General features: G+C 43.1%; 1 protein-coding gene across 1 annotated transcript; it reads left to right on the top strand.

The window, feature by feature from the left end:
* Positions 1-19067: 19067 nt before the first annotated feature.
* Positions 19068-35515, top strand: LOC132820191 (regulator of cell cycle RGCC-like). The gene is made up of 5 exons (XM_060832159.1): positions 19068-19153; positions 22949-23113; positions 28638-28715; positions 32561-32623; positions 35119-35515. Exons 1-5 carry the CDS (start codon positions 19126-19128, stop codon positions 35127-35129), a joined length of 345 nt encoding a protein of 114 aa, XP_060688142.1. The 5' UTR covers positions 19068-19125; the 3' UTR covers positions 35130-35515.
* The last annotated feature ends 36574 nt before the right edge of the window (positions 35516-72089 follow it).

Genomic DNA, 72089 nt, shown 5'->3' on the forward strand with positions numbered 1-72089 from the left:
TGAGAGGGTAAGGTGCCATGCAGATTAGCTGGGTGCAGACCTGAGTGAGTATGGTGCCAAGGTAAGTGAATGGGTGTGTAGAGTAGGTTGCGGGGTAAGGTCAGTGCAGTGTCAGCGGTGTCGGGTCAGGTTTAGTGTGTGGAATGGAGGGGCATGGTGGTCCTGTTGATGAGGTCTGATTAGATTGGCAGATTGAAGAAGGTGGCATTAGCTTCAAGGGTGTCAGACTAGCAGGGTGGGGGTGGGGAGGTCAGGCTATCTGATTGACTTGGTCGGCGTGTCAGTGGGGGAGGGATAGGTCAGGGCAGATAATAGCTCATCCAGCAGATGTTGGGGGATTGATGGGTTGCGAGAAGGAAGGGTGTGGAGTGGGATCAGACTGGCAGAGAGCAGCATGGGGGTATCAGGTCCTACAGTGTAGTCCATCAGAGGTTGGGTTGGAGGGATGGTGGATGTAGTCGGGGGGGTTAATGGTGAGTCCTGGCTTTGGTTTAATAGTCACCCAGAACATAGAGTCAGGTTGGTTAAATATTAAGCTTAAGTGAAGGAACTCTGTAAATTATCCAACCTTAATGGACAGTTTGTGTGTTCCAGATACAGGCAAATTGCCCATTAGAACATGTAATTTTCTGGGCAATTAGCAGAAGGTCTGCTGGATCAGGATTTCTGCAGGGTCTTAATAACTCTGTATTCTTCTTTCAACTATAATCCAGCCATTGAAACATGTAAAGAAAGTGAAGACTGCAGATGCTGGAGATCAGAGTCGAGGGTGTGGTGCTGGAAAAGCACAGCAGGTCAGGCAGTATCCAAGGAGCAGAAGAGTCAGCATTTTGGGCATAAGCCCTTCCTGATGAAGGGCTTATGCCCAAAATGTTGATTCTCCTGCTCCTCAGATGCTGCCTGACCGGCTGTGCTTTTCCAGCACCTCACTCTTGACATTGAAACATGTGGGCCAATAAAGATGCAATGGATCACACAGGATGATGTAGACTGACACTAGCAGAGGAAGATGAATAAAGATGTAACTGAGCGTAATGAATCATACAGAGAGAGCAAGACTTGATGAACACAAACTCCCCCTTAACAGAGTCACGTTGACAAACACGGAGGCAAAACGCACTGTCTGAAGCAGAGAGACAAGTTGATTTAAACAACATGTTGTCCCAAGGGTCATTTCCAAAGACAAGGAAGTCTGTAGATTGGAAACCAGGAAGGGAAATTGAAAACAGTGAAAGATAAACAAAATGGCAGATGTAAACAAGGCATGAACGCAAAACGTTAGCAGCTGGTGGGATGAACCTGGCTGTTGGAACGGATGTGAACATCAGGCTGATCTGAGCATTGTCCCCTTGCAACTAAGTGAGACGTGTCCTCAGCCTGCTTAAACATAAGCAGTGGCAGGAAGCAGCTGTGGACGTGGCTCTCAATATGAGTCATGGCTCTGGAAGTTAGTGCGCTCATCTGAAAAGTACAGGATCCTGCGTTTAAATGCTACTCTTAGGGCCTGGCTATTGAAACGCCAAGGCTGACATTTCAGCACAGTATAGAGGGAGTGTCACATTGTCAGAAGTGCTATCTTTCAGATGAGATGTTAAATCTGAAGCTCCATCCATCTGGAATTTCATGGAAGTATTTGGAAGAAATGCACAGACGTTGTTCCAGTGTCCTGGCCCATTTCGATCCCTCCATCACAGAAACAGATTACCTGCTCATTTTTCCATACAGCAAACTGGCTGCATGACAACACTGCAAATGGAGAACTCCATTGGCTGAAAAACACTTGGAGATGTTTGATAGTTGTAAAAGGCACTATTTAAATGCAAGTTTTAAAAATCTGTCTTTAGCATAAGTAGACTTCAGGAAATTTAGAATAATCCTTTCCCACTGGATGCTCCTCCACTTTTGATGTTCCCATCTTGTTAATCTATCAGATTTCTTTTTAATTCAGAGGATCATAGGTGTAAACTTCACAGAGAGAGGCCATTCAGTCCACACCAGCTCTTCTGTAGAGTAATCTGTGCAGTTCCACTGCCCTATTCTTCTCCAAGGCTCTGAATCGTAATTTGCCTTTGAACTATCCTGCTTTTGAAAACTACTCTTGGTTCTTTATCTGACAGCTAATCAGGCTGGAGTTTTTAAAAAACGTAAGCATACAAATAAGTTTTTGTTTAACCTTTTCAGCAAATTGCTTTTTTAACCATCTCCTAGTCTCTGTCTTTGCAAAAGCCTTTGGATCTTGCCTAAAATGTGTTGTCCAAAATTGGATGTATGTATTGCAGAATCTTATGTATTTTGTGGCTAAATCCGAGTTGCATTAAATCTCGGAGGGTTACCATTATGAGGCCTAATTTGTTTTCTCGCCATATCTTATCAAACTCACCTCATTAATGACCTGCCTGCCCCTTTGCCACCCTTGATTCTGTTCCCATCTTGCCACATGCCAGTCACAGGAGAACTGGCACCAGGAGGTCCTGGAATTAACTGTCACCCTTCACACCCATTGGAAACTCTGCATCATTCCTGGCATTTGCCCTAGATATGGCAGACAAGGGAAAATTGGCATCCTGCTTTGCAGGCAGCGTCCCACAGGTGGTGAAGACGTGCAACTTGCTCTTCTCCCAGTACCAGCTGCGAAGCCTGCAACACCCAGATCAGGCCAGCTTGGTTTGATGTTGCCACCTGCAGTAAAGCAGTCTCAGCCAGCTGGAGGAATGCCCAACATTGGAGGGCAGAGGTTAATGTTCTTCTCCATTCCACCAGTGTAAGTGGAATAAACTAGAATCCTCACAGTGTGAAAATAGGCCTTTTGGCCCAACAAGTCCACACCAACTCTCTGAAGAGTATCCCATCCAGACCCATTCCCTTACCCTATTACTCTACATTTCCCCTGACTTATGCACCTAACCCACACATCTCTAAACACTATGGACAATTTAGCATGGCCAATTCGCCTAACCAGCACATTTTTGGATTATGGGAGGAAACTGGAGCACCCGGAGGAAACCCACGCAGACATGGTGAGAATATGCAAACTCTACACAGACAGTCACCCGAGGCTGGAATCGAACCCAGGTCCCTGGCACTGTAAGACAGCAGTGCTAACCACCGAGCCACCCATGATGTCATAATCGACTCTCCAATACCTCGCACTCAATCCATCTCTGCCTACTCTATCACCCCCATCAAAGTTCATGCTCTATCACTCTCATTAATACTTCAAATATCTTCCATCCTTCATTGTCATCATCGTAACCCCTGATGCCCTCTGCGCTGCCCATTCAACCACTCCTTTGTGCCGCCTCCCCGCTGCACCAACAGTAACAGCTGTGCCATCCAATTTCATCTCCTATAATACTCGCCTCTCTCTCTCATTCCAGAAGGTAAACACTCCACGGTAGGGCAGAAAGAGTCAAGATGGGTGGTTAGCTGCCCGATATTCAGCTCCACCCATAATGCAGACAGCAAACCAACTCTGTCAGCCCTGACTGCCTGACTGACTGAGTCCAAGCCCATGGCTTGGTATTAAAGCCTGCTCGTGACTTATTGTCCAAGACGCACTGAGCAAAGGCTATCTCCCTCAATGTGAATGAGGACAGGCCAGTACGAACTTCCTTTGTGACTGTGCTAAATGGCAAGGCAAGACCCTGGCCATGTGAACCTGGTCTCTCTGGCTGAGGGACTAATTGCAAAGACTAAAAGCAAGGCCATGCAAGGCAGCGATGCTATTAGGTGAAAGGGAGATTTAGAAGAAATTAAGAAAATAGTGTGGGGATTTGATAGAGTAGATGGATAGATATTGTAGGAGGGTCAGTAAACTGAGGATTCAAGATCATTGGCAACATGTCTAGGAGAAATGAAAAGCAATTTTTTTATACACTGAGCGAATAGATCAGAACTGATGATGGAAGCAGGTGCAATACAACCGGTTAAAAGGGAGTTTGATATATACTTGAAAATGAGTAACTGACAGGCCTATGGGGAAAGAGCAGGAGGGTCACTCCAATTGGATTGCTGATTCAAAGAGATAGCTCGGTTATGATGGGCTGATTAACCACCGATGTTATCATAGAATCCCTACAGTGTGGAAACAGGCCATTTGGCCCAACAAATCTGGACCGACCCTCCAAAGAGTATCCCACCCAGACCCGTTCCCCTACTCTATTACTCTACATTTCCCCTGACTAATGCACCTAGCCTACACATCCCTAAACGCTAGGGGCAATTTAGCATGGCCAGTTCAACTAACCTGCACACCTTTGGACAGTTTCCTTATCTTCCTTGCAGTTCCTGTTCTTGTACACATAATTCCAATTCTGTGATACATTGGGACATTATTGTTTATCACCACAGTAACCTTCTCAAAAATAGTCACTATAATAGTCAGGCATGACCTACTCTGTAAAAAAAAAACACATTAATTCACTTGGGGTTACCTTACATTTATTTGAACATTTTGTCACTCTAAATCAAATGATTCTTGAGCATTAGGCTGGGGTTCTGGCATGTTAAATACTCAACTTAACAGGTTCTAAATTTTGTATTCAAGTAAAGTATGGAAGTTTCATCTTGATGACATGAGACTCTCTTTAAGAAAACAAAATATTGCAGCATATGTTTGTGGTCGGATTGTTTTCTCACCTAAAAGGTAAGTTCACCTAATTACCATAGTGAGGCAGCTACGGAGCAGTGTTAATGCTGGTTCACACAACAGCACAGGGGAAATTGTATGATGCAATGCAATGGGCAACTGCATCTTTCCGCTCCCTTTCCAAGTTGTTCTGAAGCTCAGAAATAAGTCAAACCGTCAGTTACAGAGATTTGAAGGTCTCCCCCGAACTATACTGTCCCCAATCACTCGTACAGTCAGTTCCCCTTCCTGTTGTGGCAAGCTGGAACCATGACAGAACATGTACCTGCAATTGAAAATTGTGTAATTGCATTCCTTGCTCTGGTTTGCCTTGAGACTGTCTGTGGTTAGGAGTGAGGCAGGTATTTGGGATCCAAAAGGTAACATTGAAGGAGGCTCAGCCCTTACATATGCCAATCAAGTTCTAAGTCCTTGAAGACTTAGTCTGCAGGAACAGGGACTGCAAGGAAGATAAGAAAACTGACTGTAGCATCATGGTACAGGGATCCTTTTATATACCTCTACAGTTAAGTGTGTTAGTCTACAAATATTGTGTTGCATTCCTGATGTGAAAGGTATGGATTTTTCCCCAGGGTTTGAGAGCAACTTGGAAGGAGAGCAGAAAGAGCAAGCTGTCATAATCCAAATGGGTAATAACAACACATGTGAGAGGTTCTATTACCAGCACATGAGCAGCTAAATGCTGAATTAAAGAACAGAAATGCAAAGATAATCAACTCTTGACTGCTACCTCAGCTAAAAGCAAATTGATCAAGAATAGAAAAAACACAGATGGTTGAACGGATCCCTCATAATGTGTAGATTGTTTTTACTGAAAAGCTAGTTTATATGTGCACAGATGTATCTGTCAGGAGACTTTGTAACATAAAGTTTCAAGCATCTTTCAACCGTTTCAACTTCATCACTTTCTGCTCACATGAAGTGAAATATATCTTAACACCATCTTCTGCAAATTTGAGCCATTAATGAAAATGTATAGATAAGTCAAATCCCTCGCTGGAATCACAATCATTTTCAGAACCACTACCTTGTCTTTCTTCCATTATTCTGAGATTTTCCGGAGCCAAGTCATGTTGTGTGAGCTCTCTCTCACCTTTGATTTCAAGATTTTAAAATTCCATTTCTCTTCTATTACTTTTTTTGTTCTCTCTTTCCAATCAAACGTTCACATTTCAATGTCCCTTTCTATTCCTTTTTCCTCCTATTCAAGGATTTTTTTCTTCATTTCTAAATCGAATCTTAACTAATTTCTGTAGTGACACTTCAATATCAGGTTGCCCTCTTTGAAGACTAAATGATGGAAAAACACTTCAAGCATCCCATTCTGCTTTTATCTCTCCCTTTAATTTCATCACTAAACCTTTCAGTTTAGCCTTAGTCACAGATTTCACAGAATTCACTGTGATATTTTCTCACTCCTCTAACAGTTTTGACAATAGTCAAGGTCATTTTGAAATTCTAACCTGTGTACTTTACAACAACTCTTTTGTCACTCTGCTTAGTACCAACATACTTAGCTTTAAAAATTCACAATTCCTTCTTAAAATCAAGGATTTTGATCTCATTTGAGTCTCCATTCTGTTATGATCCCAGCTGATGGCAAAACTGGAAAAGTCACATCCCAGAGTGGAAAATGATTTGGTGAACCATAAGTTTTATATTTCTTTTTTGTTTACTTTGGAGGTCAGTACTGAACATATCCACAAGATTCTGCCAATTCACATTAACTATAAAATATTAAAGTTTATGATTTTGTTACAAATATTGGAAAGAAATGTTCATCTCCTCACCACACACTTACAGACACACGAACCTCACACTTACAGACACAAATGTACAGTCATCCCTATCTCATGATAAAGCTTCTTGCTTAGCTGGCATTGTTGTACTTGGTTTCCTTTTAATAAATTTCTGTGTATTTACTTGATGTATCTTGCTTTAGATAATGTATCTTCCCTAGGACCTTAAAGTGAATTGCTAACCCAGCTCAAATATTCCTTAACAAAATATCCTGTTAGGGTGAAAGGAAAGGCTGGTAGGAGTAGGGAATACAAGACGAGTAGAGAAATTGAGGTTTTGGTTAAGATAAAGAAGGAAGCATATGTCAGGTACATATAACAGAGACCACGAGAATCCTTAGAAAAGTTTAAAGGTGAATACTTAAGAGGAAAATCAGGAGGGCAAAAAGGGGACATGAGATAGCTTTGGCAAATAGGGTTAGGGAGAATCCAAATGGTCTTTACGAATACATTAAGGGCAAAATGGTAACTAGGGAGTCAATAGGGCCCTTCAAAGATCAGCAAGGTAGCCTACATGTGGAGCTACATGAGATGGGGGAATATTAAACGAGTATTTTGCATCAGTGTTTACTGTGGAGAAGGACATGGAAGGTATAGACTTTGGGGAAATAGATAACCCTCCCTCCTACACTGTCAAGGACATGCTAGTCCTGTGCCTCTTCCATCACCAAACTCTAGCCACCCAACGCCTTGAGGAAGAATGCCTCATCTTCTGCCTTGGGACCTTCCAACCACATGGGATTAATATGAATTTCACCAGTTGCCCCATTTCCCCACCATTCCACCTTACCCCAGATCCAGCCTTCGAACTCAGCAGCGCCCTCTTGAACTGTCCTATCTGTCCATCTTCTTTCCTACCTATCTGCTTCACTTTCCTCTCCGATCAATCACCTTCACCCCACCATCATCTACCTATTGAACTCCAAGCTACCTTCCCCCAGCTCCACCCCATTCCTATATATCTCTCATCCCCCTTGGGCCACTCCGTCATTCCTGATGAAGAGCTTATGCTTGAAACATTGACTCTCCTGCCCCTCAGATGCTGCCTGACCTGCTGTGCTTTTCCAGCACCACACTCTTCTATCTCCACTCTTGATAAAGCTTCTATCTCCACTTATGATAAAGCTTCTTGCTTAGCTGGCATTGTTGTACTTGGTTTCCTTTTAACAAATTTCTGTGTATTTACTTAATGTGGCTTGCTTTAGATAATGTATCTTCCCTAGGACCTTAAAATAAATTGCTAACCCAGCTCAAATATTCCTTAACAAAATATCCTGTTAGGGTGAAAGGAATGGCTGGTAGGAGTAGGGAATACAGGATGAGTAGAGAAATTGAGGTTTTGGTTAAGGAAAAGAAGGAAGCACCATACTCTTCTCTGATCTCCAGCATCTGCAGTCCTCACTTTCTCCACATCCTGGAAAATGTCTATATTACAGAGGAGGAGGTGGTGGATGTCTTAAAATACATAAAACTGGATAAATCCCCAGCACCTGATCAAGTGTGCACTAGAACACTGTGGGAAGCTAGGGACGTGATTGCTGGGCCCCTTGCTGAGTTATTTGGATCATTAGTCATAGGTGAGGTGCTGGAGGTTGGCTAACATGGTGCTACTATTTAAGAAAGGTGGTAAGGAAAGGCCAGGGAACTATAGACCAGTGAGCCTGACATCATTGATGGACAAGTTGCTGGAGGGAATCCTGAGGAACTTCGAAAGGCAAAGAATGATTAAGTGTAGTCAACACAGCTTTGTGTGTAGGAATTCACATCTCACAAACTTGATTGAGTTTTTTGAAGAAAAAATGAAGAAACTTGATGAGGGCAGAGCAGTGGACATGACCTATATGTACTTCAGTAAGGCATTCGACAAGATTCCTCATGGGACACTGATTAGCAAGGTCAGATCTCACGGAATACAGACAGAACTAGCCATTTGGATACAGAACTGATTCAAAGGTAGAAGACACTGGGTGGTGGTGGAGGGTTGTTTTTTCAGACTGGAGGCCTATGACCAGTGGTGTGCCACAAGGATCGGTGCTGGGTCCACTGCTTGTTGTCATTTATATAAGATCGGTGCTGGGTCCACTGCTTGTTGTCATTTATATAAATGATTTGGTTGTAAGCATAGGAAGTATAGTTAGTAAGTTTTCATATGACATCAAAATTGGAGGTGTAGTGGACAAAGAAGAAGGTTACCTCAGAGTACAATGGGATCTTGATCAGATGGGCCAATGGGCCGAGGAGTGGCAGATGGAGTTTAATTGAGATAAATGTGTGGTGCTGCATTTTGGAAAGCCAAATCATTGCAGGACTTATACACTCAATGGTAAGATCCTGGGGAGCGTTGATGAACAAAGAAACCTTGGATTCAGGTTCATAGTTCCTTGAAAGTAGAGTCGCAGGTAGACAGGATAGTGAAGAAGGTGTTTGGTATGTTTTCTTTATTAGACAGAACATTGAGTCCAGGAGTTGGATGGCCATGTTGCAGCCATACTGCTACTTTTGGAAAGCCACTTTTGGAAAACTGTGTGCAGTTCTGGTCTCCCTCCTTCCCGAAGGATGTTGTGAAACTTGAAATGGTTTAGAAAAGATTTACAAGGATGGTGCCAGGGTTGGAGAATTTGCACTATAGGGAGAGGTAGAATAAGCTGGGGCTGTTTTCCCTGGAGCATTGGAGGCTGAGGGGTGACCTTACAGAAGTTTATTAAATCATGAGGGGCATGGATAGGGTAAATATCCAAGGTATTTTCCCTGTGGTGGGAGAGTCCAGAACTAGAGAGCATTGGTTTAGGATGAGAGGGGAAAAATTCAAAAGGGACCTAAGGGCCAACTTTTTCACAGAGGGTGCTGTGTGTATGGAATGAGCTGCCAGAAGAACTGGGGGAGGTTGGTATAATTACAACATTTAAAAGGCATCTGGATGAGTATATGAATAGGCAGGGTTTAGAGGGACATGGTAAAAACGATGACTGCAGATGCTGAAAACCAGATTCTGGATTAGTGGTGCTGGAAGAGCAAAGAAGTTCAGGCAGCATCCGAGGAGCAGTAAAATCGAAGTTTCGGGCAAAAGCCCTTCATCAGAAATACAGGCAGAGAGCCTGAAGGGTGGAGAGATAAACTAGAGGAGAGTGGGGCTGGGGAGAAAGTAGCATAGAGTAGAGCTTCAGGGCAGAGGAAATGACCTGGGAGTTGCAGTGAGAGAGGGACTCCCTGAGATTCTTGTAGAGAGAGGAGGAAAACTTTTTCAAGGCAGGCATCCTTGCAAGAGGGATATGGGCCAAGTGCTGGCAATTGGGACTAGATTAGGTGAGGATATTTGGTCAGCATGGACTAGTTGGATGGAAGGGTCTGCTTCTATGCTGTATATCTCGGTGACTCGATGTGTTCCCTGAATTTATGTCTTCAACACCCTGTTGAAAAACCCCTACTTTGACACTTCCATGTTGTTCTGCTCTAGAGTTTTCAGTTCACTGACATCTAAGCATCTAGGACTTTCGTTCAGCTTTATCTGCTTGGAGACTACTCCTAACAACATTGCTGTTTTTTCTGGACCTCTTCTATCTGCATGAACCTGCTTCTTCTCCTTCTCCCTCTCTCTGGATTGTAAACACAAGTCAAAGCACCCCTGCAATTATCTCCCAAGTGGCTTACTGATCTTTGATCTAAAATTGCATGACTTCCTATGAATTTTTTTAAGCGCAATGTTCAAAATGACTTTTTGATATTTAAGAAAAAGTCAGACTTGCACAAAATTTAGTCTAAAATTCATGTTGCCTCCATTTTGGAGCGCAAGTTCCTAAAAAAAATGAACATAAACTGTGAACTTTCATGACAGAAGTTTCAGGTGAGGGAAATGTAAAAATTGAAATAGAAAGGAACTCTCAATATTCAGACTAGCATTATGGATAAAAATAACCAAGGGTGACAGGAAGCTATAAACTATAAACATAAGAGTACACAATATGATAGTGTCCAAGTAAGGGAAGATGGTAAAAAGTCAAGGTTAATGTTTTATTTAATCTGAATGCGTACAATAATCTTAAGAAGGCAGGTGAATTGATGGCAGAATTTGAAATAAACATGTATGATCTGAAAGTTATTAGAGAGACATGATAGGAAGATGACCAAGACCTGAGATCTGAATATTGAGAGGTATTTGGAAGAACAGGAAGATAGGCAAAGGAGGTGGAATAGCTGTGGTATTGAACGCTGAGACCAGTGCAGTAGAGTGAAATTATCTTGATTTGAGAGTTCAAAAAGTAAAATTAGATTGTGTGGTTATAATTAATAATAAAGGGAATCAGTCAAAGATTGGAGTAGTCTCTGTGGTGAGAGTAGTCTGTATCTACAGCTACACTACGGGACCAAGTCTAAATCAAGGAACAATGGGAGCATGGAATAAAAGAACTGAAATAAACTTGAATGACTGTAACTTTCACAAAGATTGGGCAAATCAAATTGGCAAAAATAGCCTTGAAGTTTAGTTCATAAAATATATTCAACACAGTTTCTGAGAACAATCCTAGTAGAACCAATCAAAAAAAAAGGTTATTGCAGTTCTGGTAACATTTAATAAGATAATGTTATGACATGGGGAAACCCCCCACCCACCCCCTCCCCATGCTAATTTAAACCAGTAACACAGAGAAGAGTTATTCTGTGCAGTAATGTTTGAAAATTCGAAAGGCCAAGAACTATCCCAACGATCACTACTTAAAGTAAAAATGAACAACTTTTTGTTTAAAAAACAGAGAATAATTAACTAACAAATATTTATAACTCCTTTCTCTAACCTATCTTTTACTTTTTGTTCTATAAGACTGGTCCAATAAAACCCCCGATTAAGATTTACCAACAAGTTCAAATTTCAAAACCAGCCAGCTGTCAAGTCTTCTCTTTGTATCTGCCTTTGTCTTTTTTTCTTCTTCTTTGGATTTCTGTTTACATGTCATTGATGGTTAAAGGTACCTTTACAAGAACTATTCTGCATGTGTTGGTGGCTTGCCAGTTCTTACCCAACTGTTCAATTTGTTTAATATTTATACCCCAAAGCATTGGATCATTTCATTGGTTTTCATGCTGTCAAAATACCAAATTCGAACTTGATTGGAGTTTAGAATCATGGGGCATAATTTAAACTGATTTAAACTGAATTTGTTTCAGAACAACCCAGGTACTGCTAGCTGCTGGACTAAATGTTAGTTTGTGATTTCTACAGCATTCTGTGCATTTGCTAAGTCCTTCAACTCTCTTAAAGGTACAGTACCCCTTACACCTACATAATAATAGGATTAAATATTGTTCTCATAAATAGTGATCTCACCAGAAAGGATCCTTGAAGGATAAGTGACATAATATGAGATAATTTCAAATACAATTTAATGATGAGAACCTTGACCTGAAACTGATGTGTTATACTTACACAAAGACAATTACAAAGGTTGTCTACAAAGAGTTATAGAGTCACAGAGTCCTACAGCACAGAGACAGGCCATTTAGCTCAAATTGATTTATGCTGACCAAAATGCCTGTACATGCTAACCCCATTTCTCTGCACTTGGCCCCTATCCTTCTTGTCCTTTCCTATCCATGAATTTATTCAAATGTTGTTAATGTACCCACCTCAACTAATTTCACTGGCAGTTCATTCCATATGCATACCACCACCTGTGTAAAAAACCGTTGTCCCTCAGGTTCCCTTTTAATCTTTCCCCTCTCCCCTGAAACTGATGCCCTCTTGCAATTGATTCTCCAACCCTGGGGAAAACACTGAGTGCATCCATATGCATACCACCACCTGTGTAAAAAACGTCCCTCAGGTTCTCTTTTAATCTTTCCCCTCTCCCCTGAAACTGATGCCCTGTTGCAATTGATTTTCCAACCCTGGGGAAAACACTGAGTGCATTCATGCATTCAATGCCTCTCATGATCTTATACACCGCTCTGAGGTTCTCCCTCAGTCTCCTAAGCTCTCAAGAAAAAGGTCTTAGCTTATCCAAACTCTCCCTATAACTGAAACAATGGAGTCCAGGCAACATCTTTGTAAATTTCTTCTGCACTCATAGAGTCATAGGATCATAGAGATGTACAGGACAGAAATAGACTCATTGGTCCAACTTGTCCATACCGACCAGATATCTCAACCCAATCTAGTTCCACCTGCTAGCACCTATCCCTCCAATCCCTTCCTATTCATATGCCCATCCAAATGCCTTTTAAATTTTGCAATTGTACCAGCCTTCCCCGCTTCCTCTGGCAGCTCATTCCATACACACACCACCCTCTGAGTGAAAAGGTTGCCTCTTGGGTCTTTTTTATATCTTTCCCCTCTCGCCCTAAACCTATGCCCTCTAGTTCTGGACTCCTTCATCCCAGGGAAAAGATTTTGACTATTTAGCCTATCCATGCCCCTCATGATTTTATAAACCTCTATAAGGTCACTCCTCAGCCTCCGACACTCCAGGGAAAACAGCCCTAACTTATTCAACCTCTCCCAAGAGCTCGAATCCTCGAACCCTGGCAACATCCTTGTAAACCAGCCTTGTAAAGTTTCACAACATCTTTCTGATAGGAAGGAGACCAGAATTGCATACAATATTCCAACAGTGGCCTAACCAATGCCCTGTACAGCTGCAGCATGACCTCCCAACTCCTGTACTCAATACTCTGACCAATAAAGGAAAGCATACCAAATGTCTTCTTCACTATCCTATCTAGCTGCGACTCCACTTTCAAGGAGCTATGAACCTGTACTCCAAGGTCTCTTTGTTCAGCAACACTCTCTAGGACCTTACCATTAAGTGTGTAAGTCCTGCTAAGATTTGCTTTCCCAAAATGCATTATCTCACATTTATCTTTCCAGTTTAATAACATACTTCCTATAGCAGGGTGACAAAACTGAACACAGTACTCCAAGTGCAGCCTCACCAATGTCCTGTATAACTGCAACATAATGTAACATAAAGGAAGGGAAAAATAAATTGAAATGTAAGAGGTAAATAAACAGTGACAGATATGCAAGGAGGTATTTTATAATTCACCACCAAGATATACTCCATTGTAAAAGAGAATCTTTGCAAGAAAAATGTGACTAACTGAGGATTAGCCATGAAATTGAAAGAAAAGTCATACAATACAGTAATGATTAACGGTAGACCAGAAGGTGAGAACAATCTTAGAAAGTAATAAAAGTTGACTAAAATTGTAGAAAGCACATTATAAGATTAAACTGCAGGAAATATAAACCAAATGAGGGTCTCTACAAGTGTAGAAAAGGAAGAGAGTAACTAAAGTAAATGTGCTCCCTTCACAGGTAAAATAGGAGATTAAAAATTGGAAGCATGAAAATGGTAGAGACTTTGGATGAATATTTTGCATCTGGTCGTACAGTAAAATTCACTAAAGCCAGCCCACTAATAGATCAGACAGTAAATGGAAAGAGCTTGATATAATAATAGTCAGAAATGACAATGCACTGAAAAAACAAATTGGACTCAAGGTTGAGACATCTCCAGATCTGATGGTCTGCATGCTCCGGTCAGAATAGAAATGGCTGCAAAGAAGCTGGATGTGGAAAGAGTATCTTTCAGAATTCTATAGATTCTGCAAAGGTCTCAGCTGATCAGAAAACTACAAATACAACACTGCTAAGAAAGGATGGAGACAGAAAATAGAAATCTACAGCCCTGAAGAAACAGTGGAATCACTTGTGAAGGAAATGGTAGCAGGACATTTGGAAAATCATGGTAGAATAAGACAGAGTCAACATGGCTTTACGAACAGAAAATTATTTTTGACAGATTTGTTCGAGTTCTTTTACAGTATACTAATCACAGTGATAAATATGAACTGTTTACAATTGCATCATATGCTTACGAACACATAAAGATACATTTTATCTTTCATAAAAGAAATTTAGAATACGTACAATTTCCCTTGACAAAGTGTTTTCCGTGGGGCATGGAGATCATTAATATTTTCTGGATGGACAGGGCTAACTTATGTTTGGACATGTCTCTGGGAATGTCATTCAAATGTAAATGATCTCTCTAGTAGTCTTCCATAGAAGAAACATTAGGATATACCAGATCACTTGTAGAACCTGAATATACTCGTATTAAGATATGATGGTCACCCCAGAATCAGTTTCTACAAACTTGAAATCCCACAGAGATGGGTGTAAAGGATATCACTTTAGCCCAAGATGGTGTGAAAAGCTGCCATTTGTTCCTCATTGTAACAGTAGTATATGCATCATTTATTTTTAAATGTGGTAATGGAAATGTTAATTCTATGTTCATGAGTTGTGAAGTTCAGAAGGAACAATACAGAGAAAGCTCTGTCATCTTGGTGCAAAGTTTCAGCTTGTGGAACTTTCAGACCAAGAATAGTTGATTAGAATTCTGCAGATTATTAAAAGACTGAGAAAGTCGAAGCTTTCTGTTTCATTTATTTATTTAAGAACATCACACAGTTCACATGATTAAACTGTGGGGAAGAAACATTTCAGTCAAACCTAAAGACTGGTGTGAATTTGATATCAAAGGATAATTTGTTTGGATCTGACTCATTGTAAAATGATGGCATTTAGGTATAGATAAGATTTTGTTTTGCTGTGTTTTAGCATATTTCAAACTGTGATCTATATTTAGATCACTTGGTTTGTTTAATTATTGTCTAATAACCATCTGGTTTATTGTTAATGCAAATTTACACTTTGTGTGCCTCTGCTCCAGTGAATGATGGCTGCATGAAGATGTTAAAAAAAAATGTTTTATCAAGATAGAATTCATTCCACGATCTGACTTGTCTAGTAGCAAGATACGCTGCATTGTCAAAGTATAATGTGGGAGAATGTGAGGTTCTCCAATTCAGTAGGAATGCAGAATGGCAAAATAATATTTAAACAGAGAGAATGGAATGGCAGAGAAAGACCTGAGTATATTTGAACATAAAACACAAAACATTAGCATGCACATACAGTAAGTAACTAAGAAGGAAAGTAGAATGTTGGCATTTACTGCAAACAAAATTTAAATTTAATGAAAGTTAAAAAGAAAAGCACACAGTTATTATAGTGTTACAAGATTTAAATGAGATATAAGAAAGGACAAGGAAAAATCCAGTGTAAAAGAATATGATTGAAGGAAGCCCAGTACCAATGGCTGTAAAATTTAATCTGGCCCACGTAAATTGAAATCATCAGTCAGCAGGCTGGACTGTACTGTTAAGGTGTACAACAAAGAGGGGCAGCAGGACAAACAAAACCAGAGCTCTTAAATGATGAATGAAATGATAGAAAGTAGATAAATTTGAGAAAGCGCTCTTGTGATATTAATAATATAATACTTTTAAACAACAAGGGGGATCAGGGATATGTGGAAAAGCCAGGAAAGTGAGGTTGAGGGTTACCAGATAAGCCATGATCTCATTGTTAGTAGAACAGACTTGATGTGCTAACAGACTCCTGCATCTTATGGTCTTATGCCGAGGGCAGCACAGTAGCTCAGTGGTTAGCACTTCTGTCTCACAGTGCTAGGGGCTTGAGTTCAATTCCAGCTTCGGGTGACTGTGTGGGTTTCCTCCAGATGCTCCAATTTCCTTCTACAGTCTAAAGATATGCAGGTTAGGTGGAATGCCCATGCTAAATTTCCCACAGTTGCAGGCTTGGTGGATCAGTGATGAGGAATGCAGAGATAGGGCAAGTGGGTGGAAGCTCTTCAGAGGGCTGGTATAGACTCGATGGACCTAATGGCTTGCTTTCACAATGTAGGGATTTTATGATAAGGCTGAGTTCATTTATTCATTTATGGGATATGAGTTTTGCTAGTGAGGCTGGTATTTAACTGCCTGTGAGACTGCAGTATTGAAGAAGGAAGCAAAAATACAAATTGCAAAACAAAGAGAAAGCATGAGAAGAGGGTGGTAGTTAACATAAAATAAAATACAAGGATATTCTACAGATAAATAGATTGTAAAGGGACAGTAAAATGAGGAATGGAGACAAAATATTGCCCATGCTAAAAACCTGAAACAAACACAGAGAATGTTGGAGAAACTCCAGCAGGTCTGGTAGCACCTAAGGTGAGAGAAACAGAGTTAACATTGATTATGGACCAAAAAGGAGATTATATATGGAGGAAGCTGGTACAGCTTAGGGACAAGATGAGAATTTAAAATCAGTCTTTGCCAAGGAAGAAAATACTTCAAAATCACAGTGAAGGAGAAGGTTGTTGAGATATTGTATGAGCTAAAAGAATGACAGAGGTTTTATTAGAAAGGCTGGCTGAATGTAAGAATCATAGAATCCCTACAGTGTGGAAACAAGCCATTTGACCCGGCAAGTCCACACCGACCCTCTGAAGAGTATCCCACCCAAACACATTCCCCTACCCTATTATTCTACATTTACCCCTGAATAATACACCTCACCTACACATCCCTGAACACTATAGGCAATTTAGCATAGCCAAATCCATCTAACCTGCACATCTTTGGATTGTGGGTGGAAACCGGAGCACCCGGAGGAAACCCACGCAGACACAGGAAGAATATGCAAACTCCAAACAGAGAGTTGCCCGGGACTGGAATTGAACCTGGATCCCTGGCGCTAGCCGCTGAGCCACCGTGCCCTGAGCCCCCCCCCCGCTCCCCCACACATGTTGATAAGTGACTAAAATTAGATCACATACATTTGGTGATATTCAGGGAAGTAGGTATGGAAATTGTGGAGTCCTTGGCCATAATATTCCAATCCTACTTTGATGAGTTTGGATAGGAGGGGGAGATGCGTATGGTTGGAGAGTTGTGAGCTGAAAAATGTGTTGCTGGAAAAGCGCAGCAGGTCAGGCAGCATCCAAGGAGCAGGAGAATTGACGTTTCGGGCAATAGCCCTTCATCAGGAATTCCTGAAGGGCTTATGCCCAAAACATCGATTCTCCTGCTCTTTGGATGCTGCCTGACCTGCTGCGCGTTTCCAGCAACACATTTTTTAGCTCTGATCTCCAGCATCTGCAGTCCTCACTTTCTCCCTAGAGAGTTGTGAAACTTGCACTCTTTGTTTCAAAGAGATTGAAGAGGTAATTATAAACACAACAACATAACATCATCTGTTAATGCTGGGAAAACTCTTGGGAATGATAATCTGGGATTAAATTAGCTGTCACTTGCAAAATGCGTGTTAATTAAGAAAAGCAAGCAGGGATCTAACAAGGGAAGTTGTGTTCAACTAATTTGATTCAATTTTTGATGATGAAATTGTAAAGATAATGTGATTGAGGTGGTATTCCAAATGGCATTCACAAAGTACTACATAATAGGTTATCTAACCACATTGAAAGTTATGGAATAAACAGAAGATGAATACCAAATTGGATGAGTGACAGGTATAGAAGGATAATTGTAAATGGCTGCTTTTCAGACTGCAAGACGTTCCCAAGGGATTTGGATTAGGACCAATGTCTGATAAATATTAATAAATTGGAGTATGTAGTCCACAGCTCTTAAATTTACAAATCCCAAGGGTTTGAAGTATTGTGGACTGTGAGGAATATTGATAAACATCAAGGTGATATAGTCTGGTGGAATGTATGGATATACTGCAGATGAAATTTAATGCAGAGCAATGTGAAGATACACATTTCAAAGAGGAAGAAAAAGCACTATAATAAAGGAAACAATTCCAACCATTGCGCAGGCACAGAGAACCTGTGGGAATCCTAGCAAATCATTGAATGTGACTGGGCAGGTTGAGAGAATGCTAAGGCACAAACGATCTTTGCCTTTATTAAGAGAGGCATAGAATACAAAGCAAGTAGATTATTATGTACCTGAACTAGTGACTTATTATGTAAGCCACTAGTTCAGACTTAACTGAAATATTGTATCTGATTCTGGATATATAGGAGGAATAGTTTTGAGAGAGTGCAGAAAATGTTTACAAGAACTGATCTGGAGATGAGGCTGCACTAGTGTGGCGAGATTGGAGAAAATGGGGGACTGTTTTCTATCCAGAACAGAATTTTGAGAGGCGATTTGACAGCCACTCATAATCTTGTGCTTGAGCAGAGTAGGTAGGGAGAAACTGTTCCCACTGGCATAAGAGCTAAAAACCAGAAGAGACTGTGGAATCAGGAAACGAAGTGATCAGGATCTGGAACGCAGTTGCTAAAGAATACGATGGAGGCAGCTTCAATAGCAGTTTCTGAAATAGAATTGGGTAAGCACCTGAAGATGAAATAAAATGGAGGGTCACTTTGAAGTTGGGGCGTGCTGAACTGGGTGAATTGCTCTTGCAGACATCTTGCACCCACACGATGATGTCGAATAGCCTCGGCCTCTGCTGTTATCGTTCAATGACAGATATAGAAGCTTGAGGAAAGAAGACCTTCAGCCCCTGAAAATCTAAAGCCTACGTTGCGACTATAAATTGGATTGATATAGGAGGCTACTGGGTGACAACGGGAGATTCCGTGATGTCCGGGGAAACCCTCTGAATTAAAATTTCTCTGACGTCAGACCCGTTCCACCGCGCCCCTGACGCTCTCTGATTGGCTACAGCGTCCATCCGTCAAACCTATTCTGGAATTCTGATTGACCCGAGTGGTTAAGGTGGGCGGGGATGGAGAAGATAAAGGTACAAGTCCCTCAAAGTCTCCCAGAAGAGAAGCAGCGTGTGTCACCATGAGCTCGTCTGAGACAGTGAAATCCGGTAAGAGAGATCAGATTGAGTGCGTTGGCACTAGCACTGAGAGTAAGTCAGAGACTGGCACTTGAGACTATGCTGGCACTGAATCTATGTTGGCTCTGTGATTAGATTGATACTATGACTGGCTCTGAGACAACGCTGGTACTGGGACTAATACTGGTATTGAGACTATGCTGGTACTGAGAATAGCTTGATACTGTGACTGGCTCTGGGACTATGCTGGGACTGGGACTGTTACTGGGACTGAGACTAGACCTACATTGGGACTCGGATTGGCACTGAGATGGAGGCTGGCACTGAGACTGGAACAGGGACTGAGACTAGACCTACATTGGGACTCGGATTGGCACTGAGATGGAGGCTGGCACTGAGACTGGAACAGGGACTGAGACTAGTCTGACATTGAAAGTGATACAGACACTTAACTAGACTGGGACCAGTATTAAAACTGGGACTGAGATTGGGATGGGTTTGGCATGAAGTTGTCTGAGAGTGAGTCTGGCAATAGGGCTGGAACTGGGACGAGCTGTGAAGATCAGGCTGGGACTGAGACACGCTGAGACGAACTCAGATTGGCATGGAGGCTGACTCTGCCACTTCCACTTAGTCGGGGACTGATTCTGACACAGACTAGGTCTGAGATTGGCATTGAGATTACCACCAGCTCTGACGCTGTAACTTGCTCGGAGGCAGCTCTGGCTGGAACCGTTGCTTGGAGCTGTTTGATGTGTCAGTGCGGGGAGGGATGGACACTTTCAGACGCTGAGGCAGGTGCGGAGCTCAGCTGCCGAAGTGAGTAGCGCGTTGCGACCAGCCCGGGACTCTATCCGCCGAGAGATGTCAGGTTAATGTGGAGAGCGAAACAGAGAGTTGGAGAGAAGCCTTGGTGAGAACTGCAAGGCATTACTGATGAAAGGTGACAGCCTCGAAACATGCAGCCTGTCTACAGACTACGAATAATTTTAACTTTTATCGTTTTATTAGCCTTGGGACCAGCCCTTGTCTGTGAGGGCTTAACTATCCAGATTAGTTGACTGTTTCTGCCCAGATACCACAAGGAGAGCCTCTAATCGTTCACTCCCAGTTAAACTTGAGTTGTTCAAATGCGTTCTGGGGCGTGGTTGGCTGCAAAACAGCTGAATTCTTGTAACCATGAAAGCACTAGTATAGGACTGGAATCATGTGTAACGCAGACTGGGTAAAAATCCCTCGCAGAAACCAGTGGGGTTTTATTTTTGGATCATCCCACAGCTTTCCTGCTCATTTTTCTGATGTCAGTCCACCAATTACCAGATTCATGATCCTCATTTTGGCAATCTGGTTACTGGGGAGGACTATCAGGAACGCTGCCTTTCAAACATGCAGCCCCTGATCACAAGAGGTTTTCTTACAATGTTATGGCCCTGACTGAATCCAGTTTAGAATCCCCAAACTTTGGAGCAGGGTCCCTATTGAGATCGACATTGTCTTGGTGAAAGCAGCCCACTTGATTGAACTACAACTTTAAACATTCATCACTTGCCCAGTGACAGCAGTGTATACCATGTACATGATACAAAGCAGCAGTTAACTAAGGTTCCATCAAAACCTGTGCCCTTACCTGCTAGGGGGACGAAGGACAGTCGCATGGTAACAACATCACCTGCAAATGTCCCTCCAAGCCAGTCTCCAAGCTGAGTTGGAAATATATCACCTTTGCTTCACTGTGACTGGATCAAAATCCTCACGCTCCCTTTCCAGCAGGTATACCTACACCAGATGAAGGCAGCTCCTTAACATGGGTAATTATAAATGCTGGCCACACCAGTAACTCCTTTTTACTGAGAGAATTATTCAAACACTATAATAAAACTAGCTGTACATAACCTGCATTACTTCTAAACATTTAGTTCCTGAGCTGCCTGCTACAGGTGGCTTGAACACACTTTGATTGAGAGTTAAAGGCTGTGTTAAGATCTGGAGGGTATGAATAAGGTTTTGTGCTGAGTACTCATTCATGACATGAGGAGAAAAGCCACTTAAAAACCTTATATAATCTGTGTGGAATTTACCAACAATAATCTGATTGGACGAAGTTGGCCTAGGCAAATGATGTAAGGCTGGAAGGATTTACAATTCCTACCTCAATGGGGTAATCTTGGCCAGTTTCTGGGATTTTAATCATAAATTCCCTACAATGCAGAAGCAGGGCATTCAGCCCTTCAAATTTGAAGAGTATCCCACCCAGATCCACTCCCCCGCACCCCCCCCCTCCCCAAACCCATCTCCCAACTGTACTCCCCGTATTCCTGCAATTTCTCATGATTAATCCAACTAACCTACATACCCTGGGCAACTTAGCATAGCCAATCCAGCTAACCTGCAGAGTTTTGGATTGGTATTAGTAACATTCAGGGCTTTGTGTCATGCACTGTGCTTGGAAAAAAGGACATCATGGGTTTCTGCTGGTGTATTTTATGAATACTGAATATCATATCCGTCCAACATTATCTCCCACCTGAGACTACAACAGGAGTTTGGTTCTGGCAGTATCATTTTCTAGGATCTCAGGGCATATCCAACTGCTTTACAGTGACAATGACCAAAATCCTGAGGAGCTTAAGGGGCTTCACAGGGTAGATGTAAAGAGGTTGTTTTTGCTTGTGAGAGAATCTAGGGCCAGAGGGCATTATCTCAGAGTAAGGAGTTAGATATTTAAGATATGATGAAGAATTTCTTCTCTCAGAATGTAGTGAACCATTCCTGCAAAGAGCTATGAAGGCTGGGTCACTAAGTATATGCAAGGCTGAGATACAGATTTTTAATTATTGGGGAATCACAGGTTATGGGTAAAAGGTAGGAAAATTGAATTGAGGATTATCAAATTATCCAACATATCATTGAATGGGAGAGCAGATTAGGTGGGCTGAATAGATTAGAGTGGTGCTGGAAAATACAGCAGGTGAGGCAGCATCCAAGGAGCAGGAAAATTGACATTTCGGGCAAAAGCCCTTCATCAGGAGGGCTCCTTGGATGCTGCCTGACCTGCTGTGCTTTTCCAGCACCACTCTAATCTAGACTCTGATCTCCAGCATCTGTAGTCCTCACTTTCACCCTAGTGGGCTGAATGGCCTACTTCTGCTCTGTCTTATGGACAGCTGTGAGGTAATGAGGAATCACATTTTAAGCACGGTGGTTCAGCGATTAGCATTACTGCCTCACAGCACCAGGGTCCCAGGTTCAATTCCAGCCTCGGGCGACTGTCAGTGTGGATTGTCCTGTGGGCTGAAGGACCTGTTTCCACACTGGAGGGAATCTAATCTAATTTAATGATGTTGGTTGAAGCCTATATCTTTCCTGGGACATTTAGAAGACCTTCTTTGAAATAGAGCTTTGCAATCTTTAACCCCCACCTGAGAGGGCAAGACAGAGCATCTCAAAGACAATGCCTTTGAGAATAGAGCATCCCCTAGTAATGCAGTGACTGTCAGTGAGACAATTTGCTCATGTATCTGGTGCAGGACTTGAACCAATGAGGCAAGAGTGATGCTGTACCACAAATACTAACTTTTGTGTTTTTTTAAAAGTTAGTTGGACAGGGGCATTGTTGAAAAGGCAGCATTTGATATATAACTGTAATGAATCATGATAGGCAATGATGGTATATATGTAAATACAGAACCTACAAAGCACATTTGGATTGTTTTGTTATTAGAAGGCACTACCTTTCTTAATGCCAGTGTGAACATGTTAAGGCTACAAGGTGTTTTTCCACAAAGAATCTTAATGAAATGTGATGTTTTTCAACAAAACTTTTAGTGTGGGATGAAGATGACTTTGATGCTGTCCTGAATGAATTCAATTCAGTCGTGGAAGACCTCTCCTACTCTGCAAACACTGGTGTTCAGTACAAGGAACATTTGAATCAAATGAAGAAGTTGGGTGCTACTAATGCTGCTGACAGTGGAATCGATGACTCGGAAAGTGAGTAGTGCCGAGCTTATCTGAATATTCAACACACGCATGAGAGTCAGTGAGGCGGGTTAACAATTATATTCTGCGGCCACAGTTCATTGCTTTTTGTTTTAAAACCAGAAGGGGCAAAATAGCTTGAGCTTGATGTTGAAAAGCATTCTGGTCTAGGACATGCTTCTAGTATGCTGTGGATTCCAGCTGACTAAATATCAACACCCAGGCAATCTTTACTTTGTATGGAAGAATCATAGGTCACAGGATATGCTTGTTTGAGGGGATCAAAAAGAAGATTGAAGTAGCCACAAAACTGTCACTGTCAGTTTGGAAACATTATTCTTTGGAGCTAAGCATCTGTAAAAAGATGTTTGAAGATCATTGGGGAGAAAGGATTAGAAGGATTTGCTGGTGGGGTTGGATGAAAAAACATGGGAGGAGACATGTGTGGAGCATTAAACGTTGGCATCACGTTGCTGTGCCAAGTGTCCTTTTTCTTTACTGTGCACTCCATATAATTCAATGTTAGCAATTTTGGATACACATGCCATTTGAGGGAAAAAAATATTTTTGGGATGTAGATGCTGGCAAAGCCAACATTTATTGCCTATCCCTAGTTGCGCTGAGTGGTGATTGACTGATTTTTTTTTAATAACTGCAGGAATTCTAGATTCTTATGGAAGATTGGCAAGAGTCAACCAGATTGATATTGGACTAGAATCATGTAGAGGCCAGGCAGGATAATGACAGCAGGTTTTCACCCTTAAAAGGAACTAGTGAATGAGATACTTATTTTTTAACAATAATCCTACTGTTTCCTGATCACTTCTATTAATATCAGATTTGCTTGTCCAGATTTAAATTGCCATGATGGGATTATGCTAACTTTGGAATTTTTAATCCAGACCCCTGGCCCACTAGTCCTAGAACATTACACTCACTGTAACAAAGTACAAACCGAGTATGATTGCCTGCTAGGGATTTGCTTGAACCAGTGCCAGCTGCTTAGGTTGCTCTGTGCATCACTGCACTACAGTTCACTCACTCTGAGGCTAATGTTTTCCACTGTTACATTACAAAATGGGTCTCTTAATCTTTCCACTTCGCTAATTTATTACTTTACCAAACCAAAAATGTCCCTTTTCTATGTGGCTCAGGGGTTAGCACTGCTGCCTCACAGCACCAGGGACTCGGGTCTGATTCCAACCTCGGGCAATTGTCTGTGTGGAGCTTGCACATTCTCCCCGTGTCTGTGTGGGTTTCCTCCGGGTGCTCCAGTTTTCTCCCACAGTCCAAAGTTGTGCAAGTTAGATGAATTGGCCATGCTAAATTATCCATGGTGTTTGGGATTGTGTAGGTTCGGTTTATTAGTCAGGGGAATTGTAGAGTAATAGGGGTAGGGGAGTGGGTCTGGGTGGGATATTATTCATAGGATCAGTGTGGACTTGTTGGGCCAAATGACCTGTTTGCACACTGTAGGGATTCAATGATCCTATGTCCTGGACCAAAAGTTTGCTGCAGGAATGTTGGGGTTGGCTTATGAAGCAGTGTGTTGCCAACAATATGGATTCAATCCCCCCACTGGCTGAGGTCTCTGCATCAAGGACTTTCCTTCTCAACCCCTCTTATTTTTCATTTCCAAAACACACTTTAATCATAAATAGTTTTGCAAATATACATAGTCACAAATGCAGTTCAGTTCTGTACAGTAACATATCAAGGCAACAAACAAACATTGGAGTTTGACTCGATCTAAATAAATACCAAAGTCATCTCTTACATATACAAGATTATAGTTACATGAATTTGAGGCACCAGGTGGGTCCGATAACTGAAGAAGCCCCCATTTATCTTCAGCAAAAACTCTTCTGACAGTGGTCTTTCCCCACTGTTTCTTGGCAGGAGTGCTCCAAGCTTTAGTACATACCTCAGCAAATAGTCCTGGACCTTGGAATGTGCCAGTCAGTCAAAGTCATCTCTATGTTCTGGAAGACCAACATGTTTTGGGCAGATTAACGAGTGTCTTTCACCGGGATGATAGTCGTCCAGGTGCAGTTGATGTTTGTCTCTGTGAGAATCCCAGTGAGCCGACTGGAGAGCAGAGTTCCGCATCGTGGAGCAGCTTGGGCTGAACCTCGACAAAATCCATTCCATCTTCCTCCAGATTGCCTTTGCAAAGGCCCATTCCAGCAGTAGGTGTGTGACATCTCAACCCTCCTGCAGCTGCTTCGAGGGTAGCATGCGGTGGCACAGAGAATGAGTGTAAAATATCTTCCAGGTAGTTCCTTTCTCACCCCCAGCCAAGCAATGTCTTGGTGCTTGTTGAAAAGTTCTGGCAACGAGGCATTCTGCCAAAGGACTTTGATAGTCTGTTCAGGGAACAACCTGGCAGGATCCACCCTCACCTTTTTGCTCAGGATTTCGAAAAGTTTAGGTGTTGATCACTTCCTGGTGGACCTATAGTCAATGGTGTTTTTCTCTGTAAATGTCTCGATAAAGTGGAGGCAATATGGAACGGTCCAATTACTTGTTGTATTCTGCAGCAACAAGGACAGTCCCATCCTTTGTAACACCAGGGATGGGTAGAACCCTTATATGTAGAGACACTTGTGTTTGCGGGTCTATGCACAGCTCGATCGAGCCACACACAAAGATGGCCAGCAGCATGAGAGCGACATTGAGTATGTTTTCACCCCCTCTTTATCCAGAGTTTTGCACATGCTGTCCCTGTGGAAATGGTCCATCTTAAGCCTCCAGATGAAGTGGAAGATGGCTCAGGTCACTGCATCAGAGCGGCTTCGGAGAATGGTCCTTCCTCTTTCGGAAGTATGGTGACCCCCAGCTTAAGTCACCAGAAGTTGTCTCTCTAATGAGAGATCAGCCCGATGATCTAGACCATGGCACTTGGCTTGGCTGCAGGAATTTAAACTAGCTTAAATTTGTTTATCGTTTTTATTCTGGGAAATATTGCCTTTTATTTATCGCAGTCAAACGCAACTAAGCACTTTGAAGATATTACTGAGGTAATAGTTCCTAAAATGTACATTAATGGTGTTTATTCATTCAGATAGGATTAGGTTTCTATTTGTGTTAAAATTTACATCCTGCCATTGGGTTGAGATAGACATTTACACTGATCCTGTTATGAGCTCCAATCTGTCTCAATATTTTCCGTCCATTGAAGCCTTAATCTCTTATGACAGAAAATAATATTTTTATCAGAATGGATTTTATATAATATCACCCATACCTTTTGAAGCTTCACAAATGTGATTGCCGAGTTGCATTAAAGCAATGTCTCTCAAGAGGATATAAAAGATTTCACAGCAGTTTTCGAAGAATAACAGAATGGTTTTCCCTGGCCTTCTGGGAGAAAGTGAGGACTGCAGATGTTGGAGATCAGAGCTGAAAATGTGTTGCTGGAAAAGGCATGTCAGGCAGCATCCAAGGAGCAGGAGAATCGACGTTTCGGGCATGAACCCTTCTTCAGGAATGAGCCGTTGGAGGCGGTGGATGGGAGATCCCCTGAGGAGATGAGGTTATAGATCGTCTGGGAGATGATGGTTTGGTGGTGGGAGGTGGGGTCATGGTCAAGGGGGCAGTAGGAGGAGGTGTCCACACGCTAGCGTTTAGCCTCAGCAGTGTAAAGGTCGGTGCGCCAAACTACTACCACGCCTCCCTTGTCTGCCAGTTTGATAGTGAGTTTGGGGTTGGAACGGAGGGAGTGGAGGGCTGCACGTTCCGAGGGTGAGAGGTTGGAGTGGGTGAGACGGGTGGAGAGGTTGAGGCGGTTAATGTCACGGATGGGGTGTGTTGGAGGCGGGAGAAGGGGTCGTCAGAGGGTGGGTGAGAATCCTGGTTGAAGAAGTAGGCGTGGAGGCAAAGGCGGCGGAGGAATTGTTCGATGTCTCACCGCATGTTGAACTCGTTAATCCTGGCCTGCTGGCCAATGCTTATCCTTCAACCACTTTCTCTAAAAAGGAAATAAACACTGAAAATGCTGGAGAAAGCTGGCAGGTCTACCAGCATCAGTGGGGAGAGAAACAGAGTTAATGTTTTGTCATACGACTTCTTCAGAATAGTTCTCAAGAACTGGAGAGTTTCCATGCAGCTGTATGACTCTATAACAGCCAGACAAGATTCAAAATGTTAACTCTGTTTACCTTTCCGCTGATGCTGCCAGACCGGCTGAGTTTCATCAGCATTCTCTGTGTTTGTTTCAAGTTTTCAGCATCCACAGTGTTTTGCTTTCTCTAAAACAGAGTCTCTGCTTATTATCATGTAGGTCCAAATGAGAGCTTGCTCTGTGTAAATTGGTGTCTGCATGTCTCAAACTACAACAAGGACTACCATGAGTACTTCATTAGTGCAAAGTATTTTTGAGTATCCAGAGGTAGTGAACGTTGCTAAGATAAAATAAGTCATTTTTTCTTGGGATTCATTTTGATAGTGATAGCATGACTTAGTGTGTTGAAGTAACCCATCCCATGTCACTGTGTCTCACAGTTGAGAGAAGCCCAGAAATTTGCCTTCCATGTATGTGAGTGTCCTTTGCTGATAAACCTCCAATTGAACTAGCTGGATGAAGAATGTACTCGCTGTTCCAATCATGTGGATGCAACTGTGATGTCTCCAATCATGAAGGAATTGACAGAATTGGGTGCAACTTTGGTTTTATATTTCACTCCTCATTGAACTTATTGTATTAAACAAAAACCCATCTAAACCCAAGGGTTTCCTTCAATAAGTCGACACTAAAATTACCCCTTGAATATGGGAAGCTTCTGTTTGTTGCCCTACCCTCCCACTGCACCAGTCTATATTAAGCCATCCGATTATCTTTGGACTCTACTTGCGATGTGCAACCTGTCTAATGTTTAACAATCTTCTGCATTTCTAAAGACAATTTGCCAACTTGATCGGAAATTGGATTGGAAAATGTACATTTCGTTTTGTCAGGGGTGAATGCCAGATCCTTGGTGTCATCTGCCTGAACTAAAATGTCATGACAAAGCAAGTCCTAAGCACGGTGATTAGTTTCTCTTCCTCTCCTGGTAAAGGGGGAAAGCCATGTGTAATTTTTGGCTGACTTTAGAGTGCTTCTTTGCAGTATCACTTCATGTAAATGGTCACAGTTCATTAGTCGAGAATGAGTCATTTACACTTTTATTCTAGTCATGCAAGATACTGCTTATACATGCTCGTTCAAGACTTCAAGATATCTCAAAGCACTTCACAGCCAATACTGTTTGTAATTTGGGGAACCAAATTAGTTAATGGTGCACACATTACTACCAAAACAGTGTATCACTGCTTAATGTTTGCTGAGTAGGATTGGGAGCAAATATCTTGAGCTGAAAGTTTCAGAACACAGTGTAAAGACAAACTTCTCACTCTGTATCTTTCACAGAACAGATTCCATGAGGTCTGATGTATGAAGTGAAAGCTGGCTTCTGATATCTGTAATTCGTCTAAAATGATTTCAGGCAAACAGCAGATCAAAACAATGCTCTCAGATGTCTGATTTTATTACTGACAGGTACAGGCTCATCTTCTGCGAGCAGTTTGAATTGTAGTATTGAAAAACTGAACTCTGTGGACACCACTTCATCCAAAGGTAAGAAGTAAATAATTTGCATTTCTAAGTTTTTGCTCTTGGCATTTCTGCAAGGGTAGATACCTGTGAAGATCAGGAACTTTAAGTCCAGGCTCATGACTGATATTATGTTTCATCCCCCAAGTCACTCCAAACTACATTTTGTACATTTGCTGGCACGTTCTTTCAGTCATTGTGATGTTACTTACAGTTGTGGAGGGAATTCCCCAGTCTCGGGATACGGGTTGAGCAGACAGTGCATAAACTGAAATGAAAGTCATGCCTTAATTGTAGCTGTCCTTCCCACCCCACCCACCCCCTACCAGTCTTTTTCTTTCAGCAGTGGATGTACATATCTATGATGTATATCTCTATTTTCCATCTCAGCTGATTTTTTTTCTTATTTTCCCGACCTGCTTCACAAAACAGCTTCTCTCTCTTCTCATGTCCATATTTTTCATCTTCAAAGCTCCCACCTCTTCCTCATTTCTTATATTATTCGAAGATGAAACAGGATCTCACTTGTTTCTGTTTTCATTTCCTTTTACCTTCATTGTGGAGGTAGCAATGGAGAGTAACTCAATCTATCATATCCCTTTATAAAATACCAACCCTATTATCTATTACCCTTATTCTTGTCCATCTGTTTTGCATCTTGAACTATATGATGTGTCCTGTTAGAACTGATCATTACATCAGAAGCATGCCTATATTGGACCTTTACAGTGGGCTTCGTAAAATAGGGCTAGGCTATTGAGAGTCGCTAGTCACCTTGAGATTGCCAAGCATTGAAGAGAGAAATGATTGAGTCCAAAGTGTTTGAAAGCCTGCATGCATGTTTTGTACTGCTTGGTGATAGTGGTGGGGTGGTGTGAAGGAGTAAGTTGGAGGGATGTTAATGGTTACATTTGTAATTCCCTTTCTGAATTGTCAAATCAATTTTGGCCATTATTTTACAATATGATTGTGAGATATCTTGGTACAGAATGAGAAATTAATAAACCAGGATTAAACTTTTGGTACAATGATTAAGTTTGAAAATAGCAGACGAGTGATCAACTTTAGATTTGAGACCAATTGGTTCGGAGATCTATAGGTCTGATTGGCTTAATGGATAGCAATCTTAGGGATCTATTAGTCCAGTTCCAGGTATTCCAGTACAGCAAACAGACCTTTCAAAGGGATGCCAGGGATATTACAGCATTATGTTCACACATTCATTCAGACACAAATTTTACTAGTTACTGAATCGATGAACTCCACCTCAATCCTGTTCCAGTTTCCTCCTCATCCCTCCTGCAGAGACCAGTTCCTGCCGACACTTGGCTGCAAGTAATTTCCAATATCTCATTCATGCCAGAGCTTTGACAGTGAGTTAGGCTTTTAATGTTACAGGTATCAAAGCTGAATTTGACCTTGTCCATGGATTGCTTGTCACTGTAGGGGTAAAACTAATCAGAGCTGAAATCCTGACAATGCTCATTCACTATAGGGGATGTGCCAACTGTGTCAAATCATGCCACAACCTTGGCTGCGATCACTACCTGCAGTGCAGTGCTTCTCAATACAGTCTGTCTAGTTTAATGTCGTCACATTTATTATTAAGAATTTGTATCACAACATTTCTGGGCAGATTAATTTGAAAATATCTCCAGATAATGAACTGAGGCCTCCTTTGGAAAAGGCAATGAAATAGAAGGTAGCTTGTTAAGGATTCAGATAAATTATTCAATTGAGCCCAAACATGGCAAATTACAATCTGAGAAGCATAAAATTCCAACAATGAGTAAAATAAAACGTTGGGTATTGGTATGCAAACAAGTAATGGAGACGTGGAAAAGGATGTGGAAAAACTTCCTTCAAAGTAAGCAGGTCAATATAGTATAGCAAAACAAATATACAGGCAGGAGAGAGTACTCAGAGTTGATGGCAAGTCTTTAACAGTTAAAGGACACGGTGTGCTTTAATAATGCCGTCAACTTTACTCATCAACATCCCTTAAAGAGTGTGAAGACTAGCATCAAGACTGGTCCAAAGGACTGGTTTTGTGAAAAGCAGGGATTAGTGGGTGATTTCAAAAAGCTGCTTAAAAACTTATGGGTGATCAGATGGAGTACGTAGAAACTGACTATTTCCAATGGGGTAATGAATAAGTGACCAAGCTATTCGATTAGATATGAGAGATTTATCATCGAGCAGAAAATACACTTTTGTAGTTTGTGAATGAAACTGTTGCTGATCACTTAGTGCTCCCTCTCAAATATAGAATGAGGCTGGGATCAAACCTGGCTGTGATGTTTTTGCACACATATGACATTTAATGTCTTTGATCACTCGCAATTACTATTCATTTGCAAAAATGATTGCTCATATCCATGGACATATTTCAAATGAGGAATCACTGTAAATTAGAGGCTTTCAGCCTTAGAATTTGCTATTTCCTTGGAAATTCCCTGGAGCTGCTGCAACTTTGCAGGGAAGGGTAGATAATCAAATGTATACCTTGAATTTATGAAAGGCCAGTGAGTCCATGAGTGAGACACTTATAGACATTTGAATAAAACTCTGTACATTTGGGATTTATATAACAGGGACTGATCTCCCTGGGGACTGCTAAGAGAAGACAAGGAAGTAGAGTTTGTATGTCATGTCTGAGGACATTATCCACACACCCTCTGGGGCTCTCAGAGGTCTTGGAACCTCTCAGACAAGGTCAAATCAAAGTGGTCACTGTGCGTGGGTAGAAATACTTGCCACATAGTGAGTTCAAAATGACAGTTACAGGCTGGGCTTTATTTATATACTGGTCCAAAGGCAGGACCCTAAGGTATATATAATTCTGAAATAGCCATTGAAATTGCAACTTTCTACTAATGGATGAGGCAAATAGAGTAATATGTGGGAAAATATAAAATTGTTCATTTTGTCAGAGAGAAAAGAAAAGAAGCATTTTATTTACCTGGTGAGATATATTAGAACTGAGATATAGAAGGATCTGGGTGTCCTCGTTTGTGAGCTGCAAGTGGCTATTATGCAGCCACAGCAAGTGGTTACCAAAGTAAATAGAATATTATTAATCAGGAGAAGAATTAAATACAGGAGTAGGGAAGTAAGGCTTTAATTATATAGGGCACTGATGAGACTGCATCAAGAATACTGTGTACAGTATTGGTCAGGGAAAGTTGCAAATACATTCATAGTAGTTCAGAGAAGGTTTACCAGACTAATGTCTGGAATGAGCAGGTTGGTTAATGATGCAAGATTGGACAGGATCTGTTTATAGCCACTGCAGTTTAGAATAAAAAGTTACTTGATTGAAATACATAAGATCCTGAGGGGTCTTGAGAGAATAGATATGGAAAGAATATTACTTTTTGCAGGAAAATCCAGAACTAGGGGTCACTATTTAATGCTGAGTCAATTTCTTTTTTCCCAACAGAGGGTCACTTTGTTGGAACACTCTTGATGAAAAGGAGGCAGAATATTTGAATATATTTTCAGGCAGAGGTGGATAGATCCTTGTCAAGCAAGTGGGTGAAAGGTTATTAGAGATAAATGGAAATGTGGATTTTTTTTATTCACTTGGGGTTACTGGCTGACCAGCATTTATTACTCACCTCTCGTTGCTCTGGAGAAGGATTGAAGGTTACAGTCAGATTAGTCACAATCTTATTAAACTGTAGAAAGGTATGAGAGCCAATGGTCTTCTCTTGCTCCATATATATTCGTAAAGACAATATGCCTAATGATGCTGGTGGGTTAGTATGGTCCTAGAAATTGGGCTGAGTAGCCTCTTACTACTGTTGCTATTTTTGAGTATTTTCACCATGTACATTAAACACTTTGATTTTGTTCTCTCCCTAAAGCCAAACTTGGAGACACAAGGGATCTGGAGGATTTTATCGCAGACCTTGACCAAACTTTGGCAGGTACATAATATGTTTGTCAGGAGATCTCTAGAGAATTGTCTTTCAAATCCGCACTGCGAGTAAAGAAGCATTTTCTAAGTAAGCAATAGGCAACCATTTTCAGACTGAGATGCTGTCACCTCCCATTCATATTTTCAGCTGTCCAACTGATTATTCAGTTACTCTCCAAGTTGGACATGTTATCCTGTTGCAACATATGACTGATTTTAAGTTAGCAAACCAGCCTTGTATTTGGGACTATGTCACAAGTTTTGCTTGTCAACAGCATGGTTCAGTGATTGGCACTAGTTCCTCACAGTATCAGGGACCCAATTTGATTCCAGACTCAGCCAACTGTCTATAAAGAGTTTGCATGCTCCCCTCTGTCTATGTGGGTTTCCTCTGGGTGCTCTGGTTTCCTCCCACAGCCCAAAGATGTGCAGGTTAGGTGGATTGACCACGCTAAATTGCCCATAATATCCAGAGATGTGCAGGCTAGGTGAGTTAGCCACGGGGAATGCAAGGATAGAGGATCGGTCTGGGTTGGATGCTTTTCAGAGGATCAGTGTGGACTTGATGGGCCAAATGGCCTGCTTGCACACCATAGGAATTCTATGATTCAATGCAGTTCAGCTCCAATCAAAAGCAGTGACTGCTGACTCATTGTATCGTAGAGTCATAGATTCAAAGCATAGAAGAGACCCTTCAGCCCATTGAGTCTGTACTGACCTACAATAATCCTACTTTCCAACACTTGGCCATAGCCTTGAACACTGACATTCAGATACAAACAGTTGCAAGAATTGAATGTTCATGGAGAACAAAGTAGCTGATTTCCAAATTAAGACTCATCCATGGAGCCATGATGTTCATAGTTGTCAGAAGCCAATTTTCACATCCCCAGGAAAAGAGCAACAAAGTGATTATCCAGCCACCAATGATGTCTCCTTGATCACACTATTCAGATTGAGACAATCCTCTGACAATTGCAGATTGTAATTCACCAGGCAGTCTCAAATAACCAACTCACAGAAAGATTTAAGCAACATTTCAGGCTAGGCTGGCAATCCACAGGAAACAAATGTGTTGCAGTTACCCTCCTGAAAAATGAAAAACAACTCTTTTTGCTGATCACCAATATTTAACTTTATCAAGCTTCCCACAAATTGTTCTGGACTTTAACAAACTGGACTCATCCCTTCAGAACCGCCACTGCAAGTTTAGTTATCCTTACATCCCTTGGCATCTTTATCTCAGCTACAAATTAAAGTACTTTTCAACAGGTAAATAATCCTATTTGTTTTCTTGGAACAAAAAGAAATGAACATTTCTAAGCAACCACAGGGCACTTAAAACATTTTAGTTAAAACCTCTGGCCAACTAAGTCTTTTTTAAAAGTGAGGTCAGTTTGCAATTCAGGAAACCTCCATGACCAATTTGCACACAGCAAGCTGCTACAAACAACGCTGTGGTAATAATGAGATAATCTGTTTTAGTGATGTTGATTAAAAGATAAAACCTCATTCATGATGAAGGGCTTTTGCCTGAAACGTCGATTTTCCTGCTCCTCGGATGCTGCCTGACCTGCTCACCTTTTCCAGCACCACTCTAATCTAGACTAAAATAAATGTTGATCAGGACCCTGGGGAGAAATCTCCTTTTCTCTGCCATGGCACGTCGCCACCTGCCTGAGAGACGAAAAGAGGGTTTGATTTACATGTCCTATGAGGTTGGACACCTCCAACAGCGCAGCACACCCTCTGAGAAGTGAAGAGCTCTGAATTCAGGAGTTATTTCTGGTGGGCAGATCAATCAACCATCCTTATCATGGTTTGTGGACATGTGACAGCCCTGTTTTATGTATTATAAAACTGATTACACTTCAAATAATTCAATGGCCTGAAAACACTCTGGCACCTATGGTTGTGAAAGGTGCTACAAAATGTAAGCCCTTGTTTCAGACATGAACTCTAGTTTGCAGGTACAATAATGAACGATTTGGGTTCGATTCTCACTAGCACTGCCTCCTTCCCCTCCCTCAGATTCTAAGGCATTCAACTGCAAATGCTGATCAAGATAACAAACCCTCAAGCTGTGGCCTCGAATACTTTCACTAATTTGCTATTAAAAATCATGAGTTTAGGCGATCACCTTAATTTCCCTGTGCAAATTACCTGTGGGGGTTTGAAGATGCTGCACAACTGCTCATTATCTCACATGCATGTGCATGCATGAAAGTATTAGGTGGGGCTGCAACTGTTTTGAATTATTTAACCTGATATGATGAAATCCCGCCTTGCAACATCATTCTGAAGACACAAACAGCCTTTTAGACAGGAATTGTAATGTAGCCTTGCAAGGGCTGTGTACATGTTTTCAAACGCTACTGTCATTTTTGATATCAATTACATTTCCACATTGCAATTAACCAATACAGCCTGCAATGAGCTGCCTTCACCTCTGAGTTTTTGCTTGTCTGCTGCAACGTGCAAAGTTTTTTTTTCCCTTTGTTACAGAGATGATGTAAGTAAGGGATGAGCCAGCCAGCTCCTGTTTCACAAGGAATCACAGGGCGTGAAGAGGTCTTGCTGACCGGATGCAGCCTTGGACATGCTTGGTCCCACATGCTTCGACACTCGCTTGCAAAGTTCACAGAAATCGTGCTAGCGGAACTATTTATAGGACGTCACTGCCTTTTGCAGGCAACCGAGCTGTACAGGAAGGAGGTTGCAGTGCAAATCGGTTCAATCGTTTATGTCGTTGCAAATTTTCTGTCCGTCATCTTGAAAGCAACATAAGTTCTATAGCACACTGGCGGCAACCAGCAATCTTATCATCTGATTCCTGCTTCAAATCTGGAGACCTGTCTACTTACTTGTATATTTTGTAAATTTTAAATATTTATCTATTTGAAACAAATAAAATATTTTAACTCTATATATATTGTCTTATGATTGAATTCTTCCCTAAACGCTGTCAGTGTTTCCAAAACTTTGTTCCCCACTATGACCTCATTTTGAGGTTTCAAAGTTATTGCGACCCCCTGAATGGGAATTGTGGGAGCAAGAGATGTCCAGCATAAATGGGGGACTCGATATTTTGGGGCTTCAGCATTATCTAGGCTAACAACATAGTATGAGAGATTGCACCACCGTTCTGAGGTAGCATCTTTCACATGAAGTGTTAAAACGAGACTCTGCAAGCAGGCAGAGATTGGACACTATCCTAAGTATCACTTGAAGAGGGATTCTCTCACTTTGTTAACCAACACCCATCCCTCAACAACAATGCAAACATTGTACCTGATCAATAAGTCAGTTGCATATGTGGGATCTTGATATGCTTGAGCTAGATTTTGCATTTTTAAAGCTGCATTTTTAAATGAAATAACCATGACTGCAGTTAGCTTTGCTATGGGCATCACTGGCTAGATCAGCATTCATTGCCCATACTGAAGGGAGATGGTGGTGAGCTGCTTTCTTAAACTGTTGCCGTCATGTACTTCAGGTAGACCCATCATAGTGTTAGGAAGGGAGTTCCAGGATGTTGATGCAGCTACTATGAAGGAACAGGCTATGTGGATTGGAGGGGAAATGCCACTTGGTGGTGTTCCCATGTATCTGCTGCCCTTGTCTTTATAGGGGTAGCAGTGGTTAGCATTATTGCCTCACAGCACAAGGGACCCAGGTTTGACTTCAGCCTCAGGTGATCATTTCTGTGCAGTTTCCTTTGAGTAAAAAATGAGGTCTGCAGATGCTGGAGATCACAGCTGAAAATGTTGAAAAAGCTGAAAAGTTTCCTTTGAGTGCCCTGGTTTCCTCCTACACTCCAAAGATGTGCAGGTTGGGTGGATTGGACTTGCTAAATTGTTTCATAGTGTCCAGGGATGTGCAGGCTAGGTGGGTTAGTCATGGGAAATACAGGGGATAGGGTGAGGTGTGGGTCTGGATGGGATTCCCTTTTGAATGGGTGGTATGGGCTGAATTACTTCTTTTCAACCTGTAGGGATTCTCTATGATTCTAGATAGTAGGGATTGTGGGCTTAGAAAGTGCAGTGAGAAGAGCCTTTGTGAGTTGTTGCAGTGACTCTTGTGAATGGTACACACAGCTGTCGCAGTGCATTGGTAGTGAAAGGAGTGATTAATGAAGATGAGGGATGGGGTGCCAATCAATCAGGTTGCTTTGGTCTGATGATATCACGCTCTTAAATTTTGGAGCTGCATTCATCCAGGCATGCAGAGAGTATTCCATCACATTCTAAAACCGTGACTTTTATATATTGGTCAGACTTCGAGGAGTCAGGAGATGACACATTGCAGGATTCCTTGCCTCTGATCTTGCAGCCACAGCATTTATGCCTAGTCCAAATTAGTTTTTGGTCAATGTGGCCTCAGATTATTGATGGTGTGGAATGCAGTGATGGTAATGCCATTGGGTGGCAAGGGATAATGGTTACATTCTCGCTCATAGCCTGGCACTTGTATGGTGCAAATATTATTTCATACATATCAACCCAAGCTGAAATGTTGTACGGGACCTATTACACTTAACGATGGACTGCTCAATATCTGAAGCATCACAAATGGTGATAAACATAGTACAATCCAAAGATATGCAGGTTACATGAATTAACCATGCTAAATTGCCCATTGTGTTCAGGGGTGTATAGACCAGGTGCATTAGTCAGTGGACATGTAGAGCAATAAGTAGGGGTAATGGGTATGGGTGGGATAGTCTTCAGAGTGTGGGTGTGGACTTGTTAGGTCAAATGGCCTTTTCCACACTAGGAATTCTATGATTCTATGAATCCAATGTACAATGTGTCACTGATGAAGCAACTATAGGTGGTTAAGCCCAGGATCTGCTGAAGGATTCCTGCAGAGATCTGAGATGGTTGACCATAACCATTTTCCTTTGTGCCAGGACTTGGGCCATATTTGAGGTACTGTGTACAGTTCTGGTTACCCTACTATAGAAAGTTTCTTTTTAAATTATAAAGCATTCAAAAAAGACTTACTGGGATGCTACCTGTCCTGAAGGTTTACATTATAAGGCGAGGTTGAATAGGCTGGAAAGTTGTCCCTTGTGCATAGGCCTCTGAGGGGTGGCCTTATAGAAACCTATAAAATCATGAGAGGCATAGCTAAGTTAATAGCCAATAGCTTTTCCACATGGTAGGGGAGTCTAAAACTAAAGGGCATAGGTTTGAGGTGAGAGGGAAGAGATACAAAAGGATCCATCATGGCAATTTTTTCACATAGAAGGTGGTAAGTGTCTGGAATGGGCTGTCAGAGATGATGGTAGAAGTGAGTACAATTTCTTCATTTAAGAAACGTTTAGACAAGTACTTGAATGGAATAGGTATGGAGTGATATGGACCAAACAGATGCAAATGGGAGAAAGTTTAATTGTGAAAGCTGGGCAGTATGGACAAGTTGAGCCAAGGCATTGCAAACCTCGATGATAATACGACTCCAATTGGCAGAGAGTTTTCCCTCTGAACCTGTTGACTCCAGTTTTATGAAATTGCTTGATACTACAGTCTGTCAAATGCTGCTGTGAGGTCAAAGGAGTCACACTCTCTTCCCATTTTGAATTTTGCTCTTTTACCTGTGTTTGAAACAAGGCTGTAATGAGGTCAGAAACTCAGTGGCCCTTAGCCAAATTCAAACTAAGTATCAGTGAGCAGGTTATTGTTGAGTAAGTGCTGTTTGGGTTAAGGGCACAGGCACTTGTGAAGCACAAGTCTTCAGTACTATTGCTGGAATATTATTGGGCATATACCCTTTGCAACATCCAGTACCATCAGCTGTTTGTTGGTATAGGGTAAACTAAATTGAATTGACTGAAGTTTAGCATCTGTTTAATAATCTGACTTCAGGAGCAGATCGAGAGGGATCAATCACTTGGCAATTCTGGCTAAAGGTGGACAGAAGTACTTCAGACTTGAATTTTGGCCTGATGTTGTCGGCACCATCCCACCATTGTTATTTGTGGAATGGACCATCACCATTTATGGCAGGATTGCAGAGTTTAGCTCTGATCCATTGATAGTGTGATCACACAGATCTATCTACTGCACACTTTTTATGTTGTTTGGTTCATAGGTAGCCCTGTGGTGCTGCTCCTGGCATGCCCTCCTGCATTCTTATTGGAGCCAGAATGATCCCATGGTTTGGGGTAATGATAGAGTTGGGAAAATGGCATAACGTTGCAGATTATGGTTGAATATAGTCCTGTTCCTGCTGATGGCCCACTGTACCTCATGGATGTCCAGTCTTGAGTCGCTAGATCTGTTCAATATCTTTCTCATTTCACACAGTGGTATTGCCACATAACCTGATGAAGGATATCTTCAATGTGTAGATAGGACTGTACCTCCACAAGGACCATACAATTGTCATTCTTATCAATTTGTTAGGATTTTTGTTTAATTAATCCAGTGACCATACTAAAATGTTGCTGCCCTGCCAGGTCTTCATAAATGTCTCAAAGTATCTTTGATTTTATTCTATTTTGATGATAGAATAACGCTTGTTTAATTTTTGAAGTTCGTTCTGACAGCAGGGAACCTTGTCAGCTCTCTGCATATGTCCATATGTTTACTGCGCTATCAAATACCTTTTAAAATGAACACAATCTTGATATTGACAACGGCTGTCCTGAGGTCTGTGTTGCTGCTTGCTGAAGCTCATAGTAAATGAAATAAGCTTGGAAAACATTCTCTCTTCGCTCTCCATCAGTGTCTGCAGCATGAGCTTGTTCATAGCCTGTGGGGAAGCAGAGTTCTGACAAAGGGACTCACTTCTCCATACTAAATGACTTGCCGCTCTGTCGATAAAAAAATCACGACTTTTAAACTAAATGCCTTTGTAATAGTGGTTGGAATCAGGCATTTATGCAATCGAACTGTGAGGATGAATCATTTTTCAAGTGTAAATCAGCACAGTGTTCCTGTTGCTTCTGAAAATATTGCACCAGAATATTCTTGGCTGGAATACAAATTAAGATTCCTTTCATTATTTATTTTCAATTTGCCAAGTCTGTGTTCAGAAACAATGACATGCACATCACATGACCCTTCATGCTTCCCATTGTGAATGTTCGCTTCACACCTAGTCAAAGATGTCATTAAAGGCATGAAGGGAGGCGAGGTTGTAGGATTGCAAGAGGCAGGGCCACTAAAGATTAGGTGGAGACAGTTTGTCTAAACAGGCAGACAGCCACAAGATTGCTGACATTCCTTTGTTACTCTGGGGTCCTGATTTGTGAGAAGGAACCTGGAGTTCAAAATACAGTAAATCATCTAGAGGTGATTGACTGAATGCTGCAAAGCTTGGAGTGAGGTTCCTTTTAAATCATTCCCCACTCACCCTAAATCTATGCCCTCTAGTTTGAGATTTCAGGAAAAAGATCTTGACTATTCACTTTATCTATGTATCTATGTGCCTCATGATTTTAAGGTCACACCTCAGCCTCTTACACTCCAGGGAGAAAAGTCCCAGTTTATCCTGCTGATCCTTATAACTCAAACCTTTCAGTCTCAGTAACATTTTTGTAAATTGTTTTTGTATCCTTTCCAGTTTAATAACAATGTTCTTACAGCAGGGTAACCAGAATAGTACACAATACTCCAAATGTGGTCTTACTCATGTCTTGTACAGCTGTAACATGATGTCCCAACTCCTATACTCAATGTTCTGACAGATGAAGGCAGGTCTGCCAAATATCTTCTTCGCCATCCTATGAAGTATATACCTGCACCTCTGGGTCTATCTGTTTGACGACACTTTCCATAAACTGACCATTAACTGTGTGAGTTTTACCAAAATGCAACACCTTGCATTTACCTAGAGTGCACTTTACCTACCATTCCTAGTACTCTTAGATAACCTTCTTCACAGTCCACTATACCAACAATGTTGATTAGATTAGATTACTTACAGTGTGGAAACAGGCCCTTCGGCCCAACAAGTCCACACCGACGCGCAACCCACCCATACCCCTACATATACCCCTTACCTAACACTACGGGCAATTTAGCATGGCCAATTCACCTGACCCGCACATCTTTGGACTGTGGGAGGAAACCGGAGCACCCGGAGGAAACCCACGCAGACACGGGGAGAACGTGCAAACTCCACACAGTCAGTCGCCTGAGGCGGGAATTGAACCCAGGTCCCTGGCGCTGTGAAGCAGCAGTGCTAACCACTGTGCCACTGTGCTGCCCTGTGCAAACTTACTAACCATGTCTTCTATATTCTCATTCAAATTATTTATATAAATGAAGAACAAAAGTGAACCCAGCACCAATCCTTGCGGCACACCACAGGTCACAGGCCTCCAGTTCGAAAATATATCCCTCTACCACCACCCTCTGTCTCCATCAAGGCAATTTCACATCCAATTAGCTAGCTGTCCCTGGATTCCATATGATCTAACCTTATACATCAATCTGTCCTGTGGAACTGTCAAAGACCTTGCTAAAGTCCATAATAACAATGTCTGTGGCACTGCCCTTATATATCTTCTTAGTCACGTCTTCAACAAACTCAGTCAAGTTTGTGAGACAGAATTTCCTAAACATAAAGCCAAGTTGACTACCCCTAATCATTCTTTGTCCTTCTAAATGCATGTACATCCTCTCTCTCTCAGAATCCCACCCAACAACTTACCCACCACTGACATCATGCTCACCAGCATATAGTTCCCTGGCTTTTGCTTGCAGCTCTTCTTAAATAATGGCACCATATTAGCCGCCCTCCAGTCTTTTGGCACCTTACCATAGCTGTTGATGATACAAATATTTCTGCTTTTCAAGACATCGCTGTTTACTTCCGCGAGTTCCTTAGCTTCCATGTCTTTCTCCACTGTAAATACTGATGCAATATATTCTTTTACTGGCCATCACCTGTGGCCATATGCATAGACTGCCTTTTGTTTTGGGTTGGCGGTCCTATTTTCTCCCTAGTTACTCTTTTTGCCCTTAATATACTTGTAGAATCTCTTTGGGTTCTCATTTTCCTTGTCTGCCAAAACTATCTTTCCCCTTTTTGCCCTCCTGATTCCCCTCTGAAGTGTATCCCTATAATTCCTATACCCCTCACAAGATTCATTTGATCCAGCTGCCTATACCTGACAGGCAGGTCTCCTTCTTTTCTTGATCAGAGCCTCAATAGCTCTGATCATCCATGTTCCCTATTCCTTCCAGCCTTGCCCGTCACACTAACAGGAGCGCGCTGTCCCTGAGCTCTCATTATCTCACTTTTGGAAGCCTCCTACTTGCCAGATGTCTCTTTAACTACAAAAAGCCTCCCCCAACAAACTTTTCAAAGTTTCGGTCTAATTCCATCAAAATTGGCCTTGCCCCAATTTCGAACATTAACTTGTGTACCAGACCTATCCTTTTCCATGATAACTTTAAAACTCATAAAATTATGGTCACTGGTCCCAAAGTACTCCCCCACTAACACCTCAGTCACTTGCCCCTGCCTTATTTCCTAAGACTAGGTCAAGTTTTGCTCCTTTCCCACTAGGGCCATCAACATATTGATTAAGAAAGTTTTCATGAACATACTAAATAAATTCCTCCCCATCCAAGTCCTTAACACAATGACAGTCCCGCTCTATGCAAAGTGAAAATCCCCTGCTATTATAACCCTATTATTCTTACAGCTATCATGCGTCCCCCTGTGTATTTGCTCCTCAATTTCCTAATGACTATTGGGATCCTACAGTACAATCACATCAAAGTGGTTACCCACTTCTTATTTCTTAGTTCCACCCATATAGCCTGACTGGACAATCCCTCAGAAATATCCTCTCTAAGTACTGCCGTGATGTTTTCACTAATGAAAAATGCCTCTCTCCTTCCTCTTTTGCCTCCCCTTCTATCGTTTCTATAGCATCTGTACCCCAGAATATTGAGTTGTTAGTCCTCTCCCACCCTCAGCCAAATTTCTGTAGTAGCTATGATATCCTAGTCCATGTTCCCAACCATGCCCTGAGTTCATCTGCCTTACCTGTCAGGCCTCTTGCTTTGAAATAAATGTGGTTTAATTATTAGTCTTCCCTCATTCTCTGCCATGCTTTTGCCTGCTTGTCTATTGAGCTAGCTCTCTTTAACTTCTGTACAAGTCTTAACCTTCTCTCTTGTCTCATGGGGGCCCCATGCCCTCACAGGCACCCCCCCCCCCCCACCCCAACCTCGGACCCCACCAGATGAGTTTAAACCCTCCCAAATAACTCTAAGAAATCTCCACACTAGCATGTTGATCATCTCCAACTCAGCTGCAACCCATCCCTCTTGTAAAGGTCACCTCTGCTGCAGAAGAGATCCTATTGAGGCAAAAGTCTGAATCCATGCTTCCTGTACCAGCTCCTCAGTCATTCACTTATCTGCTCTATCCTCCTATTCTTATTCTCATTAGTATGTGTCACCGTGAACAATATAGAGATTACTACCCTACAAGTTCTGCTTTTTAACCATATGCCTAACTTCCTACATTCACTCTGCAGGACCTCTTGCCTTTTCCTACCTATATCGTTGGTACCAATGTGTACAATGAACTCTGGCTGCTCACACTCTGTTTTAACAAATTGTTTCAACTACTCTGAGACATCCTTGACCCTGACACCAGGTAGTCTCCACACTATCCTGAAGTCTCACTCACAGCTGCAGGAATGTCTATCTGAGTCCCTAAAACTAGAGAATCCCCGATCACAATTATTCGCTTTGCATATCGTACTTTATAGTAGAGCTGGTCGTGGTGCCGAAGACCTGACTGCTGGTGTTCGTTTCCCCTGAGAGGTTGTTTCCTGCCCCCTTATAGAAGCAAATTACTGTAGGTGCAGGAATCTGTACTGAAAACAAAAAATTCTGGAAATCAGAGGACATTTGTTTAAGATTAGAGGGGAAAGAATGAAAGGGAACCTGAGGGGCAACTTTTTTACATGGAACATGACACACATATAGAATGAGCTGCCAGTGGAAGTGGTTGAGGTGGGTACATTAACATCAGTTAAAAGGCATTTGGACAAATACATGGATAGGAAAGGTTTAGAAGGTTATGAACCAAGTACAGGGATATTGGATTAGTGTCGATAGACATTTTGGTTGGCATGGGCCAGTTTGGGCAGATGGTCCTGTTGCTGTGCTGTTGGACTCTGACTTGATGATTATAAATCATAGCAGGTTAGGCAGCATGCATGGAAAAAGAGCAAGCTAATCTTTTGAGTCTAAATGACTCTTCATCAAAGCTCAAAACAGTATGCCAAAATGATGTACTTGCTCGAGCGGTGCGTAGTCACAGGAGAATCCTGTATTACCTGCCTACCTCTACTGCCAGTCACCTATTTACCTGGCCGAATCTATGATGTGACCACTTCCCTGAAGCTACTATCTATCACACTGTCTGCCTCCTGTATGGTCCTCAGTGAATCCAACTGATCCATGCAGTCTGAGAGGAACTACAGCCAGACACATTTCCCAAAGACATCATAACCAGGGACAGTTGACAACTCCCAGTTCTCCCACATCTGGGAGGAGGAACATACCATTCCACTGATGCTATTCTCTGCCCCTTTAACAATTACCAGACTTGGTGAAAAAATGTCTTACCTTGTCCTTACATTGTTGCTGCTCACCCTCCTCAACAAAGCCTGAGATTCACCTTAAGCCACTCTTAGGCCTACCAGCAGAAGGTCAACTGCAAAGCAGCCCCTTTACAAATGGCTTCTCCAAAATGGCAACTCCATTAGAGCCTGCCTTTTTATTCACTACCTGGGCAGTCACTGGTGAAATTAAGCAATAATAGGAGGACCAGTTCTTTGCAGGAGCATTGACAGTCATTTTTTTGTATGTCTCTGAACAATAACTAATGGAGTATTGGCTTAAATTGATTGGGTGGTTGTTAGATATGAATCGTTTCAATTGAACATTGTTTCAGATGTTGTTGACTGTTACCCAAAACTGTTTGCAGGGGAAGGGTCTGTGAAGAAGGCCCATTCAGGGTTGGGAAGCCAATGACTCTAATGATGGGTGGGGAGATGGCCCTCGTCAGTGGTTGATAAGCTGGTGGTCAGAGGGAAGATGGTAAACAGGAGAAGCCAATGTTGGTGGACAGCAGAGAGGACAGAATATAGCACCAGGGCAGTGCTGGGGTTTAGGGGGACTGGTGGACTGGTGATGGGCAGTTATTACGTAGTTTGTCGTCCTGAGGAAATCAGTCCTGCTCTCCCTGGCCCACAAGGAGTGCCATAAAGGGTTTATTGGATTATTACTATTAGGATGGTACAGTGGTTCAGTGGTTGGCACTGCTGCCTTACAACACCAGGGACCTGGGTTTGATTCCAGCCTCAGGTGACTGTCTGTGTGGAGTTTGCACATTCTTGCCATGTCTGTGTGGGTTTCCTCCGGGTGCTCCGGTTTCAACCTACAATCCAAAGATGTGCAGGTTATGTGGATTGGCCATGCTAAATTGCCTACAGTGTTCAGGGATGTGTAGATTAGGTGCATTAATCAGGGGTAAATATAGGTAGAGGGAATGGATCTGGGTGGGTGACCCCTTGGAGGGTCAGTGTGGACTGGTTGGGCTGAAGGGCTGTTTCCACACTGTAGGGATTCTGTGATAAATTAACTTTTGATTTCAGCCATTCTTGACTTCTTTCAGTTGCTACATTTCCTGAGGCCCAGAAAGCGTGGACAACGTGAGTTAATATTAAATTAACATTAAAGTGAAGCCTTATTATCATTTTTAACCATGATGTACACAAGCAGATTGGCTACCCATCTTTCATTCTGTCCCTATTCGAACTCATGTGGGCAGGTTCAACGTGGGTTGAGTTTCTGTTTCCGATATTTTGATTTTAGTCTTTGACCTGACCCCAACTTATCCGATCTTGGAAAATAAGATTCATCCCACTGTCTCTGAAGAGTTATGGAAGGCACATATGAAATTTAACAAGAATATTGCAGGAGGTTCACAAACTGCTTGTTTGTTGTACCCTTTGTTCAGACAGATGTTGGAGCAGTGCAGTAGGTGATGTCAGATCTTGTGAGAGACACATTGTAAATGTTGAAGCTCTCACAGGAAGTCTTTGTGCTTAGCTATGTTTTTCTCCCAAAGATCAAACACCTTTCTTTGCAAGAGCAGCAGGTGTGGGGTGTTATGCTAAAACACGAGTTTCTCAGCTCTCCTTCCAACCCACACCCTGGCTGCTGTATTTGTGTAATGGGTAATCCACTGCTCAGTCTATCCTCTGTCAACATCTGAGAGACAGTTTGGTTTCCATCACATCATACTGCACAGTCGAATGAACACAAAATCTATATCTTAAATCATATATAGACTCAGTTCAGCTATTTGCAAACTGCACAGTTTAGCGGTTCAATTTAGCCATATGAACTCCTAGCGTTGATTCTGCTTTGACATTAATTTCCTGGTTACACTTCCTGACATCTCAAACTTAATCTCAGATTCTAACAACTACAATACGTTAGAGAAAAAAATCTGTTTAAACAGGAAAGAATGAAATAACAAACACCTTTCTTTTTAAGCACAGGTTTTAATGTTAAAGGTTAAAGGTTATTGACTCTGTGCTCCCAGAATGTCATGTGCAGATCGTTTTTGAACTATTTCCTCAGATATATTGAGAATATCCTGGGGTTCAAATGGTAGATCATTAAGATGAACAGAAATATTTTGTCCTTTGAGCTGTTGGAGTCGCTCTCTCTGCTGTTCTCACCTGCTCTACGTATGGTGCCAACTCCCTGCTGAAGAGCAACTCTAGTGGTCTCTCCAATATCTTTCCCAAGGATCATTGTTAATATTTTAGTCTAAATGGGGCATTGGTCAGAAACCAGCACAAATTGTGCTGTAAACCTTCCTAATACAGTCTTTTTACAATTCACACTTTTATTTTCTGAAGAAATAGCAGCATGAAGTCTGTACTGAAGTCTGTAGTAACAAGTCAGTACAGTATTATGAGACCACAAAATTTATGTTATGATCCCAAATGATTTGCTTATAAGATCATAAGATACAGGAGCAGAATTAGACCATTTGGCCCATCAAGCTGCTCCGCTATTCAGTCATGGCTGATATGTTTCTTAACCTCATTCCACATCTTCTCTCCACAACTCTTGATTTTCCTCATTAATTAGGAACCTATCTATCTCTGCCTCAATAACACTCAAAGACTTGGCTTTTACAGCCTTCTGTGGCAACGAGTTCCATAGTATCAACAGCCTCCCGGCTGAAGAAATTCCTTCTCATCTCAGTTTGAAAGGGTCTTTGCTACACTCTGAGCTGTGTTTCTAGTATCTCCCACTGGTGGAAACATCTTTTCCATGTCCACTTTATCCAGGCCTCTCAGCATTCTATAAGTTTCAATGAAATACCCCCCTCACCCTTCTAAATTCCATCGAGTACGAACCTAGAGTCCTCAATCACTCCTCGTGTGACAAGCCCTTCATTCCTGGATCATTCTTATAAATTTCCTCTGGACTGTCTCCAACACCAGCAAATATTTTACACAGAGGGTGGTTCGCATGTGAAATGAACCTGCTAAGGAAGTGGCGCGTGAAGGCACAATTCCAATATTTAAAAGATACTTAGGTAAGTATACGAAGAGGAAAGGTTTAGAAGGAAATGGGCGAGGAGCAAGCAGGTGGGACTAGTTTACTTTGAGATTATGTTCAGAATGGACTGGTTGGATCGAATCGTCTGTTTCCTTGCCGACACGGACAAATATGCACAACAGTGACACAAGTAGGCCACTAGGCCTCTTGACGTTGGTCTGTTTTTCAATAGGTTCATGGCTGATTGGGTTGTGTTTTGAATTCCACGTTCCCATCTACCTATTGATCCCCTCCCCTCCACCTTAAAAACCTTCATTGACCCTGCTTGCACCATCTTCTAAAGTCAAAACATCCACTAAATGGAAGAAAAGTAATTCTTCTCTTCATTGCCTTAAGAGCACAGCCAATAAGTTTTAAATAGTGCTTGGACTCACTCACAAGAGGAAACATAATTTCCACATCAACTTTGTCACAACTGCTGTGTTTCTTTTATCAAGTCACCTATCACGTTTCTAGACTTAGGCAAAACAAGTCCAGTCTGTTCAAACCTTCCTCATAAGAAATCCCATTCAATCCAGGTATTAATCTAGTAAACCTCTTCCCTAATGTATTTCCTATAAACCAGTCCAAACAGCACAATTGCTTAATAAAGCTACAAGATTCAATGGTCTTGAATGTGCTAAAATGAGATTTGCCACAGAAGGTTACTAAAGTGATCTACAGTCTCTATAAATTGTACTCTAGCATTCAGAATTAACATGAGATAAATGTTTGGTAACAGACAAACTGCGGTTAAATGCCCTCACAGACTTCATTTAAAATGGCAGATGTAACAAGGACAGGTTTTCTGAATTTCTCAACTATTTCTTAGAAATTAGCAACATTGTGGGTCACTGAATCTCAACAAAATATTGCCTCTTTACAACATTACTATTCTCATTAATCCTCCTCAACCTCCACTGAAAATTCAGTCAAGTTAGTCAGACCTTTCCTTCGGTTTATTCTGAACCCCTTGAGTATCTCCATTGAATTCCTCCCAGTGTTATGGTACTGATGTACCTTCGAGTGGCTCTTTTCAGTTCACTGCCATTGGTCACTCCTTAGTTCAGTATAATTGGCCTTTCTCCAATTTAACACTTTAGCTCCTGCACTACCTTGTCCTTTCCCATAATTATGTTAAAACTAACTGAACTGTTATCACTATTACCAAAATGCCCTCTCAAATTTTTTATAGCTTTCATGGGATGGGAACATTTGTTTTGCCCACCTGTAATTGCCCTTGAACTAAGTGGCAATTCATTTCAGAGGGTAGTTAAGGGTGTAGGGTCCCATGTAGTCCAGACCAGGTGGGATTCCCTTTCCTAAAAGTCATCAGGAAAGCAAGGAACCAATTTGCAACAATTGGTGTTGGCTTCACAGTCACCTGTGTAAAGGCCAGCTTTATGTTCCAGATATACTTTTATTAATTTAATTTGAATTCTACCAGCTGCCCTGGTGTGATTTGAATGCACATCCATGACCACTAGCCTAGTCACATTACCACTAGCTCCCTCCATCTGCCCAGCTTCAGTTCCTAAAACTGAGTCCAAATTAGTGCTCCATCTTGTTGGCATTTCTGCATACTGGCTGAAAATCTTCCTCAGAATACACCCCAAATATTCTATTAACCATTCTTTTAACAATAAAACTGCAGGTTAATTTTGGGAGAATTATGGTTATCTACAATAACTGCCCTGCTGTTATTGAACAGAGACTTCTCCCTCCCTCAAAGCCAACCAGCTGGACCTCATAGAAAATGAGATCCTTGAATGGGGCTGATAACCGGGTCCAATCAGGGAGCCCTGGCTGACATATATAAAAACAGAAGTGACAGACATCTTGTTCACTCTAGGAGCTGGTTCTGATGCAGCTGGATCAGTGTCAAGGACTCTCCACATGAAAACAAAGGGTGACTTGATGACAGGATACCAGTCTCTATGGAGTTATTTTACCTCTCATTGTTTGTGAGTATATAGCACACTCCCAGCATTGGGGCTGTCCCATTTTTGTTCTTTAGTTCAATTCATACGAGACTGTTTGATGATACATCCAACATATTCATACATCCTCACAACTGTAATTGTTCCCCTTGTCAAATATAGATTGAATTTCTTCAAGTAATTAACTTCCACTGTTCCCTGCGCAGTGATTTCTAAAGATGAACAGCAATCTGAGAGAACAGGCTTGGATTACTGATCTGAAAAGATGGGCTCAAATCTTAAAATCAGCAATGACTGTTCAGGAAGAAATTCCAGTCTGGCTAATAATGTATCTGAATCTTAGCTGCTTATTGAATTGTCTGGCAAGCATCTGAATTGGACTTAAGAAGGCAGCTCACCGCTCCCTTCACAATGGCTAATTGCACTCAACATTAAGTGGCCTTATTGGACATGTTATTACCCCATGAATAGATAAACCCCTTGTTCTTTTTCAAATCCCATTACAAACTCTTAAACGAGTATGGGCTTTAGTTTAACATTTTATCCAAACAACACCTTTCTTTATTACAAAAATATACATTATTCATGAACAATCTTCCTCTACATTCCCAGGTACTATGGCAGTTCTGTATAGCCTGCCTTTGCAAGTCAAGAAAAATAAAACATTGGAATTTGACATTCCAAGCAATTGCAAAAATTAAAGTCATCATTTGGAGGTGCCAGTGTTGGACTGGGTGGTTGTCCTTGATGAAGGAGCACCTGATGAAGGAGTGGCGCTCCGAAAGCTAGTGCTTCCAAATAAACCTGTTGGACTATAACCTGGTATTGTGGGATTTTTAACTAAGCAAAAATTAAAGCTATTTCTTAATCATGGAGGACAGTATTTACATATATCCAGGAAATGAGAGAGTCTGATGACTGAACGGATCCTCCTTATACTTCAGCAGAAAGAGCTTAGACAGTGGTCTTTCCCCACTTCACCTTGGCGGCAGCTGCCCCAGACTTCAATGCGTCCCTCAGTACATAAATCCTAGACCTTGGAAGGTGTCAGTATGCAATATGCAGTTGAGGTCAACCTTTTACACTGGAAAGCAAACTAATTTCAGATAAATCAAAGAACGCCTTTCACTGAGTTCATGGTCCTCCAGGCATGGCCAATCTTTGTCTCAGCATGCATCCCAGGGAAACAGCCTGTAGAGCATAGAGTCCTGTATCACAGAGCCGCTCGGGATGAACCTCAACAAAAACCACTGCATCCCTCTGCAGAACTTGTTTGCAAAGGCCCAGCAGACGATGTGTGACAGTTTCTACAATCCTCTGCTCCCTGCAGCCACTTCATGGGCAGCATGTAGTGGTGCAGAAAGTGTGGGTGTACATGAACAACCTCATAGGTAGTACCATTCTCACCGCCAGCCAAGCCATGCCTTCGTGCTTGTTAGAAGGTTCTGATGAAGGGACATTCTGCCAAATGACTTTGACAATCTGCTCAGGAAACCATCCGATGGGATTCACCCTCTCTTTTTCCACAGGCCTCGAGGATGCTACGTGCTGACCACCCCTTGATGGACTTGTGGTCAAAGTGCTTTTTTTTTGTGGGTTTCTCCATGAAGGATAGGCGATACAGCATGGTCCAATTGCTTGGAGCATTCCAGACCCATCTTTCGCAACACCAGTACTTAGAACCTCAGCAAGTAGTGACCACTGCTCCCTAATGCAGCCACGCACAAGGGTGGTCATCAGGATAAGGGCAGTGTTGGGTGCATTCTTTACCCCCCCCCCCCCACCTTATCCAGAGTTCTGTACATGGAGTCTCTATGGAATTGGTCCACTTTAAGGCTTTCAGTTGAAATGGAAGATGGCACAAGTGACAGGCCTGACCTGCACCACCTACAGCAACAGAAGAAGTGCCTCACACCTGGGGACCAGGTTTTTCTCAGTAATGGAACAGGAACAGTGCTCTCAAATGACCAGCTTCTGCTTCATGTCAATGATGTGATCCTCCAGAGATTTTGTGCATGCTACAGTCCCTCTGAACCTGTCCTAATGGTGACGTGGATAAAGGCTCGGTTGGTTCACTTCCCAAAAATCATGGCCTCATTCTTGTCTTGATTTACCTTGGCTCCTAAGGGCAGTTCAAACTGGTCACAGATGTTCATGAGTCTGTGTACTGCCAGCGGATACGAGCAGAAAACAGCAATGTTGTCCATGTACAGGGAGACTTTGACCTGTAGTTCCCCTGCTGCCTGGAATAGTCCCCCCTCTCAGGCTTGCATCTTTCCTGATGGACTCTGCAAAGGGCTCTGTACAACACACAAACAAGGCAGGAGAGAGAGAGGGGCAGCTCTGCCTGACTCCAGATCTGATCGGGAAGCTTTCTGATCCCCACTTTTTGATTGAGACTGCACTACTGTTATTGGTGTAGAGCAATCTGATCCAATTAAAGATTCACTCCCCATAGCCCATTTTGGACATGCTCAGGATATGTGTGTACTGTCCGACCAAAGGCCCTCTCCTGGTTCAGGCTGATATGGCAGGCATCCATCCACCCCTCTGCTTGGATGTAGGCGATCATATCCCTGAGGAATGCGAAGCTCTCAGAGATCGTCCTGCCTGGTACAGCACTGGTTTGGTCAGGTTGGATCACCAATCCCACAGCAGACCTGACCCACTTGGTGATGACATCAGACAGGATTTTGTAGTCTGCATTCAGAAATGATATTGGCCTCCAATTTCTAATTTCCTCCCCCTCTCCCTCCCATTTGTAGCCGATGGTGATGATACCTTTCCTCTTGGATTCACTCTTGGTACCGGCCAGCAGCAAGCTGTTGTACACCTCCAGCAGGTCCTGACCAATCAGGTCCCACTAAGCTGAATGCAATTCGCCAGTAAACTGTTGATTTTTGGAGTACTCTTCTTTTCTAAGGACTCGAGAGCCTTAGACAGCTCATCCCAAGATAATGACTGGTCCAGCCTCTCCTGCATGCTGTTGTCTAAGACAAGGATAGGAGTGACTGGGAGGTCACACTGTTGGTGGCTTCGTGTTATACAGACTGATAAAAGGATTTGCTGTTCCTCAGGATATCAGACTAAGATGTTGATATTGAGCCATCTTCTTCCTTCAGGTTGCTGAGCATACAGTTCTCTTTGAGTACCTTCTGGAAGAAGAAATGCAAACACATCTCAACATGCTCCATGGTGCGGACTCTGGACTGAATGATTATTCCGGAGGCCTCTAAGGTAAAGAGAGAGGCTTGTTGGGTCTTTGTCTCTTGGAGATCCTCCACAAAATTGACCCCACAACATCGCACCTGGAGTGGGTGCTGTTCTGAAGTTTGGACAGGTTTCACCATCTCTCTCTCTCTCTTTCTCTCTCTCGCTTTCTGAACATGTTTGAGAATAAAGAACCTCTTGATGGTCCCCTTGGCCATTTCCCATCAGTCCGATGAAGTCTCAAAGTAGGGCTTCGTTGTTCTCCAAACCTGTGTAATCTCTTTTGAGCTCCTCAACATTTTCTGGAGTTAACAGTTTCACGTTCAGTTTCCACAGTTCCCTTGCCGACCTGATGGTCATCTTGAAAGTGACAGTCAGCCAGCAGGAGGCAGTAGTCAGGGAAGAACACTGGCTTGACGATGGTGGATCTGACTGAGAACGTGTGGGAAGCAAACAGGCATTCGATTCTTGGTGATGAGGCATTCCAATAATGCAGTACCAAAGCATTACCATTTATTATGAGTTCAAGTGTCTGGAGGAGGAATTAAACCCAGAACCTTCTGACTTAAGAGTGCCGCTGTCTTGACCACAGCTGACACCTATAGGAGCTCAATGAATACCTTTTGGGATAATCAGAAAAGGCCAAAGGTGTCTTGCAGCAATGACAGTGCATAGACTATCTGAGGCATTTAAAGTAGCTGTAAATCATGTAAAACAATTCTACCCAGAAAAGTTTTACATTACCAAATAGTCAGAATCAGGAGGACATCCTCACCAATTTCTTCAGATCAAACTGCAAGTTTAACCCCAAAGAGAGGATGCTGGAGCCAGACAAGCAGACAGGAGCACTTTAAGAGGAGACCAGAAATGCTTGAACTGATCCGCCTCATGATAAAAATCTGAATGGGGGCAATGCAAGTGGTGAACTATCACCAGCAGCAATGTACCTGAAGTGAAAGCATTCCTGTGGAAGTTTCCTGTGTACAAATTGCTGCCAGTTTTCTTACTCTAAAACAACAATCACATCTCACACGTACCCATTGGTCATGAAAGCATTCTGAGCCCAGAGTTATTTTTACTGATTGGCAAAATGCCCAGAATAAAGAATGTTGTAACATCTGTTGGTCAGCGTAAGCGCCAATTACTCCATGCAGTACTTTTGTTAAAGATGGACTTTTGGTAAATATGGCAGAGCTTTCTAGTTAATAGAGGATTCGTCTCCAACTCTAAGTGGCCTGGAAAGATTTACTGAGTGCTATGGATGGGATTACTGCTGTTCTGGTGAAACTTGTATACTGGCACAATCATGATCTGAGTCAGAAATGTCGTTATAACAGCAAGAACAGGATTTGACAAAATATTTAAGCAATATTTACGTAACATTGAGCAACGACTTATATAGTCATAGATATGTACAGCACAGAAACAGACCCTTCGGTCCAATCCGTCCCTGCCGACCAGATATCCCAACCCAATCTAGTCCCACCTGCCAAGACCCGGCCCATATCCCTCCAAACCCTTCCTATTCATGTACCCATTCATATGCCTTTTAAATGTTGCTATTGTACCAGTCTCCACCACTTCCTCTGGCAGCTCATTCCATACATGTACCACCCTCTGTGTGAAAAAGTTGCCCCATAGGTCTCTTTTATATCTTTCCACTCTCACCCTAAACCTATGCCCTCTAGTTCTGGACTCTCCGACCCCAGGGAAAAGACTTTGCCTATTTACCCTATCCGTGCCCCTCTATAAGGTCACCCCTCAGCCTCCAACGCTCCAGGGAAAACAACCCCTGCCTGTTCAGCCTCTCCCCATAACTAATATCCAAAAAGCAAGTTATTTAATGGACTTGAGGGCTTAAAAAGGGCAACGGCAATATTATGGATTCCTTCTACTCTTTTCAACTTTAGTAAAACCGCTTTACACTGTTCTCATCAAACACTCCAAGGACAGGCACAACACAGGGTTCGACGTAGGGTAAAACCTCCTCTACTCTTTTAAGCTTAAAGTAAATCTCTCTTTCTCATGTTTACACTGAAAGTAAAGTTCTCTCTACTCTTTTAGATGGAAGTAAACAACAAATAAAGTTACCTAGACACAGTCCCATCAAATACTTCTGGAACATGGAGTTAGGCAAAGCTCTCTCAACTCTTTTAAGCAGGAAGTGAATGTCCCGCGATACTGTCTTCATCAAACACTCCCAGGACAATGACAGTAAAACTGCCTCTACTCTTTTAAAATATAAAGGAAATGGAAAATAAAGTTCCCTCAACGCCATCACCATCTCCATCAAACACTCCTAGGACAGGAATGGCACGGGGTTAGATAGAGTGCAAACTTCAAGGAGACAGTGAGGTTTACAGATGCTGGAGATCAGAGTTGAGAGTGTGTTGCTGGAAAAGCACAGCAGATCAGGCAGCATCCGAGGAGGAGGAGATTCGACGTTTCGGGCAAAAGTCCTTCATCGGGAATTCCTGATGATGAAGGGCTTTTGCCCGAAACATCGACTTTCTTGCTCCTCAGATGCTGCCTGACCGGCTGTGCTTTTCCAGCACCACACTCTCAACAGAGCAAACTTCTGTCCACTCTTTAAACTTACTGACAAAATGTATTGTGGCATATGTTAGTTGGCAAACCTAGGGTTGGTGACCCTCCCAGAGAGCTATTGTTTCTTAACCAGGTGTTTTTTATAAAGATCATTATGGATACACCTGATTTCACTGAACCACGTTCAACTCTACAGCTTCGACAGATAACACTTCCAATACAGTAAGCAATATCCTCCAAATTGAGGAACAGGCAAAATTAGTACTGAGATACACAAATGGGTATGTGTTACCTGAAAATAGGAAAAAGAGAGGTGCAATGTGACCGAGTTCCTGTACACAGTCTCTGAAAGTAAGCATGCAGGTGTGTCAGGCAGTGAAGAAGGCAAATGCTATGTTAGCTTTTGTAATGAGAGGATTCGAGTTTGGAGCAGGGATGTCTTGCTGCAGAGCCTTGGTGAGACCACAGTTGGAGTATTGTCTGCAATTTTGGTCTCCTTTTCTGAGGAAGGATGTTCTGGCTATGAAGAAAGTACAACAAAACTTTACCAGACTGATTCCTGGGACGGCAGGACTGACACATGAAGAGAGACTGGCTCCGTTAGGTTTATATATAGTGGGCTTTAGAAGAATGAGAGAGATTTCATTGAAATCTGTAAAATTCTAACAAGACTAGGCAGGGTAAATAAGAGAAGGATGTTCCTGATGACCAGAGACTCCAGAATGTGGGTCACAGTCTCAGGTTGGGAGGTAGCATGAGGAGAAATGGCTTCACTCAGAGAGTGGTGAGTCTGTAGAATTCTCTGCCACAAAAAGCATTGAGGCCAAAACATTGAAGGCTTTTAAGAAGTTGTTATGGTTAAAGAGATCAAAGATATGGGGAGAAAAGAAGAACAAGGTACTGAGTTGGCTGATCAGTCGTGATCAAATTGAATGGCCAAATGGCCTACACCTGGCTCCTATTTTCTAGGTTTCAATGTATTTGAAGTAACTGAAAGCTTAGTCAAACAAATAGGTTTTGGTTCAGGTAGCAGCTACCAACAGCTCCTCATGGATTGCTCAGCACAGACAGGAAGGTGATAATCCTTTAAGCAGAGAGGTCAATGGCCAGGGCCTTTATATTTAACATAATTGATGAAAGGAATAAACAGATGTTGAGGAAATTATATCACCCAGAGGGGTGGACAGGTAGAAATTCCCAGTTTCTAATGAACTCACACTTCAGGCCTCCAACACGCTACTTTCACATTTAGGGATGACTATGTCTTGCATATTTCTGCCAGGATTGCTTTGCATATAGAGACAAACACATATATCTCATGACGCTGCAGAGGATGCACCTATGGTTCTGAGCACTCACGCACTCTATACTTGCAGGCTGCCAGCTCTTGTCCACTTCACATTACTTTCTAAGTGCATGATCACTGACTTTAGCACTGACCTACAGACTGCCAGATTCTACAGCTTGCATTGCTTTTCAGCACAGAAGGAGTGACAGGCAGCTTGTCATGGTTCAGAGCACTGAACAGTCAAGAGGTGAATATGCTGCTGCGTGGCACTGTGCCACATTAACATGCCTACAATATGTGTCAGCAATATGTGCGGCAAACACACTGTGTGTGCTTTAACCAAATGGTCAAGTTCAGAGCAGGGTTCAAGGGGAATTATGGCCAGTCAGGGGATGCCACCACAGTCAGTCAAGATACGTGTCTAATTCCAGTCAAGTTATTGGGCCAGAGCCAGACCTGCTAACCAAGTAATACCAGTCTTAGTATTACAGGTAGGTTAGTCAAGACTGTGGGGACATCAGTCTGGGGTCTGGACAGTGTTCAGTCAGGCTTATCTTGCCAAGTCTGTCCAGCCGTTGCATCACAGCCAGTCACAGAGTCATTTGTCACAGAGTTATACAGCACAGAAACAAACCCTTCAGTCCAACTCATCCATGCTGACCAGGTTTCCCAAACTAAACTAATCCCACTTGCATGCAAACAAAAACAGAAGTTGCTGGAAAAGCTCAGCAGGCCTGGCAGCACCTGTGAAGAGAAATCAAAGCTAACATTTTGGGTCCGTTGACTACTTCCCCAGAACAGATGGTAGTTTGGAAAATGTCAGCTTACATACAGAAGATAGGGAATAACGAGCAAGTGATAGGTAGGGCCCTGAGAGAGTGAAGAATAGTAGGACAGACAAAGAAGTCAATAATGACCTGCTGGGAGGGTGAATAGCTGTTAATGGAATGAATCATAGAATCCCTACATGTGGAAACAGGCTCTTCAGCCCATCAAGTCCACACTGAACCTCCAAAGAGTAACCCACCCAGACACTTCTCCTTACCCTACATTTATCCCTGATTATTGCACCTAATCTACACATCCCCAAACATTGTGGACAATTTAGCTTAGCCAATTGACTTTTACAGCACATCTTTGGACTGTGGGAGGAAACCGATGCAGACACAGGGAGAATATACAAACTGCACACAGGCAGTCACCCCAGGCTGGAATTGAACCTGTGAGCCTGGTGCTGTGAGCCACTGTGTCACCTACCTTTTTTTTAAATAGAGACTGTTAGTGGCTAGCAATATGTAGTGTATAACGGCAGACTATGTGTTAAGGAGAAAGTGGGACTGCAGATGCCGGAGATCAGAGCTGAAAAATGTGTTGCTGGAAAAGCGCAGCAGGTCAGGCAGCATCCAAGGAGCAGGAGAAGCAACATTTTGGGCATAAGTCTTTCTTCAGGAATGAGGAGGGTGTGCCAAGCAGGCTAAGATAAAAGGTAGGGAGGAGGGACTTGGGGGAAGGGCATTGGGAATGCGATAGGTGGAAGGAGGTTAAGGTGATGGTGATAGGCTGGAGAGGGGTTGGGGCCGGAGAGGTTGGGAAGAAGATTGCAGGTCAAGAAGGTGGTGCTGAGTCCAAGGGTTGGGACTGAGATAAGGTGGGGGGAGGGGAAATGAGGAAGCTGGAGAAATCTGCATTCATCCCTTGTGGTTGGAGGGTTCCTAGGCGGAAGATGAGGCGCTCTTCCTCCAGGCATTGTGTTGCCATGGTCTGGCGATGGAGGAGGCCAAGGACCTGCATGTCCTTGGTGGAGTGGGAGGGGGAGTTAAAGTGTTGAGCCCAGGGCGGTTGGGTTGGTTCGTGCGGGTGTCCCAGAGGTGTTCTCTGAAACGTTCTGCAAGTAGGCGGCCTGTCTCCCCAATGTAGAGGAGGCCACATCAGGTGCAGAGATGCAGTAAATGATGTGTGTGGAGGTGCAGGTGAATTTGTGATGGATATGGAAGGATCCCTTGGGGCCTTGGAGGGAAGTGAGGGGTAGGTGAGGGCGCAAGTTTTGCATTTCTTGTTGTTGCAGGGAAAGGTGCCGGGAGTGGAGGTTGGGTTGGTGGGGGGTGTGGACCTGACGAGGGATTTGCGATCTTTCCAGAATGCTGATAGGGGAGGAGAGCAAAATATATCCTTGGTGGTGGCGTTTGTTTGGAGGTGGTTGAAACGATGAAGGATGATACAATGTATCTGGAGGTTGGTGAGGAGGCTGAACAGTTCATCCACTTTACTAACACCTTCCACCTCTACCTCAAATTTACCTGGACCGTCTCAGACTCCTCCCTCCCTTTCCTAGACCTCTCCATTTCTATCTCGGGTGACCGACTCAACACGGACATTTACTATAAACCGACTCCCACAGCTACCTAGATTACACCTCCTCCCACTCTGTCCCCTGTAAAAAAAGCCATCCCCTATTCCCAATTCCTTCGCTTCTGCCACATCTGCTCCCAGGAGGACCAATTCCAATACCGAACAACCCAGATGGCCTCCTTCTTCAAAGACCGCAATTTCCCCTCAGACGTGGTTGATGATGCTCGCCACCGCATCTTCTCCACTTCCCGCTCCTCTGCCCTTGAACCCCCGCCCCTCCAATCACCACCAGGACAGAACCCCACTGGTCCTCACCTCCCACCCCACCAACCTCCACATACATCGTATCATTCTTCGTCATTTCCGCCACCTCCAAACAGACCCCACCACCAAGGATATATTTCCCTCCCCTCCCCTATCAGTGTTCAGGAAAGACCACTCCCTCCGCGACTCTCTCGTCAGGTCCACACCCCCCCCACCTACCCAACCTCCACTCCTGACACCTTCCCCTGCAACCACAAGAAATGCAAAACTTGCGCCCACACCTACTCCCTCACTTCCCTCCAAGGCCAAGGGATCATTCCATATCCATCACAAATTCACCTGCACCTCCACACACATCATTTACTGCATCCACTGCACGTGATGTGGCCTCCTCTACATTGGAGAGACAGGCCGCCTACTTGCAGAACATTTCAGAGAACACCTCTGGGACACCCACACCAACCAACCTAACCGCCCTGTGGCTGAACACTTTAACTCCCCCTTCCACTCCACCAAGGACATGCAGGTCCTTGGCCTCCTCCATCGCAAGACCATGGCAACACGAAGCCTGGAGGAACAGCGCCTTATTTTCCGCCTAGGAACCCTCCAACCACAAGGGATGAATGCAGATTTCTCCAGCTTCCTCATTTCCCCTACCCCACCTTATCTCAGTCCCAACCCTCAGACTCAGCACCGCCTTCTTGACCTGCAATCTTCTTCCCGACCTCTTCGCCCACACCCCCCCGCTCTGGCCTATCACCCTCACCTTAACCTCCTTCCACCTATCGCATTCCCAATGCCCCTCCCCTAAGTCCTTCCTCCCTACCTTTTATTTTAGCCTGCTTGGCACACCCTCTCATTCCTGAAGAAGGCCTTATGCCCGAAACGTTGATTCTCCTGCTCCTTGGATGCTGCCTGACCTGCTGCGCTTTTCCAGCAACACATTTTTCAGACTATGTGATGACAAAGCCTGGTGTGTGCAGTAGGGGGCGAGAACATGGGAGAGTTCAGGCCCTAAAATTATTGAACTTGATATTGAGACTGGAGGGCTGCAGGGTCCCCAAGCAGAAAATGAAGTGGTGTTCTTCCAGCTTGCACTGGAGCATTGTAATAAAACTGAGACAAGGATATTGGCCAAGGAAGAGGGTGGTGTGTTAAAGTGGCAGGCAACTGGAAGCTCAGGGTCATTTTTGTGGGCAGAAGGTGTTCTGTGAGGCAATCACCCAGTCTATGCTTTGTTTCCTCCATATAGAGGAGACACATTGTGAGTAGCTAATGCAGTGAACTAGATTGTATGAAGTACAGGTAAAGTGCTACTTCACCTGGAAGATATGTTTGGCCCTTGGACACTGAGGAAGGAAGAGGTAGTTGGGCAGGTGTTCCATCTTCGGCAGTTGTAGGGGAAGGTGCCATGGGGTTGTGGGGAATGTTAGGATTGAAGGCAGAGTGGACCAGAGTGTCCCGGAGAGAACTGTCCCTGTGGAAAGCAGACAAGGGAGGGGAGGGAAAATGTGTCTGGTGGTGGCTTCTCCCTGAAGGTGGCAAAAATGGCAGCTGATGATCTTCTTGATGTGGATTTTGGTGGGATGGTAGTTGAGGACAAGGGGAACCCCATTGCTGTTGTAGGAGGGAAGAGAGGGGATGAGGGCAGAAGTGTGGGAGATGGCTTCGACTTGGTTGAGGAAGAAGATGGACAGTTTGGAGGCTCTCTTGTCAAAGTTGGCCTCATTGGCACATATGTGATGGAAATGGAGGAACTGGGAGAATGGAATAGAGTCTTTACAGAAAACAAGGTGTGAGGATGTATAGTCTAGGTAGCTGTGGGATTAGGTGGGATTTTAGTGGGCAATCTATCCTCAGAAATGGAAACAGAGATGTCAAGGAAGGGAAGGGAGGATTCAGAGATAGATCAGCTAAAAGTGAGGACAGGGTGGAAATTGGAAGCAAAATCAATGAACTTTTCCAATTCCAGACAAGAGAGGGAAACAGCACCAATGACATCATCGATATATTGGATAAAGGTTGGGTAGGTACCGGAATAGGACTGGAACATTGAATGTTCCATGTACCCCACAGAGAGACAGGCATAACTGGGACCCATGTGGGTACCCATGACCACCCCTCTGACCTGAAGTAAATGTGAGGAGTTAAAAGAGAAGGTGTTGAGGGTGAGGACGAGCTCGGCCAGGCGGAGGAAGCTGGTGGGGTGTGGGGTCAGTTTAGCTCTTTGTCCCAGGAAGAAGCAGAGAGCCCTGAGACCATCGATGTTGTGGCCATCACGGAAACGTGGATAGATGAGGGACAGGAATGGTTGTTGGAGGTTCCTGGTTACAGATGTTTCAGTAAGATTAGGGAGGGTGGTAAAAAAGGAGGGGGTGTGGCATTGCTAATTAGAAATGGTATAACGGTTGCAGAAAGGAAGTTTGAGGGGGATCTGCCTTTGGAGGTAGTATGGGCTGAAGTCAGAAATAGGAAAGGTGCAGTCACCTTGTTGGGTGTTTACTATAGGCCCCCCAATAGCAGCAGAGATGTGGAGAAACAGATTGGGAAACAAATTTTGGAAAGGTGCAGAAGCCACAGGGTCGTAGTCATGGGCGACTTCAACTTCCCAAATATTGATTGGAAGCTCTTTAGATCAAGTAGATTGGATGGGGCGGTGTTTGTGCAGTATGTCCAGGAAGCTTTTATAACTCAGTATGTAGATTGTCCAACCAGAGGGGAGGCCATATTGGATTTGGTACTCGGTAATGAACTGGGGCAAGTGATGGGCTTGTTAATGGGTGAACATTTTGCTGATGGTGACCACAATTCTGTGACTTTCACCTTTGTTATGGAGAGAGATAGGTGCACACAACAGGGTAGATTTTACAATTGGGGGAAGGGAAATTACGATGCTGTAAGACAGGATTTGAGGAGCATAAGTTGGGAGCATAGGATGTGGTGGAAATGTGGAACTTTTTCAAGGAGCAGATACGACGTGCCCTTGATATGTATGTACCTATGAGGCAGGAAAGAAATGGTCGTGTGAGGGAGCCTTGATTGACGAGGGAGGTTGAATGTCTAGTAAAGAGGAAGAAGGAGGCTTACATAAGGTTGAGGAAACAGGGTTCAGACAGGGCAGTGGAGGGATACAGGATAGCCAGAAGGGACCTGAAGAAAGGGATTAGGAGAGCTAAGAGAGGGCATGAAAAATCCTTGACGGATAGGATCAAGGCATTTTATGCGTATGTGAGAAACATGAGAATGACGAGAACGAGGGTAGGTCCGATCAAGGACAGTAGTGGGAGATTGTGTATTGAGTCGGAAGAGATTGGAGAGGTCTTGAATGAGTACTTTTCTTCAGTATTTACGAACGAGAAGGACCGTATTGTTGAAGAGGAGAGTGTGAAACGGACTGGTAAGCTAGAAGAGATACTTGTTAGGAAGGAAGATGTGTTGGACATTTTGAGCAACTTGAGGATAGACAAGTCCCCCGGGCCTGACGGGATATATCCTAGGATTATGTGGGAAGCAAGAGAGGAAATTGCAGTACCGTTGGCAATGATCTTTTCGTCTTTACTGTCAACGGGGGTGGTACCAGGGGACTGGAGAGTAGCGAGTGTTGTGCCCCTGTTCAAAAAAGGGAATAGGGATAACCCCGGGAATTACAGGCCAGTTAGTCTTACTTCTGTGGTAGGCAAAGTAATGGAAAGGGTACTGAGGGATAGGATTTATGAGTATCTGGAAAGACACTGCTTGATTAGGGACAGCCAGCACGGATTTGTGAAGGGTAGGTCTTGCCTTACAAGTCTTATTGAATTCTTTGAGGAGGTGACCATTCTTTGTGGATGAGGGTAGAGCAGAGGGTGTAGTGTACATGGATTTTAGTAAGGCATTTGATAACGTTCCCCATGATAGGCTTATGTGGAAAGTCAGGAGGCATGGGATAGAGGGAAATTTGGCCAATTGGATAGAAAACTGGCTAACCGGTCAAAGTCAGAGAGTGGTGGTAGTTGGTAAATATTCATCCTGGAGCCCAGTTACAAGTGGAGTTCCGCATGGATCAGTTCTGGGCCCTCTGCTGTTTGTAATTTTTATTAATGACTTGGATGAGGGAGTCGAAGGGTGGGTCAGTAAATTTGCAGATGATACGAAGATTGGTGGAGTTGTGGACAGTGAGGAGGGCTGTTGTCAGCTGCAAAGGGACTTAGATATGATGCAGAGCTGGGCTGAGGAGTCGCAGATGGAGTTCAACCCTGCCAAGTGTGAGGTTGTCCATTTTGGAAGAACAAATAAGAATGCGGAATACAGGGTTTAACGGTAGGGTTCTTAGTCAGGTGGAGGAACAGAGGGATCTTGGGGTCTATGTACATAGATCTTTGAAAGTTGCCACTCAGGTGGATAGAGCTTGTAAGAAGGCCTATGGTGTATTAGCGTTCATTAGCAGAGGGATTGAATTCAAGAGTTGTGAAGTGATGTTGCAGCTGTACAGGACTTTGGTTAGGCCACATTTGGAGTACTGTGTGCAGTTCTGGTCGCCTCACTTTAGGAAAGATGTGGAAGCTTTGGAGAGGGTGCAGAGAAGATTTACCAGGATGTTGCCTGGAATGGAGAATAGGTCGTACGAGGATAGGTTGAGAGTTCTCGGTCTTTTCTCGTTGGAACGGCGAAGGATGAGGGGTGACTTGATAGAGGTTTATAAGATGATCAGAGGAATAGATAGAGTAGACAGTCAGAAATTTTTTCCCCGGGTACAACAGAGTGTTACAAGGGGACATAAATTTAAGGTGAAGGGTGGAAGGTATAGGGGAGATGTCAGGGGTGGGTTCTTTACCCAGAGAGTGGTGGGGGCATGGAATGCACTGCCTGTGGGAGTGGTAGAGTCAGAATCATTGGCGACCTTTAAGCGGCAATTGGATAGGTACATGGATGGGTGCTTAATCTAGGATAGATGTTCGGCACAACATCGTGGGCCAAAGGGCCTGTTCTGTGCTGTATTGTTCTATGTTCTATGTTCTATGTTCTACCATCCTGGTGGGGGACAGGCGTGTATAGGGATTGCATATCCATGGTGAAGAGAAGGCAGCTGGAGCCTGCAAACTGGAAATTCCGGAACTGGCGTAAAGCGTCAGAGGAATCACAGATATACATGGGCAGGGACTGGACCAGGATGGATAAGACTGAGACAAGGTAGAAAGAGATGGGTTCCATCGGGTAGGAGCAGGCAGAGACAATGGGTCTGCCTAGGCAGACCTGTTTGTGGATTTTGGGAAGGAGGTAGAAGGGAGCTGTATGGGGCTGAGGGTCTATCAGGAGGCAGTGGTTGGGGGGAGATCACCAAATGAAATGAGGTTACTGACCGTAGTTGATGCAATGGCCTGATGTTCTATGGTGGAATCATTAGTCCGGGGGAGATAGGAGGAGGTATCTGAGAGCTGCCACTCAGCCTCTGCAATGTAGAGACCAGTATCCCCGACTATAACAGCACCACCCTGATCAGCAAGCTTAATAACAAAGTCAGGGTTGGATCTGAGTGCACAGAGTGCAGTCAGTTCAGAAGGAGATAGGGTTGAATGGGTGAGGGCAGGGGGTGGAGGGAAATCAAGGTGACTAATGTCACATCAACAGTTGTCAATGAACAGATTAAGTGCAGGTAAAAGGCCAGAGGGATGGGTCCAGGTTGAGGGACAGTACTGGAGTTGGGCGAAGAGGGTCTGTGGGATGTGGAGAAGACTCTTGTCCAAAGAAATGGCATGGAGGCAAAGACAAGGGAAGGAGAGTTCCACGTCATGTTGTGCCCAAAATTCATTTAGGTGGGGATGCAGAGGGATAAAGCTGAAAACTTTACTGAGTACAGAGCATTCAGTGTCAGAGAGCGGAAGGTCAGGGGGGTTGGTGAATACACAACAGGGTGTGGGGTTGGGGGAGAGGATGGAGTCAGAGTAAAGGGGAGTGGGGGAAGATTCCAGAAGGCCATAGGTATCCCTGAGTTGTTGCATCTTGTGGGCCTTAATGAATTGGAACTGCAGACTGCTGCAGCCTTGAGCCAGCATGTTGCTGTGCTGTTGGAGAGAGAGGTCGACAGTATGCATGTGACACTGCATGGCACTGAGTATGGATCCCAGGATACGGCGAGAGCAGCTGCCTGTGGAACATTGAACATCACAGAGATACCCGTGATCCTGGATGGATTCAAAGCACGAGGGATGAAACTTCAGTTAGAATCCACATGGGATGAGACAGAGCCGGAGGCAATCACTGAGGAATGTAATATGACTGTGGTGCACTTGCCTACATTTATGGCCCATATCCATCTAAATCTTTCCTATTCATGTAGCGGACCAAATGTTTTTAAATGTTGTAACTGTATCAGCCTCCATCACTTCCCAGTTCATCTTCAAATGGTAATGCAGAAGGGATCTTTAGATATCCTGTGAGTGTTTCCTGTATACCAACTGTGGAATGAGGACATCTGCCCTCAATGGTTTGGTTTGCTTTCCTTTACTGGTCAGTGCATTGAGTATAGGAGTTGGGAGGCTGTACAGGATGTTGGTTAGGCCACTTTTGGAATATTGTGTGCAATTCTGGTCTCCTTCCTATTGGAATAATGTTGTGAAACTTGATAACGTTCAGAAAAGATTTACAAGGATGCTGCCAGGTTTGGAGGATTTGAACTATAAGGAGAGGCTGAATAGGCTGGGACTGTTTTCACTGGACCGTCGGAGGCTGAGGGGTGACCTTAAAAAATTGAGGTTGATAAAATCATGAGGGGCATGGATAGGTTAAACAGACAAGGTCTTTTCCCTGAGTTAGGGGAGTCCAGATCTAGAGGGCACAGGTTTAGGGTGAGAGAGGAAAGATATAAAAGGGGCCTAAGGGGAAACCTTTTCAAACAGAGGGTGGGATGTGTATGGTATGAGCTGCCATAGGAAGTGGTGGAGGCTGGTATGATTACAACTTTTAAAAGGCACCTGGATGGGTATATGAATAGGAAGGGTTTAGAAGGATATGGACCAAGTGCTGACAAATGGGACAAGTTTAATTTAAGGTATCTGGTCGGCATGGACGAGTTGGACTGAAGGGTCTATTTCCATGTTGTATGTCTCTGTGACTCTATGACTCTTTGAAAGTAACCACACACCCTAAAAGTCTATGTCAGTGATTCAGATGCCCCTGTCTGCAACTCACAATTATGTCTAAGAGATCACAGATGCTCTCTGCTAGTGAGTCCATGAGTTTGTGAGATTCTCATTGGATCCAGAGAATGAGGCAGCCAGGTCAATGGGATTTGCTGCAAAAGTAAGATCCTGCATGTGCAAGAGGCTGTAGAGTGCACCCATGCTTCCTGGGATACAGCTTGCTGTATTCATCATCAGAAGTGAATGTTTAGCTATGACTCAATTACATCAGTGAAATCCCCCAGGCATTATCCAGGAAGCTCTTTATGATGCCCACATTCTTGAGCACCCACAAGTAGTATACGTCTTTGATACATGACCATCTAAATGCCCTTAAAGTTGACAAGTCTACAACTGTTGCAGGCAGGGCATTTCATGCCACTACTACTGTCTGAGTAAAGCAACCATCTCTGACATCTGTCATATATCTATCACCCCTCAGTTTAAAGCTATGTCCACCCATGCTATCCATGACCATCTGAAGAAAAAGGCTCTGACTGTCCACCCAATCTAACCATTATCCTATATGTCTCAATTAAGTCACCTCTTAACCTTCTTCTCTCTAATGAAAACAGCCTCAAGTCCCTCAGCCTTTCCTCATTAGACCTTCCCTCCATACCAGACAACATCCAAGTAAACGTCCTCTGAACCCTTTCCAAAGCTTCCATATCCTTCCTATAATGTGGTGACCAGAACTGTACACAATACTCCAAGTGCGGCTGCACCAGAGTTTTGTACAGCTGCAACATGACCTCATGGGTCTGAAACTCAATCACTCTACCAATAAAAGCTAACACATCGTATGCCTTCTTAACAACCGTGGGTGGCAACTTTCAAGGATCTATATACATGGACACCAAGATCTCTCTGCTCAGCTGCACTACCAAGAATCTTACCATTAGCCAATTACTCTTTATTCCTGTTGCTCCTTGGACAGAGAATCACCTCACACTTTTCCACATTAAACTCCATTTGCCGTGCCTCAGCCCAGCTCTGCAGCTTATCTATGTCCCACTGTAATCTGTAACATACTTCGGCACTATCCATAACTCCAACGACCTTAGTGTCATCCTCAAATTTACTAATCCATCCTTCTACGCACTCGTCCAGCTCATTTATAAAAATGACAAACAGCAGTGGCCCCAAAACAGATGCTTGCGATATGCCACGAGTAGCTGAGCTCCAGGATGAGCATTTCCCAACAACCACCACACTTTGTCTTCTTTCAGCTAGCCAATTTCTGATCCAAACAGCTAAATCATCCTCAATCCCATGTCTCCGTACTTTGTGCAATAACCTACCATGGGAACCTTATCAAACCCCTTACTGAAATCCATATACACCTCATCAGCCGCTTTACCCTCATCAACCCATTTGGTCACCTTCTCAAATAACTCAGTAAGGCTTGTGAGGCACAACCTACCCTTCACAAAACTGTGTTGATTATCCCTAATCAACTTATTCCTTTCTAGATGATTATAAACCCAATCTCTTATAACCTTTTCCAACACTTTACCCACAACCGAAGTAAGGCTCACTGGTCGATAATTACCAGGGTTGTCTCTACTCCCCTTCTTGAATAAGGGGACAACATTTGCTATCCTCCAAACCTTCTGGCACTATTCCTGTAGACAATGGTGACATGAAGATCAAAGCCAAAGGCTCTTCAATCTCCTGCCTGACTTCCCAGAAAATCCTAGGATAAATCCCATCCAGCCCAGGGGACTTATCTATTTTCATACTTTCCAGAATTGCTGATACCTCCTCCTTGTGAACCTCAATCCCATCTAGTCTAGTAGCCTTTATCTCAGTATTCTCCTCAACAACTTTGTCTTTTTCCAGTGTGAATACTGACAAAAAACATTCGCGCTTCCCCTATCTGCTCAGACTCCACACACAACTTCCCAATACTGTCCTTGGTTGGCCCTAATCTTACTCTCGTCATTGTTTTATTCCTGATATACCTATTGAAAGCTTTAGGGTTTATTTTTATGTTTATGTTTAAACATAATTTATGTTTATGTTTAAACATAATTCATGTACAATTAATGGCTAATTGTTTCTGTCTTTCCGTCTGTCTGAGACACTTCCTGAAGTTCTGATAGATTCAAAGTCACTACATAAATGCCAGCATTTCTCTCTGTGTTCATAGAACTGAGCCTGAGAGACTTAACTGATTCTTTAAAGATTAATTTGCATTCAGCAATGAACCACAGTTCTTCTGTTTTATTTGAGAAATGTTTTATTTGAAAAGGGAAGCCAATCTCGTAGCTATCATTCTGACGGTTTCTTGTTGAGAATATGGGAAGTATTCCGCTGAATCATTTACTAACTGGATCTGATGCAGCATTCCCAAATCAATGGGACTTTCCTAATTGGTGCTGAAACCACTTCCCTTCCTGAGGTAGGGGCCACTGTGTCAATGACACCCAGTGAGGGGACAATAACAGCACCAAGTGCCTGCACAGTCTGTTACACATCACAGCACCTTGCAGCAAACATTTAGCCAATACTATTAAGCTGGAGAGGGTTCAGAAAAGATTTACCAGGATGATGCCAGGGATGGAGGGTTTGATAGGCTGGGATTTTTTTCACTTGACTGCAGGAGTTTTGGGGTGACTTGATAGAAATTTATAGAATGATGAGGTTCAAGGTGAATGGCAAGGGTCTTTTTTTGAGGATAGGGGAGTTCAAAATTATGAGGCATATATTTAAGTTGAGAGGTGAAAGATTTAAAAAGACATGGGGGGTAACCTTTTTAAACAGAGAATGGTTCGTGTGGGAAATGAACTACCAGGGAAAGTGATAGATGCAGGCACAATTACAGAGTTTAAGAGACATTTGGATAAGTTCATGAATAAGAAATGTTTGGTGGGATATGGGCTAAGTGCAGGCAGGTTGAACTAGTTTAGTTTGGGAACATGGTTGGTGTGGACTGGTTGGACCTAAGCGTCTTTTCCATACTGCATGACTCTATAACTCACAGTGTGGAGACCAATGATCCAGACAAATATTTAGACAACTGGAGGAGGGGGAGCATGGGAAATGTTGTTAGTGAGAAATGGTGGCAATGGGGGGTGGGAGAGAGGGAGAATAAAATATTGTGAGATTTCTATATCTGTCATTAACTAAATATTTGTGTATGTTGCATGCGTTGTAATGTTCACATATGTGTCATATTGCAACAGATTGGCTGTAGTAGGTGTGTGGATCTGTGATTTTTGCGGAGAAGTATGAATCAGTTTTCCATGAGTGAGAGCTTGCTTTCACTCTCACTCTGACCAACCCTCACAGGGTATGAAGACAATGACATACCCTCTTCTGCTTTTGTGTCATCGCGTTATGTACCAGCAGCTTCTCCTTCCCTGATCCACCAATGCTGACCATTCCACACTCAGCCCACAAACAAGACAATAAAACAGTTATAATCAAAACCATAACCTTGTGATTCAATGGCAGTATATCTCACTCTCAGTGTTAGTGAGGGGATCTATTAGAAACAGTAATAAACTGCAGATACTTTAGTCAGTCCAATGGGGTGTCTGTAGGGCAGTTTTTAGGGGCTGAATTCCAGGGAACGTGTGACTCATGACTGGAAGAATGTGATTATGATGTCCAAATCTGAAACAGAAAATTACAAATCTAACATTGTGTAAGAAACCCACAGGCACGACCTTGTTTCTTTTCCTTTTCCGAGAACATCTACATGATGCAACCTCTATGATTTCAATAAAGGCAGGAAAACATTGCTCGGATTCCTGCACTGACTGATGGAAGGTCTGTGCTGACATCTTCTGGTTTTAGATGTTATGACAGCTCAAGGTTGATTGATTTTTCTCTTAGTTCATTCTTGCAAGGCCAGCATTTATTTGACTATCAATCAATGGTATGCGATGAGAAGTGAGTCACCTCGCTGATCTACAGCAATCCGTCTGATGTAAGTGCACACACAACAGTATTAAAGAGGACATTGCAGCCTCTTTCACCCCAATAGCCCCTTCTTTACGCCCATTGTTACAGCAATCCCTCCCTCGGATTCTGCCCATTGCAACAACTGAACATAGCCAAGTGCAATATCCCCGGGTCCAGTGTCAGCCAATGGCAACCACAGGAACATGCTCACCTCTGCTGATCTGTCACAGGGATGTGGGCTTTGGCTCCAGTTGAATATTCATCTCTGATGCACTGGTGCTGATGATAGCTCCTGTAGTATAAGAACAATTCTCGTGCAACTGTCTGTGTGGAGTTTGCACATTCTCCCCATGTCAGCGCGAGTTTCTCCTGGGTGCTCCGGTTTCCTCCCACAGTCCAAAGATGTGCAGGTTAGGTAAATTGCTCATGCTAAATTGCTCGTAGTGTTAGGTGCATTAGTTAGAGAGAATGGGTCTGGGTGGGTTACTCTTCGGAGGGTCAGTGTGGACTAGATAGGCCGAAGGGCCTGTTTCCACATTGTAGGGAATCTAATCTAATCTAAACTAGATGTGTGTAACTTGGTACTGAAAGACTCAATATATTTATTATAACTCCTGGTACATACAAATATTACAATCACTGACACATCAGTGAATAGGTTAACATTGCACCATTTAGGTACAAATAGCCACATGCTTCCATCAGATTGCATTCAGGGGAATTTCCTGCAGCAGTATGTGTCCACTCCAACAATAAAGAGATATTGCTAGACTTGGTTCTTGGTAATGAGGTGGGCCAAGTAGATGAAGTGACACTGGGGCAGCATTCAGACAGCACTGATCAGAGCATCAGAAGGTTTAGGATGTTGGTGGAGGATGAATAATATACTGATGGAGCATTGACTTTAATAGAACAAGAACAAATCAGGGCTGGATATACTGGAACCAAGGTAGGCAGGAACAATAGAAGCCAACCAGTGGATTACTTCTGAAGAGGAGAGAGTTTGGGTACAGTGTTCCTTCAAAAGATAAAAGTAAACAATCCTGAATGATGAAGCAGATCAAATTTAAGTTGAAGGAAACGGAAGTGTGCTTATGGCAGATGTCAGGTAATAAATACAACCAAGAACCATGAGGAGTACTGACAGTTCAGAACAGAGGTAAGAAATCAAATACGAGAAGCAAAGTGGGATTATGATAATAGACTGGTTTAAAGTCTGGTTGAAGATTTGTAGCTCGGGTGTCCGTTGTTGTGGTTCTGTTCGCAGAGCTGGAAGTTTTTGCTGCAAACGTTTCGTTCCCTGGCTAGGGAACATCATCAGTGCTATTGGAGCCTCCTGTGAAGTGCTGCTTTGATGTTTCTTCCGGTATTTATAGTGGTTTGTTCTTGCCGCTTCCGGGTGTCAGTTTCAGCTGTAGTAGTTTGTATGTGGGGTCCAGGTCGATGTGTCTGTTGATGGATGTTCTTGCCGCTTCCGGGTATCAGTTTCAGCTGTAGTGGTTTGTATATGGGGTCCAGGTCCATGTGTCTGTTAATGGAGTTTGTGGATGAATGCCATGCCTCTAGGAATTCCCTGGCTGTTCTCTGTCTGGCTTGTCCTATGATGGTAGTGTTTTCCCAGTCAAATTCATGTTCCTGGTTGTCTGAGTGTATGGCTACTAGGGATAGCTGGTCGTGTCGTTTTGTGGCTAGCTGATGTTCATGGATGCGGATTGTTAGCTGTCTTCCTGGTTGTCCTATATAGTGTTTTGTGCAGTCCTTGCATGGTATTTTGTAAACTACGTTAGTTAGTAAAGGACCCAATAGCCAGCACGAGCCAAACTAACGTAGTTTACAAAATACCATGCAAGGACTGCACAAAACACTATATAGGACAAACAGGAAGACAGCTAACAATCCGCATACATGAACATCAACTAGCCACGAAACGACACGACCAGCTATCCCTAGTAGCCATACACTCAGACAACCAGGAACATGAATTTGACTGGGAAAACACTACCATCATAGGACAAGCCAGACAGAGAACAGCCAGGGAATTCCTAGAGGCATGGCATTCATCCACAAACTCCATTAACAGACACATGGACCTGGACCCCATATACAAACCACTACAGCTGAAACTGATACCCGGAAGCGGCAAGAACATCCATCAACAGACACATCGACCTGGACCCCACATACAAACTACTACAGCTGA

This window comes from Hemiscyllium ocellatum, chromosome 11 (genome assembly GCF_020745735.1).
Source record: "Hemiscyllium ocellatum isolate sHemOce1 chromosome 11, sHemOce1.pat.X.cur, whole genome shotgun sequence".
Classification (NCBI taxonomy): Eukaryota; Metazoa; Chordata; class Chondrichthyes; order Orectolobiformes; family Hemiscylliidae; genus Hemiscyllium; species Hemiscyllium ocellatum.

Excerpts from the sequence above, each read along its gene's own strand:
- LOC132820191 (XM_060832159.1), top strand. The coding sequence starts at position 19,126 with ATGAGCTCGTCTGAGACAGTGAAATCCG. Across the intron at positions 19,154-22,948 it reads GTCTGAGACAGTGAAATCCG|TGTGGGATGAAGATGACTTT; the intron begins GTAAGAGAGATC and ends CAAAACTTTTAG. Across the intron at positions 28,716-32,560 it reads GGACACCACTTCATCCAAAG|CCAAACTTGGAGACACAAGG; the intron begins GTAAGAAGTAAA and ends CTCTCCCTAAAG.